The sequence below is a fragment of the Anomalospiza imberbis genome, unplaced genomic scaffold (genome assembly GCF_031753505.1).
Source record: "Anomalospiza imberbis isolate Cuckoo-Finch-1a 21T00152 unplaced genomic scaffold, ASM3175350v1 scaffold_137, whole genome shotgun sequence".
Classification (NCBI taxonomy): domain Eukaryota; kingdom Metazoa; phylum Chordata; class Aves; order Passeriformes; family Viduidae; genus Anomalospiza; species Anomalospiza imberbis.
The window spans coordinates 87,441-157,419 of NW_027099771.1; the positions used below are offsets into that span (position 1 = coordinate 87,441).

At 51.2% G+C, this 69,979-nt stretch overlaps 1 protein-coding gene and 1 pseudogene across 2 annotated transcripts; one reads left to right on the forward strand and one right to left on the reverse strand.

Annotated features, from left to right (window-relative positions):
• Window positions 1-23,621: 23,621 nt before the first annotated feature.
• Window positions 23,622-27,327, reverse strand: LOC137466101 (uncharacterized; annotated as a pseudogene).
• A 14,803-nt stretch (window positions 27,328-42,130) lies between these two features.
• Window positions 42,131-53,115, forward strand: LOC137466094 (maestro heat-like repeat-containing protein family member 6). 2 transcript variants are annotated; one of them, XM_068177997.1, is made up of 5 exons: window positions 51,188-51,521; window positions 51,706-51,854; window positions 52,112-52,259; window positions 52,467-52,657; window positions 52,740-53,115. In XM_068177997.1, exons 1-5 carry the CDS (start codon window positions 51,189-51,191, stop codon window positions 52,879-52,881), a joined length of 963 nt encoding a protein of 320 aa, XP_068034098.1. In that variant the 5' UTR covers window position 51,188; the 3' UTR covers window positions 52,882-53,115. The 2 variants fall into 2 exon arrangements, 1 of the variants encoding a protein (XP_068034098.1); XR_010994985.1 differs by lacking the exons at window positions 51,188-51,521; window positions 51,706-51,854; window positions 52,112-52,259; window positions 52,467-52,657 and adding an exon at window positions 42,131-42,389 and having other exon boundaries at window positions 52,740-52,850.
• The last annotated feature ends 16,864 nt before the right edge of the window (window positions 53,116-69,979 follow it).

Genomic DNA, 69,979 nt, shown 5'->3' on the forward strand with positions numbered 1-69,979 from the left:
GTGACAGTGTCCCCCCTTTGCACCCCCAAACTGCCCTGTGGGGTTGTGGGACTCACAGGCAGGCTTACACTCCTCATTGGCACACATGGTTGTTAATATCTGACGATTAAAAATGATTACAGAGATGTGTCTGCCTAAAATAAGGTGTAAATGACACCATATGCCGGGGCCAATAGCATGGATCTATATTTAACAGTAAACATGAGGGGGAGAGAGGGAAAAGATGGGAGTGTGGAGAGAAAGTGACTGCAGCCTACATCCATCGAGTGCTGAAGGGAAACAGTCCAACAAACACCACATGCGTGGGGTTTCTATTCTGCTGAGGCTACGTGGGAACATCCCCTGTACCTCTCCCTGGGGCGGGGAGCTTCACACCGGTAATACTGTGGATCACGGGACGCTCGGGGACTCTTTACACCTTCGGAGATGCTGCAGCTGTCTCCAGGTGAGCGCAGTTGAATTAACGATGGCCCATCAGTTGAGATGGGTACCTTCAGCTTATGTGTGACTGTCCCCAGACTTGGGAACCCATTACGTGAGGGAGGACATTGGCATGATGAGTGAAATGAATGGGCCAGGAGACCAACTCCCTTTGATGCCTTCATTGAAGTGATCAGCTCTGGGTGGGGGCCCGAGGGGTCTCGCACACCGCCGCTGCTCCCTTTGGCGACGCAGAGGAGGAGGTGATCAGGTTTGCTTCACAGCAGAGCTGAGGGTTCTGTGCTCATGGCATGCCTAGGAAGACGATTTCTGGCTCATAGTCAGGGGTCCTCATTCTATTCTGGTTCAGCTTAGGTTAGGGTGACTTCTAAAAGTCGTTTGGAAGGGTAGAGGAACTTCTTCCCGGTAGGTCCAGTCACTTAGTTCCCCAAATTTTAAATTGGCTCGTTGTTTCTAGGGTCTTTTGTGGTGTTTTCTTGAGCTTTTCTTGATTTGCATATTCCTGAGAAGGTTTCCGGCTGCCATTTTAGGGAGCAGCAGCAGCAATACACGAAGGCTCCAATAAGGGGACAGGTAAAAGGGAATACAACCAGGGTACGTGTAAGGGAATTTAACAAGGAGGGGGGGTACCAGGTGGGGGTACAACCGGGGTGTATGTAAGGGGGATAACAGTGAGGGATTATAACAAGTGCAGATTTAAGGGAGTTTACATTGGGGGTGTAACAAGGGCGTATGCAAGGGAGTTAACAGTGAGGGGGGTGTAACAAGGGTGTAACATTTATTAACCTAAACAGCAAATGCTTTAAAAGCTCCAACCATACTGACCTTGTTCATAACAAGAGAATAAAAGCTTCCTGGTGTCGCTGCTAATAAAGGCTGAAACAACCCTCACACGTTGCCTTGGGGGCATAAGGCAGGAATTCAGATGGCAATTTCTGCTCCACACAGGCTCCTCTCTGCCTGTTTCTGCAGAGCATCTCCTGTTGGGACCCGTGCTGTTGGGGAAAACAGTATTCTCAGCATCTGTAGAGGATGAGGCTATTTGGAATGCAAAATTGGGTTGAATAATAGAACTGTCACTCCGAGGCCCGTGTTTATCGCTGGAGCGTGGACATTTCTGTGTACCAAAGACTCCTGATAGTTATTGCAAAATCATTCCAAGGCAAAATGATCCGTTTTGGAGTGACATTGGTATTGGAATGTGCCCCCAGTGAGGTACCAACCTCGTGTCAGTTTACACAGGTGATGATCTGGCCTGAAACTTGGGACTTCAGGGCCCTGTTTGATCTGATTCCTGTTGTCTTCCAGTTACCAGCTAAGCAAAAGCAGCAGAGAAAGTGCTCAGTGCCAGCTCTGCAGGAAGGCTGAAATGATGATTCCTGTTCTTATTTGTGACAAGGGGGTCATAAATCAGGTTTTTGGGTGGCATAAAGCCTTGTTGTGGCACTGCAAGTTTGGGAAGTCAAGTCAGAACTCGACAGGTGTCAGCTGAGGTTCTAATCACTGCAGTTCTCCTAATTTAGACGATTTTAACTGCAGGAGCATCTGAAGAGCAACCAAAATAACATTTGTGTAATGACTGTTCCACAGTTTGGTGTTTCTAATCTAAGTATCCTCCTGCCCCGCTGACTCACAGCCTGTGAGGGGGAGTGAAGGACATTTGAAGCTCTGAGAGAAGTTGGGTTATGTCACGCTCTTACTGCTGGGATCTCCAACAGTTTGTTTAGTTTTGTTTTATGAAATTCCTCTGTTTGTATTTGAAACATGAATTTTAGCCACAACATTAAACAATTGGGAACGTGCTATTCTTCTCAGAAAGAAAACGCTGTGAATGTCCTGCTCAGAGTATTTGCCACAGACACAGTGCCAAAGGGCAAAGTACCACTGCTAAACCAACAGAAAAAGATTGACTTCATCTCCTGCATTTACAGCTGATCATTTTTCCATTTGTCACAGCCTGCTTTTTCCTCCTCTCTTTCACAAGGAGCTTTTCCCTTCAAGGCACGCTGCTTTAATGAACCTTATTTCCTCTGGTTTAAATCCTTCCGTGGGTCCGCCCGCTGTTTGGATTTTCTCCTTTTCTGTGTTTAAAATTCCGGGAATGGATGGGAACAGTTTGGGGCATTTCGGCGTCGCTCACACGCAGTTCCCTCCGCGCGCAGCAGGGGGCGCAACGCGCTGTGCCTCGGGCAGGGAATTCCAAAGTTTTCCGCACTAAATCCAGCGGGTGCGTGAGGGGACCTTGTGTGCGTGCGAGGGATCTTCTGTCTGCGCGGGACGCTGGAATCTGCGTGCGAGTGTGTGGGAGAGAGAGGGACAGCGAGAGGGGAGATTCTGTGTGCGTGTTTTAAAGGAACCTCTGAGCGTGCGCGTGTGAGTGAGGGGAGCTTTTGTGCGTGCCTGTGTGTGAGGGAAGCCTGTGTGGGTGAATGTGAGACAGAGGGACGGGGAACCGATGTGTACCTGAGTGGAACCGGTGCGTTTTGGGGGGAGCTGGTGTGCGGGGAGAGCCGGTGTGTGTGAGGGAGAGCCCCCGGTGAGTGTGTGAGAGCGCCCCGGTGAGTGCGTGAGCCCCGGTGTGCGTGAGAGCACCTGGGGTGTGTGTGTGTGTGAGAGAGAGAGAGAGAGCCCCGGGGTGTGTGAGAGAGAGCCCCGGGGTGTGTGTGAGAGAGAGAGAGAGAGAGCCCCGGGGTGTGTGAGAGAGAGAGAGAGAGAGAGCCCCGGGCTGTGTGAGAGAGAGCCCCGGGGTGTGTGAGAGAGAGCCCCGGGGTGTGTGAGAGAGAGCCCCTGGAGGGTGTGTGTGTGTGAGAGAGAGAGAGAGCGAGAGAGAGCCCCGGGCTGTGTGAGAGAGAGCCCCGGGGTGTGTGAGAGAGAGCCCCGGGGTGTGTGAGAGAGAGCCCCTGGAGGGTGTGTGTGTGTGAGAGAGAGAGAGAGCGAGAGAGAGCCCCGGGGTGTGTGAGAGAGAGCCCCGGGGTGTGTGAGAGAGAGCCCCGGGGTGTGTGAGAGCCCCTGGAGGGTGTGTGTGTGTGAGAGAGAGAGAGAGCGAGAGAGAGCCCCGGGGTGTGTGAGAGCCCCTGGAGGGTGTGTGTGTGTGTGAGAGAGAGCCCCGGGGTGTGTGAGAGCCCCTGGAGGGTGTGTGTGTGTGTGAGAGAGAGCCCCGGGCGCGCTGCGGGAGCTGACGAAGGCCAGCAGGTTCGGCCGCCCCCCCCGTTCTCCCCCGGCGCTCCCGGCCCCGCGCCCGCCCCGCCCCGCCCCGCCCCGGCCGGGGGCTCGCTCGCTCAGCCGCGGGCGGAGCAGCCGGCGAGAGGGCTCGGGATCCTCCTCCGCTCCGACGTCAGGCTGGGAGCGGGAGGCAGCGCCCAGCGCCGCCGTTGCCGGAGGCTCGGCGGCCGCCGGACGGGGCGGACGTCGGGGCGGCGACTCCCGGAGCGGCGGGGGGTGCGGAGGAGGCGCTATGGCCGACGCGTTCCCGGGCTCCGAGCCCGACGCCGACCCGGAGGCGGCGCGGCGCTTCGCTCGCAAGGGCGCCCTGAGGCAGAAGAGCGGGCACGAGGTGCAGGAGCACAAGTTCGCGGCGCGCTTCTTCAAGCAGCGCACCTTCTGCAGCCGCTGCACCGACTGCATCTGCTGAGAGCCCGGAGCGCGCGTCCCCCCCGCGCCCGCCGCCGCCCGGGCCCGCTCCGCCGCGGGGGATTCCCCGCCCCGGGCGGCCCCGGCTCCGGTGAGCGGCCGTGCCTGCCCTGCCTTCCCTTCCCCGCCCAGCCGCCGCGTCCCCGGGCCGCCGGGTCGCGGTGCCGCCGCTCTCGCCGGGGCCGGGCAGGTGACCCCGCTGGGGGTGACCCCCCGTGTCACCTCGCTGCCCCGGCTCTGTCGCATCCCCCTCCCCGCGGGCTGTGCGCGGCTGCCGCTGCCCGGGGGGCCCGGGGCTGGGCGCACTTTCGGGGCTGGGGGAGCCCCCAAACTTGCCGGCGCTCGGGGGGTGGCAGAGACCAGCAGGGTCCGGAGCCCCGCGCTGGGACCATCGCTTCCCACATGGTCCAGAGCTGTGTTTGTCACCCCTTGTCCCCGGGTTCTGCTCGGCGGGGCCAGGCTGGGGGGCTCAGCCAGGCACAGCCGCGCTGGGACGGAGGGTGTCCGTGTCATACCGGGCCGTTGCTGGCTGGCAAAACTCGGCTCCCCCAGCCTTAACTCCTGGTCAGCGCCTGCCCTGCTCCCTCCTGCTGCCGAGGGCGGGCAGCGAGGCCAGGCAGGCGCCGTGACACCGCTGCTCCGGTCCACGCCGAGGAAAGGGAGGGGTGGTTTTTGTGAGGGAAGGGTTTTCCTGCGCGAGAGGGCAGGAAAACTCCCTCCCGACACCCTCATTACTAAGGTGGTGGGCAAAAATACACCCATGGGTTCGTGCCGGGGCAGGGCGGCAGCTCCGCGCAGGCCGGGCCGTTCCGTGGCCCGAGCGAGGAGCGGCGGCCCGGGCTCGCAGGAGCCGGGAGAGCCTCGGGGGTCCTGTACCTGCAGGGACCGTGCAGCACAAACAGCTGGGGATTCCCCTCCTTCACCTCGCTCCAGCCCTGCTCCGCTGCTCAAATTGGCACTGCGGCTCTGGGTGCCAAAGCAAGGGCTGTGCTTTATTTTGGCCAAAGTTGGGAAAAGGTCTGCACGCAGCTGGCTCTGTGTCCGTGGCACGCTTCTTGCTCTTTTTATCTGTGTTTATGTGTCTGGACACGGACCTTTTCCTTCCTCTGTCAGTTTTCCTCTGCTTGCATGCTGAAGCAAAGACTGTGCTTGTGCCAGAAATTATTGAGATCTATTCGCAGAGTAAGGAAGGAAAGCTGACATAGTAGACTGCACAAGAAACAAGTCAAATTTCTGAGTTTTTAGTTCTTTTAATTTTTTGGGGGGGGAAAAGAAAAGAAGTTGGGAGTGGTAAAAGTGAGAGACCTTCAGAAACTGCTTCAAAGTTAATCTAAACCAGAATGAGTTGGGAGGTGTGAAAAACCGCTGCAGGGTTATTGCGAGCGGTGTTTGTGCACACCAGCAGCACGATTCTAAAAACAAGCAGAGCTCTGTCACGAATGACAGGGTGCATTTGGAATTGGAAGGGTATCTATCCTGTGGCTGCCAGGTGGCAAGAGCGACCATGCTCTTGTCTTGTCGTGCTTGCTGAGCCGGGGGAAGCTCTTCACATTCCTTGGAAGAGCATCTGACACCTGGAAAACTTGTTTGTTTTCTGGTTTGGAGATGGGTTGCTCTCAACCAACCATCGCGCGCCACTGAGTGTTTCCAAAATGACTTGTGTCAATGAACAATGTTGGAAGGTATAAAGAACAGCAAACACAACCTTTCAATGAAATATACAGATGGATTCTTTTCCTTAGATTACATTTCATCAGGTAATAGTTATCAAAATAGTTTAGTCTTTCCTCTTCAGCAACTTTCGCCCCTCCGCTTTGGTTCTGGAATGTTGATATTTTTTAAAAGTCTTTTTACTTAAAAATTACATTGTAACTGCTCGGGGAGTGGAACGGGCTGTGGCTCTGCCGGGATTCAGCTGAGACATTGAGCCAGAGTCGTGCTTCTGGAGTAGATAAAACAGGAATATTTGCAAATAAGTCTATTTCAAAGGATTAAATTTTATCTCAAGTCTGTTTCATGTTCTTAGTCCCGCCACCAGCTTTCCTGCGATTGTATTTCCATGCTTCTAGCTTTTGAGCTTTGTCAAGATGACTGGTAAAAGCATCAGAATGACAATATAGGTATGTGTGCTGCCAAGTAAACAAATAATTTGATTTTTCTCCTGATTTTCCTAGGTCAGGTTTGCTTATAATAACAAGAAGTAGCAACTTGTGCAGCGAAATGTAGAGAAATGCTCTCAGCTGTGTCATTTCTGCTTCCTCCTGAAGGAACAGTGCACTGAAGGTTTTGTCTCTTCCATAAATAAATAAAAAAAAAAAGTGGAGAAATTGTTGATACTTTTTTTTTAAGAAACCATTTCCATAAAGCTGATAATTAAGCCGTGTGTTGTTAATTGCACAGAGCTTCTCCAGCTCATGGCTTTTTTCTGATTGTGTTTGAGTGTGAGCAGCTCCAGCTCTTCAGGTGAAAAACAGGCTGCAAAGAAAAAGGCAGAGAAATGTTTATAGGCAGGATACACAAAAGAGTTATTTTTGTGGGAAGAGAATGTTAGATGCTTAAAGAGAAACCAATAAATCCACAGCAGTGGAGTTTGCCAGAGGTACAAAATGTGTTGGAACTCTGGATACCACTGTCATTGTATTCATGGCACAAGTGTTACACACACATTTGTATTTTGTTATGGAAATGAAGCAAGGAAGCTGGAGAGCAATCAGTATGAAAATCAGGGGCCTGGCTTCTCATTTATGTTGAAGCAAGCAAAACTTTTCACCTGCTTGCTTTCCATCCAGCAAACGCCTGGACTCTAGCTGAGCCTCACAACAGCAGCTTGTAATCCCAAAATCCAGATGAAACCCCAAGTCTGGTTTGTGTTCTGTGCCTTTGCTGGAACTTGGAATATTTTACGTGGCTGTTAAATATACATGTGGCGTTAAACGAGTTGAAATATTATGCAGCAATCACAGATGATGATAATTGTAGATCCAAAACAGCATGTAAAATAATAATAATAAAAAAAGTGTTGCCAGAAGCTGAAATTACATAGCTGGTGACAGCTCTTGTTCGCTGCTTTGAAATGGGTGGGCTGGTCTGTGTTGTGTATTTGAAAAGCTGCTGCTGTCGTAGCAAAACCTGAAGGAATTTAATATGAAGCTATTTTTATGTTTTTAGAGATCATCGAGTAGAAATTAAAACCAAACATACTAACGCACTTTTTTTCCTTCTTTATACAGGGGATTTGGGAAGCAAGGATTCCAGTGCCAAAGTAAGCCACAACTGCTTTGCTGGCACACAGAGGTGGTGGCACCTCATTTTGAAGGTACCCAAAACTCGCCAGCAGCAAGAGAGAAACAGTCCTGGAAAAACCAAGCAAACATCACTGCCTATGTGAATTCTAAAAGAAGGCAATTGTTCAATTAAGTAATTATTGATTTTTCTATAATTTACATTGAACAATCGAGTAATTATTCATACTGTGATAATATAAAAGATTGGATTTTTTTTTAATCCCAGCCCAGTAAATATTGTATACTCTGCAAGATTCTAACTTTTCATGAAAATAATCTGTGCAGTTTAGCTTTGCAGAGATCATTTTTCTCCTCAGAAGCTCTTGTCTGTGTGGGCATTTTGGAAAATGGATTCACTTTTTAGTCATATGGCTTCTTTTCATAACCCAAAGTCCCTGGTTTTCATTTCCATACAATGCATGTTCAGGAGGACTTTGGCTTTATCTCTGTATTAGGACAAGACAATTCTGCCTTACGTAATACTGAATTACAAACAAGAAAAATCCACCTGTATAAAATCACTGATTTAATCAATCTGCTAAGCTTGAGAAACTGAAAGCTGCTGTGGTAGAAGTGTAAATGCTGTGTTCTCACACAGCCTGTATTTCTGCCAAATACTTACCATTATTTGGCATTTAATCATGAAATAACCACACCCAACTAGTGCAGGTTTTTTCCTTTGTCATATGGTTGCTTAATTAGGATGAGCTTTTTGTTGTCCCTCTCACTTCTCCACCTTCTCCCTGTCACTTCTGCTGCAGCTGCATGTTGTGTACTCATTGGTTGGCCTTTTCCTTCCTTCTTTCCTGGCATTTCTGATGGGTATTGGCTCTTGCCTTAGAGCACGTTTGACTCTCCTGAACATTGCTTTTACTTAGCAGTTAGGGAAATTATGGATTCTGTGGTATTTTTGTGAAAGTTGATGTGAGCTGATGCTTCTTGAAATTAAACCTCTGAGAAAGTGGATGTCAAAGACTGATGCCTTTGAAAGATTAGTGATAAATAATTGTTATTTCTGCAAGTTGAGCCTTGCAGACACACACAGCATTTCCTGATGGAGGTAAGCAGGCATCCATGATTTTTCCTCTGTGCCCCAAAACATTAATATGAAATTTTGTAGATGTCGCCCAGGTTTTTTCCCCCATCACATCCAAAGCAGTGCTGTAGATGAGTGTGCAGTGCTTAGGTGGTAATGGAATGGCATTTGCTCAGTCTCATTCAGGACAGCTCAGTGGTTACTAGTTCAGGAATTATGTAGAGGTTCATTACAGATTCCTCTTGGTAGACAGAAAAGAATTTGGGCTGCATTATCCAGCCTAGCTTTTGCAGCTTGCACGGTGCTGACTTTCTCCTGTCTCCCAGCTGGGGGCTCAGGCTGGGCAGGATGCCCTGCCCTGAGCCACAGATCCACTCTGGCCTGGCAGCTCATCTCCAGGGGTTTGGATTTCCTTTCCTTTTCATTTTCCTTTCCTCTGCCTGGAATTCCTTCTACCATCGTAATTCTGCTGAGCCAGGAGCAGTTCTGCTGCTGAGGACTGATCTGTACAGAGCCAGCTGAAGTTCTGCAGTCAGTCTTGTTTCCCCTGCAGATGCTATTCATGGATTGTCATGGTTTGACACTGGCGCGATGCCAGCGCCCCCATGAAAATATGCTTTTCTAAATAATTGCTGTGAGATGTGATCAGGAACAGAGCAGAGCAGGCCCATTTTAGTAACAAAGGAAAAAACTTTATTAAACTACTACTACTAGAAAAAACTACAAACACTAAATCCTGGATGAAGACTTTCTAAAACACCCCTCCTCCTCCCACCTAATTTCTAAACAAACTGAACAGTGAGACACCACCCAGGATCCTGATCAAGTTGCTACCCTTCAGATATTCAAATACTCAGTCTTTCAAGGGAGACAGGAGTCTCTCCTGTGCCACAGACCCCCCCCCAGGAAACACAATTGCCACCCTTGTGTTTCCATGTCACACATGGCAACCGCCCGGAGAAAATTTGCCATGGTGACACTCTCCTTTCTATGTCACAGTGCTCTCACCACTGTGCATGGACAGACTGCTCACAGGGCTCTTTTAAGGATGCTTTGCCATGAACCAAAAGAGACAACAGTTCAGTTTCTCATTTTGGGACTACAGTCCCCTCCATTTTCCCCTGGGGCTGAGGGTCCAAGAACAGAGGTCTTCTTCTCCTCTTCTTCTTCCTTGAAGATAGAGGGCTTCTCCACACCTTCTCTCTACTCCTCTGCTGGTAATCACTGAAACAGGTCTCCTGGCACACCAACGCACCACCCTAAGTGCAGCTTCTGTTAGGAGAATTTGGTTCAGTCTATGGCTAACAAGAGAAGTCCAGCCACAAGCCACTCCATCATCTCCTTCCAACTCGACAATTTCTTCTTCCATCATTTCGGATCCCAGACTGTCTCTCTTCTACTTCAAATCAAGGAGGAGTAATATTTTACAAAGCCCTCATTTCTCAGGAAAGGGTTAAAAGCTCAGACTCCCTGGACGGCTGATATCTCTGCCCAGCAGCCGATTCCCAAGGCCAAGGCTGGGCGCCTTCCCCCCCCCCCCTCCTTCTCCTCCACTCCGGCAAAGTTACAGGTGCCGTCCGGACTCTCTATCTCTTCTCCAGGGGTTTGGATTTCCTTTCCTTTTCATTTTCCTTTCCTCTGCCTGGAATTCCTTCTACCATCGTAATTCTGCTGAGCCAGGAGCAGTTCTGCTGCTGAGGACTGATCTGTACAGAGCCAGCTGAAGTTCTGCAGTCAGTCTTGTTTCCCCTGCAGATGCTATTCATGGATACAACCAAGAGCCAAAGCAGTAGAGCAGCTCTGTTTGTTCCTAAGTGCCTCAGAAGTGACTCTTTTTAGGAATCGACATATGGTCAAACTTGATTTTTGTCTGTATCAGAGCGAGAACCTGCACTTTTTCTTTGGAGACTGCTGTATCCAGTGGTTTCGTCTGTTTTCTTGGTCAAAATCTCTGAGAAAAACTCTGATTATACATGGTTTGTAGCAAGCTGTTGTTTGTGCTCTAATAAGTTTAAGTAATGGGGTTTTGTAACCATCATTCATTACACTTGTGTTCAAAATCAACGAGTTCATACTCTTGGGATAATATTCTTGAAAAATAAAGCTTCCATGATAAAGTTAAGCCAATGTTTTTTCAGTTCAACTTTCTGAAGCTTCTGTCTAAAATGTCACCAGCTAAAGCCGGAAAGTCAAATCAGTGATCAAAATTACTGAGAAGACGAGGAATTAAAGCCAAAAGTCTGAAACTAGAAGGTAGGCTGCAGAAAAAAAAACCCTAAATTCTACAATGAAATTACTGTCTTTACAGAGGAGAATGACAAATGGAGAATCAAGTGGAATTTTCAGTAGGACATGAAGGGAAGAATACTGCAGTGACAGCTCTTAGCATGACTGGAGTTCTTGGTCCTTCAGCGTTTCCATTATAAAAAGCCTTTTCTACTCTGTTTTCAAGAGTGTTGTAAAATCTCTCACTAGATACAAACTTGATCTCAGGTAGAATTCAGAGCTGGGGGCTTTGTTATTTCCAGTTGTTTGAAATTCCTCTGGCCGTTGATACAAAGGGGAAGAAGAGGAAGGCCCACAACAGTCACACACCACACTCAAGTGATGTTTCTACTATCAAAAAGTGCAATTCTATCAGTAATTGCATTAGAGTTCTTTAATTAAGCAAAAGGTCTTAGTTGTTATGCAGTTTTAAGTATTGCAGCAAATGTAGTATGTTCTTATACATTTTAAAAACTTCCATCAAAAAAGTGTCACACAAAATGCAGTCCTAGTTTTATTTTTGAGATGCCCTCAAAGAAAACATTCCCATATTTTAATAAAGATTTTATTAGAATTTAAACTGTGCTATAGTGAAATGATCTGATTTTGGACCATTAATACCTTTTTTTCATTGGACTTGCTTAGATCCTGTTTCCACTTGCATGTTATCACTTTGGCTTTCAGATTTTGATGCCTGTTTCTGCTGTAGTGTTCAGCTTCAGCATTCCATAAAGACATTTAAATGAGCTCTTAAGAATGGAAGAGAATTATTTCCATTTATTTTCCTAAAACATTTTGCAATATAATTCTTTTCACCTCCTTTTTTGTGGGATCCTGATGAATTTGCAAAAGACAGCAAATTAAATTTTGGTGTGGTTTTAATGCCCTGAATGTGGCAGAGGGCCAGGTGCAATTGCATTATTACCAGACAAATGCTCAGCAAGGGACAGTCCACGTCCTAAGTAGCTTGTCTTTCTTAATGGGTGTATTTTAATGTGGCTGCTGAATATTCCAGCAAACAGAACCTCAGAAAGACTGCTGAGGTTTGCAGCCAGGAACTGGGATGTGCTAGTTCATGGAGAAGAGGCAGAATTCTGTTGCATGATTGAAAAGAAGTTTTTCAGATAAGGGGGTTGGGGATCATGAAGTAGCAGTGGAAAATATCTGTCTTTTTGGCCATGCGTGGGTTTGAAAATCAGCTTGAAAGACTTCAGCAGGATTAGTGTTCACATAGGGATAGGATTCAGGAAGAATCTCTTCATAGGAAGGGTGGTCAGGCATTGGAAGGGACTGCCCAGGGAGATTTGGAGCCTCTGTCCCTGGATGTGTCCAAGGAATAACTGGTCGTGGACTCAGTTTTCTGGGCTGGTGACAAGGTGGGGATTGGTCGCAGGTTGGACTCGATGCTCTGGGAGGTCTTTTCCAGCCTCAGTGATTCTGGGATTCTATGCAATTTTTATTCCTGTTACTAGAAAGCATTTTGCCATTTGGTATTTGTGGTTTGTTGTTGATTTATAGAAACATGAAGTATTTTAAGTATTGTGCTTGTGAAACAGAAGCTCTCATTCTGCTGTTTTGCTCTTGCTCTTTGCTGTTGATCATGTCTGTGGCAGTGCAAACACGATGGGAGGATTATTCCAGGGAGTTTTGGCTTTGTTATGTTTTCTTACGTTGTCAAGCAGGCCAGCAAGCTGTCTGTAGCACTGAAAGCTTTCCTCTGATGTGCACCTGGAAATACTGCAAGAACAATTTGAAAACCAGAATCATTTTAACCTTTTTCAATCTGCCACAGCATGAAAGTTCCTCTTTTGAGACAGCCAACTTTAAATTAAGCAAGCAATTAAGTTAAATTTTGGCTTCATCATTATTTTGATAGACTGTTCCACTCTGAGTGTAACCTACACTTGTTTCTTTCTGTTGGATTTGTAAGAAGCATTTTTCTGGTGAACAGAGATCAACAAATAGGAACGCACTAAGATGTGAAGAGCAAACATTGTAGACCATGGATTTCTGTAGGTTTAGAGGCTGTTTTAGGTTCAGCACTGAAGGCTCAGCACATTTCCTCAGGGCAGAAATATTTTTAGTTACAGTAATATAAATATGATCAGCTCATGTTCCTGATCAAGGGTCTGTTGTTAATTCTCTCCTGAATGGTCAGGATTTGCAGTTATTACAGCAAGTTTTCCCTCTTTTCCATGGTTGCTGCAGGCTTTGCTGAAGGGCAATATTCTGCTGTAGTTCACCTGTGAAATACATTTGGCTTTAGGATAGTAGTGAGCTGAGGAAGAGTTTCACATTTGTGTCCTAATTTGCATAAATAAAAATTAGAGAAATCAATTAAGCAGATCATTATGCTTCCCTATCTGAGCAACTATTGCTCTTTCCACTGTTTTTTCCTGTCTTCCCTCAATTTATTTTCAGCTCAGCTTTCTCTGAATGTTGAATTTTACCTTCCATTGTTGCCCTAAGCTGCTTGGAACAGCTTGTGCCTGGCTGGGTCTGGGCTGGGCAGACATCTACAGCAATTCCTTCAGTAAAGGGGAAAACGGGGACATTTTATTAGTTTTTAATAGTCAAATATTGTAACATTGGCACATCCAACCAGCACTTCATTTCCTCTGCATTGTTTATCTTTTATCTGATGATTCTTGACCTCTCTTCTACAACAAAAAGACCAAAGAACCCCTTGGTGCCACCTCATTTTTAAACCGTGTCTTTTCATTAGAAATGTTGCATTAAAGGTCTGTCTAGTGATTAGGTTGAGAAACTAATTTTTAATGTTCTATGATCTGAAGATTTGAACCAATGAAAACTCTGACCACTTCCAGCCTGGTTGACACACAGTTTTTCATCAATGCTCAGTGCTGATATATTTATAGCAGGAGCAGCAGCATTCTTTTCTGTGTTTGGATCAAGACTTAATACTTGGTTTTCCATCCTGATGACTGTGTTTCCCCTACAGTTTCTTCTTCCTTTTACAATCTTCATTTTCCTTTGTAACCTAAGAAAAATCGATTGCATTGTGACGTTGCTTCTCATAAAAATAGTTTGTCTTCCTTCCTTGGAAATGTTTTTGCCAAAGGGTGGACAAGACATAAAGCAAGTTCCCTTTTCTGTGCCAGAACTGCTTCTCTTGTAACATTATCATTTTTGTGGTGAGATGGGGCATTACAGACCAGGGCTTGAACAATGGGGGTGTTTTCCTTTGTGCTCTTTATATTATTTATTAGTCATGTGCTACAGTTTACATTAACTAATGTTGCTGTGAGCCTGAGATTGAGAAATTAATTCCATGGAAGGCTGTGCCTGTGGAGCTTGAAAGTCAGCGTGAAATCTTCTCAAATGGGAACTCAGTAAAAACACACTTCCAGCAGCTGCCTCGTTACTGTATTTTCATGTGCATAACTTGGAGGTGTCTGCTCAAAAATCAAACCCCCCCAGAGTAAAACCCAAACAGTTACACACGGTCCCCAAAAAATCACAACCCAACCAAAATAATAAACAGGACCTGGGAGCATAAATTGTATCTGCACACAGTTTCCATGATTCCTCTCCTTTGTCCTTTCCTTTGGCCTTTTTCCTCTTCTCAAAGGGCAGTAATTTTACTGCTCTGCAGATAATTTGACATATACACACACACAGACAAGATGCTTGTTGTGCATTTGTCTTGTCAGCTTCTATTTATTGTTCCTCCCCTCGTTTGGCTGTCCTTACTCTTCCAACATCTGACCCATTTGATGAGGAAATATGGTGCCATTAATTGCTGATGCCTGTGAAAGTTGAGATTGTTCCTTTTTCTGCAGGGGAACTCTGAGAGATCTTTGGAAGATTGCCCATGTTCTGAGTTCCTCCTGAGAACAGCAGTGATGGGTGAAACTCCTGAGTCTTAATGAGTGCAGACCCATCAGTGCTGGTTCAGACCAGGAGAACCCTTTGGAAATGTGTATCCCAGTCATCCCAGCTCTGTCTGTGTTGCTGGGTGGTCCTGGAGCATGGAGCTTGTTTTTGGTTCCTGGATCCCACTGCAGCTCATTGGACAGAAAGCCCTGAACTGGAGCGCTTAGTTCACATCATTTTCCTCTACAGATGTGCTCCTGTTGGAGCATCGCCTGACAATGCAGATGTGCAGGTTCTGCTTTCAGCCATTGCCTTCTGTGCTGGGACAGGGATTTGTTGTCCCTGAGCTGGGTAGAAGGGGCAGTAGGACATCTGTGTCAGGACAGGGAAGGTGCCTCTGTGTGTGTTGGTGAGGGTTCTTTGTTACTACAATCACATGCTCTCACAAAGTTCAATATATTGAGTAGATCAGGATGAGTCACCACTCCTGGAGGGATTTGAAGATGTGGATGTGGCACCTGGGGACATGGTTTAGTGGTGGCATTGGCAGTGTTAAGGGCTGGTGGACCCGATGATCTCCAGGGTGTGCAGTGACAGACTGAGGGAGGGCAGGTTTAGGTTAGAAATTGGGAAGAAATTCTTTCCTAAAAGGGTGGGGAGGCCCTGGCACAGGGTGCCCAGAGAGGCTGTGGCCGCGCCTGGACCCCATTGCACTCCTGTTTCCTGGAAAATTTCCTTGGTGATCCTGTGCTCATCAGACCTCAAACATAGTTAAACCTTATCTTGCAGCAAACATTTTATTTCTTATATTTCATTTCAAGAGCAAAACCATCTTCACCCTTCCCACATTCTACCATGTGAAGTTTGGTTTTGTTTACTTGCATTGGTCAGATACCCCAGCAGTGTGTTCCAGTAAGGAGACTGACTGTTCCAGTGCCCTGGCTGTAATTCCATGAAGCTCTTCAGCTTCTAATTGAACATGTGGGATTGACAGCTGATTCCCAGTTGACAGATAAACTAGTTTGAGGCCTGGGCAAGATCAAGGTTATTCATATTCTTAATTTTCTGCTCTCCCTTGGTTATCCTGCACATCAGCCGCTGTTACACAGCCACATATGGTGTTCATTTTATACAAGATTTTTGTGGATGCCATGAGCAGAATTTAATGAAATGTTGGAAAGAAAGTTGCAAGAAGATGAAGAAAACAGATTTCCCTGTTGGGAGTTAACCCACTGGGGGGTCCAGGGTTATGTGATCATTTCTTAAGGAATAATCTGTGCATAGGCGTATATGACCTAGCAAAAGCAATCACCAAAGGCTGTTTAATTTGTCAAAAAGTAAACCAGAAGGTTATGAGGAAGACTGCACCCAGGGGAAGGGAACTAGCTCTAAGACCTTTTCAGAGCATACAGATAGACTTTACTGAAATGCCCCCAATGCAAGGATACAAACACCTACTGGTCTCAGTGGATCATCTCACCCATTGGGTAGAAGCCTTCCTGACCAAAAGGGAAACTGCCCAGGTTGTGGCGAAAGTAATTCTAGAAAACATCATTCCAAGGTATGGGATGGTAAATACTATAGATTGAGACCGAGGTCCACATTTTGTTGCACAAACACTGCAAAGCATAATTCAGGCCTTAGGAATAGAGTGGAGGTTACACACTCCCTGGCATCCACAGAGCTCTTGGAGGGTAGAGCGAATGAACAAAACTCTCAAGAATGTGTTGACTAAATTAATTGAAGAGACAAAAATGAATTGGGTAAAGTGTTTGCCATTAGCGCTTTTGCGCATTAGAACAAGACCTCGGTCTGATATAAGCATCTCACCCTATGAGATGATGTTTGGATTACCATTTTTGTTAACACCGTATAGCACAGGGAGTTATTTAGAGGGAGAAGAGGCTACTAGAAAATATTTAGAAGCCATTGGAAGAACTCTAGAAGGACTTAGAAAAAAAGGATACCTCCCCCAGACCTCCCCTTTGGACACGAAAGCACATAATATTAGCCCAGGAGACTGGGTTTTGATAAAGTCTTGGAATAGTGGACCACTGATACCTAAATTTGAAGGCCCTTTTCAGGTACTCCTCGTCACTAATTCGGCTGTGCGAACCAGAGAGAAAGGTTGGACACACATGACAGGAGTCAAGGGACCAGTCCCACCCCCTGGCATTGGACCAGATTCAGTTCCAGTTTCATCCCCTGGCATTGGACCAGATTCAGTTCCAGTTTCATCCCCTGGCATTGGACCAGATTCAGTTCCAGTTTCATCCCCTGGCATTGGACCAGATCCAGTTCCAGTTTCATCCCCTGGCATTGGACCAGATCCAGTTTCATCTTCTGTCATTGGACCAGATTCAGCATTAGTCACAACACCTGGTATTGGACCAGATTCACCACCACTTCCACCCCCTAACTCAGGACAGGATTTGACTGCATCACAAGTTAATTTACCTGAGTATACTATTATAAGAGGACCAAAAGACTTGAAATTGACTCTCAAAAGGAAGAGTCAAAAAGACTGATGAATGGGTAAAAAGGGGTTTGGTTTAGATCTGTAAAGGGTTTTTAATTAGTTGGGTATGTTTAGAGGAGTTCTAAGTTGCTAATAAGTGTTAGGTGATTTTGAGTGTTTTAGGAAAAGTTCTGATTTTAGTCGAGTTTCCCTCAACTAAGCTCTGAAAAGCCACAGGTTAATCTTAACAGAACACTCCCCCAAGCGAGCGCAAAATTAGTAGAATACAAGTTGAGAGGCTGAGCCAGAGGAGGGTAGAAAAGGCTACAGGACTTGGAACAACCCCAAGAGGCAAGGCCGAGTGAGCAGGCTGCCAAGATGACTCATACCGGACTCTTGGGCATTGTGGTAGTCATGGCTATAATGGCTAGTGGTGCTCTGGGGAGCCCAGGAAAGCCGCGTAGCAAGTGTTACCAGCCTTTGTACGAAGAGGAGGAAATGAGTTCCTTACTAAGAGTCCATACTAACTTAAACCCTGGCTGTGTTAACCTCTCACAATTAATTCCTTGCCAAGAGGATGGAAAGGCGTATTGGATGGCCCGAAACACTGCCAATTTTAGGCAGCGACTCCTGGGAGAGTGTCCAGTGGGAGAAGTCTGGTTGTGCTTTGAACAGAGTACCACTCAAGCAGGTCTGGTAGACTTAATCAAAGAAAAGGAAATAGTAAAAACCACAAAAGAACCAGATGATTGGGAAATACCCCAAGGGAAAAATTTATTTATAGACTTAGTAGAAAGGATCAGCCACGAGCTGAACCTAACTAATTGTTGGGTCTGTGGGAATACACAAATGTCTGAAGTTTGGCCGTGGGAAGGAGTTAGCCTGAGACCATTAGAAATCTTAAAATGGAAACAAAATAATTCAGAATCTAGCCTTTTCAAGAAAAGGGGGGAAGGGCAGTGGAATTTGAAAACCAGAATAATAGGAGAAGAGTGTATTTCCAGAAGGGGAATAGAGTATAACAACCAAGTGGGAAGGATGGCATGTAGAAGGTATTTAAAAGTGAAAAATTCAATTACCAGATGGATCCCAAAAGAACCAAATAGGTTCTGGTCCCTAGAAAAAAAGGAAGGATTTAAGTGTATATACAATCAGGCTTATGAACTGCACAAATGTGCCAAAGAAGGCATAAACCCATTCTTTGGGATAAACGAAATTTCAAAATATTGGGAACATCCAGCAGAAATTAGTAATACCTTCTGGGAAGCCCCAAAACATCTTTTCTGGGTTTGTGGAACAACAGCATACACTAAGCTTCCAGGGGATTGGTCAGGGAGCCGTAATATTGGAATAATAAAACCAGCCTTTTTCCTATTACCTAAAGAATCTGGATCGAGTTTGGGAGTCCCCATATACGATGATCTGAGAAAAACTAAAAGGGAGAAAAGAAGTGTAATTGAAATGGGGGGGAACACAAAAGTGGAAAAGTGAAGTTTGGACTCCAAAGAAAATTATCGAGACCTATGGCCCGGCCACTTGGGCTCAAGATGGGTCCTGGGGCTACCGGACCCCAATACATAGGCTGAACAGAATCATCAGACTCCAAGCAGTATTAGAGATGGTCTCTACTCAAACCTCCTTAGCCCTTGACCATATTAATGATCAACTTACTCAAACCAGGACAGTAATTTATCAAATCAGACTGGCCGTAGACTATTGTTGCATCCCAGGTTTGGGTTCACATTATGGGTTTTTTCTTTGTTAGTTTTCCAGCTCTCTGTACCCTCGTGCATCCCCCGGGTTTTTCCCTACTCCTGTGGTTTCCGTGCCCATCTCCCCGTTCTCGCGGTCCCACTCACCCCAAAGTCTCGTGTCCGCCCCTGCCGTGTTCCCATTGGTCGCTGTAGTACACGTCATCACCGCGATGTCTGTACCCATTGGGCGGGAGGGCTCCCCGTCCGCCCTGTCCCTTCCCTATTTGATCCCACTCCTCGGCATGCTCGAGGCCATTTGCATCCGTGTGAAGCTGGGAGCGGCTGCAGCTTTTCCACCGCAGCTCTCGCAGCCAATAAAGCATCCAGCCGCCACGCGGATGGATTTGGACGAATTCCCTGCCTCTTTGTTTCTTCCCTCACGCCGACGGCAAATCGCGGCCAACAGCCCACCCCGGAGCGCGACAGCAAAAGCGCCCGGAAACTGCGGCGAGCCCCGGCCCCGACGAAAAGCTGAGACGCCCAAGCCGGGTGTTCGGGAGCTGTCCGGGGCCGAGAAAAGTAAAGAGCTGCCGCGGACTATCTGTTGGCTGATGAGGGAGGGATCTGTGGCAAATTTAACTCATCAGAGTGCTGCTTGGAGATTGATGATAGAAGTGAAGTTATTAGAAACATTTCAAATGAAATACGAAAATTAGCATATGTAGGTACCCAAGAATGGACTCCCTTACTCAATTCCAACTGGTGGGATAACCTATGGTCTTTTAAGGGGGACTGGTGGAAAAAGGCAGCTTTCTTCACGGTGTGCACCCTGGCTGGTTTACTCTTTTTACCTTGTTTACTTCCCTGCTTGATTAAAATTGTAACATCTGCTGTGCAGACAAACCTGGAGATGGCTTTAAAGAAACCAGAAAAGATAATGAACTTAAATAATCAAGAACACAAAAACGCACGAGAAATTTATGACCAATACCAGAAATTAAGGAAAATCTATGCCGACGAACCAGAAACTGCAAATTGATGCGGGCTTGTAATACAAACCCGATCAAAGATAAAGAGGGGGGACTGTTATGAGTAAAAAATTGTTCATTTCTCAAAGGTTATGAAGTGTCACATTATGACAGGTTGCTAAGGAATTGTTAATTACCCCTTGTTCATCCCTTGTTAATTACTCTGTTGATCATTAACTGTTCATCTCCTGTTAGAAATTCTCTTTCTGTCGGGTTGGGTTTCACTGTCGCTGCTTCCTAGAAAATGGCTCCCAGGAAGTGACATCAGAAGCAGTATGCAAATGGAGGAAGGTGTCAAATTCAGCACCGAAAACCCCTGAAACAGCGAGCCACAAGGAAATTGAAGGACTCCAACCACTGTAAAGAGTGAGCAATTAATCCGAGTTTCTGCAGGAACCTTTCTAATGTCTCACTCTAACCAACAGAAACATCGGCTAGTATGAGGACCCGTGACTAGGAGTCAAATCCCGCCGGTCCCATGAGGATGGAATCCCTGGCTCGGCCTGCGTGCAAAGCGGACAAAGCTGCACTCCTCCTCCTCTGTGCCACTCTGGGAAGCAGCGGCGGCGTGCGCGTGACCCGTCGGGCCCCTACTCGAGCTGGTCACTTTCTAATAAAGGAACTTTAAAGGAGTACGATCTCCTGCACAAATTTATTTCACCCCTCAGCCCTTCCCCGGCCCCCTCAGCCCCCTCGCCCTCACTCACGCCCGCGGCACCGGCTTCCTCCGCCTGCGCCCCATGTACAGGGCCAGGCCGGCAGCGCCCGACCGCCGCTCCCTCAGGGCGAGAGGCGGCGAGAGCGGGAGCGAGAACGGCCCGGCCCCGGTGACGGGGGAGACGGGGCTGGACGGGATCTGGGGCTGCGGGGCGACTGGGAGCGGCGGGGCTGGGTGTGCGATAGAGGGCTTTGGGGGCTGAACAGGGAGTGGAGCTGAGGGACACAAAGGATGGTAGGTGCGAGGGACAGAGGGGGTTGATGAGGAAGGGAAGGGGGCCGAAAGAGGATTCGGGGCGCGAAGGGGCTGTGGGTGGCAGTGAGCAGGGGGCCATGGGTGGGTGGGGATGTGAGGGTGTTGATGGGGAGCTGGGGACCGGACCGGGGGTGCCAGTGGCTCGAACAATCCGCCTGGTGCTTTGGCAGTGATGGACAGAGCCGCCTGCCCGGTGCAGAAGAGTGCGCACACCCGAGGCTTGCAGATTTGCCATGTGGAGTAAGTCCTTATCATGCCAGTGTCCTCCCTCACGTAATGGCTCAGCTGTGAAAACTCCGTTCCCAAGTCTCGGGACAGTCACACATAAGCTGAAGGTACCCATCTCGACTGATGGGCCATCGTTAATTCAACTGTGCTCACCTGGAGACAGCTGCAGCATCTCCGAAGGTGTAAAGAGTCCCCGAGCGTCCCGTGATCCACAGTATTACCGGTGTGAAGCTCCCCGCCCCAGGGAGAGGTACAGGGGATGTTCCCACGTAGCCTCAGCAGAATAGAAACCCCACGCATGTGGTGTTTGTTGGACTGTTTCCCTTCAGCACTCGATGGATGTAGGCTGCAGTCACTTTCTCTCCACGCTCCCATCTTTTCCCTCTCTCCCCCTCACGTTTACGGTTAAATAAAGATCCATGCTATTGGCCCCAGCATATGGTGTCATTTACACCTTATTTTGGGCAGACGCATCACTGTAATCATTTTTAATCGTCAGATATTAACAACCATGTGTGCCAATGAGGAGTGTAAGCCTGCCTGTGAGTCCCACAACCCCACAGGGCAGTTTGGGGGTGCAAAGGGGGGACACTGTCACGCCTCTGCTACCGTGCATGCCCACAGTAGCTGGGGACAGTGACAACGGGAGTGTCACCCACCCAGCACCAGGGCCAGGCTTTTCTCAGCACTTGCTCAGTCAAGGAGGAAATGGAGACACATGGTTTTGGGTCAAAACAAACATCAGCACAAAGCAAATCGCCTTTTAATACATCGCCAAACGCAGGGGTGAGGCTCCGAACAGCTCTTTTCCCCTCTGCACCTTCCAGCTGCCACCAGCAGCACAAAGAAATCATGGAGCAGAAAATGAGACGCTGCCACCAGAACAGACTTTATCTGTACAGCCACGAGGTACAGAGAGATCAGACACCAGTGACAGAGCACGGGGCGGGGGGGGTCTGTCACAGCCCTAAGCAGAAGTGCCCCCATCTCTTGAAGCACTGGGAGCCCCTGGTACGCCCCCAGCACCGTCTCACAGGCACCAGAACAACAAGGGCTAGTGAGCAGAGTCTATCCTGCTGCTTTTTGGATCTGGATCATGGCCAGTCAACTCCTTGCCCGACCTAGGTGCTTCTCGAAGCCGCCTCAGAGTGGTCCAGCACGTTTCAGCATTGCTGTGCTCGCAGCCTGCAGAGAGGAGCTTGACCTTTCCCAGGCCCCACGAGCGGAGGCAAGGCTGGGCATGAAGGAAGAGACCCAGGGAGATGAGGCCACTCTACACCGGGACATGTGGGCTTGCTGCTGGCCCTGCGCTGATTACCTGATTGAATTTGATCCGTAAATGTTTAACACTGGTGTGCGAGGCAGATGCGATGCTCAGGTTGATGGGTGCATGAGGGGAAGGTGTGAATGTCCCCAAGAACTCTGATCTCTCTAACCCAAGGTTGCAAGTCAGTGTGGACTCAAATCATCCCCACCCTCCCCCCCAAAAAAAAATCTTTGCTTTTTTGTGGATTTCCCTGATGAATCTGCAAGACTTTGCTCTCATGGTGGGGAAAAAACAATTCATTCAAATCTTAGGTTACGTATATGGAAAAGGAAGAGAATTCAACAAAGCGGTTGTTCTGGGCTGCAGAACAATGGTTTGAGGGGCACCAAGTGGGTCTGAAGTGGAGAGGCAGCCAGTGGTCACTGCATCCCTCCCTGCCTTTCCTTCTCACTGCTTTGGCAAAACCACAGGGGGAAGCCCCACTCTTCTCTGTCCCACGGCACTGTGGAGCAGAGAAGAGGACGACAAGGACAAGCCAGTGACAAACCCAAGGGGAGCTCAGCTGGGCCTTCCCCACCCTGCATCCCAGTAAAGTCACAATGCCTGGTACCTACCTCTCCCAAACTCCCCTGGGAGGCTGCTGGAGAGCCCAAATCCCCAGGATGCCTCCACTCCCACCAACTCCACCTCTCACCGAGACCCTTCAATGCTGCTGAGCTTCTTGAAGTGCTTGGTAACATCTTTTCCAAAGGATTTGGATGGTCTCTGGAGGAGATGGAGAGCACAGGAGGAAAAGAGGCTCAGGCCAGCAGAGATGAAGCAGGGGACTAAACAGCAACATGACAAGGGTGGTCCAACACAGGAGATGAGGAGAGCATGCTGTTTTGTTGAGAAACAGCAGTTCAGGGCTGCCTGCCTGTGATGCAGCAGCTCCATCTGCAAGAGGCTGCCCCAACCACATGGATGTGCTTGCAAGCAATGTCCTTCCTTGGACCCCAGAAGCCCACAAGCCTCCCCAGTGGCACAGCTGCATCTCCCTGAAAGACTTCTCACGGAACAAAAAGTCCAAACCACTTCATCTCAGACTGCCTGACGGCATTGGAAGACAAAATGCTGAGAGACCAGGGGGCACGGGGCACAGCTGGCAGGTATGAGAAGAGCTCACGGCTGCTGGTGGCTTTCCAAGACAGGGCTCCGGTTCACATGGAGCCCCAAACCAGGCTGCCCACAAAGGATGGTGTGGCTGCACTCCTGGCAGACCTCCACAGGAGCCGGGCACCCCTCAGGTCCTGCAGCCCTCGCACCTCCCCTTGAGCTGGATCTCACAGGTTCAGAGGGGCTGCCCAGCTGAGAAGGGAACTGATGGGCAGCCAGGACCCTGCCCGGAGCACAGGGGTGCTCCTGCATCCACCTTCACGGGAGAGCTGCTGAGCACCTTGAAGCCGAGCCCGGTGAGGAGGAGGGTGCTCCAGGGTGGTTCTCAGCAGGGCAAGGCAAAGAGCCTGGCTGCTGGGGAAGGGATTCTTTAGCAGCATCCCTCAGGAAGTTGCTCTCCTGCCAAAAAGGCTGTTTCCATACTGGCACTTGGACAGCACAATGCAGTCCATCTGGTGGGTGCTGGGATCCATGCTGGAGTTCAGCAGGAGTCCGCTGTGCTGCGCTGGCCCTGCCCATGGCTCCTCTGAGGAGCTGCCCCAGCCTGTGGGAGCCACAGCTGTGAGAACCCCTTGTCCTCTCGGAGCACTGCCTGCTCCCCCTCCCAGGAAAAGCTGGGTTCTACGTGGGCTACCAGGGGCTGTTTGGGGAAGCCGCCATGCCCTGGCTGCTGCCTGCCTCCTAAGGGTGCAGGGAGAGCAGCCTCCACATCATAGAGCTTCCCATCCCCGGAGAACAGGGACTCATGCAAGCCCTGGGCAGGGCAAGGAAAAGACTGGGAGGGGGGTGGCCACCACAGCCAAGCCCCTGGGGAATTCTCAGGACTGCCACCTGGCAGAGTCTGGGACTCCACGTATGCTCCTGCAGCTCCCAGCTCTTTTGGAACTATGGCCAGCGAAGCCCCCGATGGGCAACTGAATGGGTTTGCTTGGAGGAGGACATTGTGCCACAGTCACCAACGTGTTTGAGTGCAACGGGGGTGTTTTGGTCCGGAGCTCCAGGATGCAGATAGGCAGGAGGAGTGTGGCAATGGCAAAGAAAGCACTTTGGGGACTTGTCTGCTGCTGACTTTTGCTGACCAAGGAGGAACTTCAGGCCCCCATGGAAATTCAAGGCCTTACAGGGATTAGAAAACGTGGGTGTGAAGCAAACAGGCTGGTGGGGACTTGCTGTGCTCTCACCCCTATGGGACACAAGTGGCTCTGGGGGAACACCCTGCAGGCACAGGAGGAGCAGAAGGGTGTCTCAGCATTACCAAGAATCCCAAGGAGTTATCCAGCAGGCAGCGGAAGCGGCAGGTGAAGCTCCTCTCCACCAAGGATTGCTTCTCAGCATGGAGGTGCTGGGGGCTGGACGTGGCGCTGCGTCTGGCAAGCAGCGGCTGCTCAGGGGGAAAAGCTGGAAAAGCAAAATGAAGTTTTCCAAACTGTGCTGCACACCCTGAGCTCACGGATCAGAGCTGCTCAAGTGAACCCCTGCAGGGATCAGCCTGGCACTCACTGTCAGCAGCATGCAGTGGGGTCCTCTGCAGCTGGTGGCGGAAGACGGCCCTGTCGCCCACACGGATCAGCTCGTACACGCTCTGGTGGATGAGATCCGACTGGAACGACAAAACAGAATAGTGTCTGCTCCTGGACAGCCGGGCAGAGGTGTCGGGAAGAGGACACGGCAGAAGGTTTCCCTTCCTGGGTGCTAAAAGTGCAGGATTGAGTGTAAAGAACAGGCAAACTCCAGCTCCTTCCCCTGACACAGGAGCTGCTGCCCTTTGGGAAACTTTGCTCTCCATCTGCATCTCCTTCCCACACCAGGACTGCATCCATCTGTTTCCAGCCAGGAAAACATGGTGCTCACCTGGTGGAAGCCCAAGTAGTCCTGCACGGAAGGGGAGATGTAGAAGATGTAGCCGTCTCCAGTCACGGTGATGACAAATCCATTGAGTGCCTGAAAGCAAAAGTTCAGTCCAAACTTACTCTGTTTGAGGGCTGTTGAGGGCTTCTCTGCGGGTGTTTGCAGGGGGTTGGGGTTGGGGGACGTGTTGGGGAAGGAGTTGTCTGGAAGGTGAGAGGTCTAGGCTGGAAACTGAGTCAGCTTGAAGGCAGCATTTGTGGTTAAGCACAGCTTTGCTTATGGAGGGCAGAAGAAATATCTGTGAACTAGTTCTGTTCATGGTCCTGATTCTCCTGCAGGGAACAAGATGGGAGAGCTGTACTTTATTGGCCACTTAGGTATCTCTACTGGGGGAGGATGAGCCCTTTTTCCATCTACTCATTTGTTTGGGCTACTTTTGTAACACTTAATGGACTTTCATTCCTTGAGAGCTTTTATTCCTTAAGAGAATGACGATATTATCATCCCTTCATTGAAAACCATTTGCACACCAAAGAATGGTCTTCTTTTTGCCTCTGTATAGTGCTATGTTTCCAGAGTGACTTTCAATGGAATGTGTTAAGGCAAACGAGTTGCTGCTTTTAGATGGGAACAAACTTCCAAATCATTCACATTCCCCAGCAATCTCTATTCATTTCAGAAGTTTGCAAATTTTGGAACTACTCCAGTGGCCCAATGAGAAGTAAAGCCTTCCTGAACTGAGGATTCTTAAATGGCCTGATCCCGCAGAGCAGGGCAGGGTTTGCTGATGGTTTGAGCTGCTCCTAAAGATCCTGTTGGGCTGTCTTAGACACCTGGGGCCAGGGATTCCTTCCAACCTTGGCCACTAAGGGTGGGCTGGGGGCGGCCCCACAGCTGAAGAGGTGTAGGAATATAAAAAGGTAAAAGACACTTTCCAAAGCTGAGAAAGGCTGGGAAATTTCTACACCTTCTGAGAAAGCTAGGAAGTTAAGAACCAAGTGAATACATTGATATTTATCATAAGGAACAAGAAAGAACAAGAACGTATTGATAGCTCAAGATGTGGAAAGTCCTAGATATATGCTTTGCAAAGATAGAACAAGTTTCCACCTTAAAGAATGAATTATTGTGTATTGTTTGAGGTTCATAGAAGTCCTTTTGTCAATGTTTAACCCACGTGGGTCCTTTTCTAATTGCTTAGAGTATAATGACTTTACACGTTTTCTTTTATGCTGTTGGTTCAAAGAATGTGTAGAAAAAGGCTTTGCATGGGCTGCCATCTTGTCTGTGATCTGTGTTTGCATGGATGTTGTCATTTTCCTGTGCCTCTTTCTTTTTGCTTGTATGATGCAGACAGATAATAAATCACAAGTCTGCAACCAGTCAGGGTCCCGTCCCGTTTGTGAGACACGGACCGATCCGGCAGAAAGAGGCAGCGAGCAGCCCGTGTTTGTAGAAGGCCTAGGGATGCACGTCTGAGCCTCCACCTGGAAACACACTTGGGGGAATACGAGCTAGAGCTGGAGTGCCTGTCCTGAAAGGACCTGAAGTCTTTCAGCCTTGCCAGCGTTTCTTGAGGGTGTGTTGGTGTTCCCCAGAAAAGCTGCACGTTTGGGGAAACGCCTTTGGAGGAAAGGGGCTTGCTTCTCAAGGAAAGTGCTTCCCAGGGAGCTCCCAGTGAGGTAGGTGCGAGTATCCCCCTTTGGCTCTCTGTGCTCCTTTCAGTCCTTGAAGGCCCATTGCACTTGGCAGAGGGGCAGGAAGAAGGCTGTGAAGAGCAGGTTTGGCATCCACCTGGACCTGCCGAGACCAAGCCAAGCACCTGCAGCAGGATGTGTTACCCCCCTTTGGACAGAGGTGCGAGCAGAACCGTCTCTGTCCCGCTGTGAGCCCCAAAGCTCTCTGTGGGAGCTGTGAATTAAAAGGCCTTTACACACACCCTTTTCACATCTTCCCTGTCTGCTGTTGTCCCAGATCGAAAAAAGCAAGATGTATTCTATTTGCCATCTGTATGGCAGTTGTCTTGTGTGAAGTGGGCAGTTGTTCCTTATCTCTTCCACAATCAATCCTCCCTCCGGAAAGACATCTGCTGATAGTGGGCCACTGCAAGACTGAAAAGAACTGTAACATGCCATTGTGAGATGCTCCGCCCAGAGGGAGGAGCCAAGCATCCCTACCTGCATGTATGGTCTTGAATAGCTGTGCCCAGGAGCACAGCTATTTCTGCGCTGGATTTTCCCAGAGGAACAGCTGCCTCTTCCACTGCCTCTTCAGAGGAAGACTGCACCCTTTTCCACAAGATCACTTCTCCAACAGAACCACACCTGACACTCCGGGAGGACTGCAGCCACAATTCCAATTGGACTGCTACCAACACCCTGTCCACCAGGGTGTCAGGTTGTATTCTGACTCTGTCAGTGCTGTTTTAGTTCACTGCATTGTGTATTTTATCTGTTATTTTCTTCCCTAAGAAAGAACTGGTATTCCTGCTCCCATATTTTTGCCTGGGAGCTCCCCTTAATTTCAAACTTGGAACAATTCAGAGGGAAGAGGTCTACATTTTTCCATTTCAGGGGAGGTTGCTGCCTTCCTTAGCAGACACCTGTCTTTCCAAACCAAGACAGCTGGGTTTCAGCTCTTGGCAATATGCATTTGCCTCCTGCTTGGAGGGAGCTGCTGTGGCCCAGGGCCAGCACAGAGCTGGGCTGGGTGGGCCAGGCAGCGTGGAGAGTCTTGGCTGATCTTGGTGCGTGCCTGGCCTCAGAAAGGCTTGGAAGGTTTGCCTCCCAAAGTGTCCTGCTCATTGGCTCTCCCTGTGCATCTTGGAGAGCACAAGGTGGGCATTTCTGGCAGCTGGGCATCAGCAGGCCTTACAATGGGGGCGTGTTGTGGAGCGAGCCCAGCTGAGGTACCCTGAGAGGAGCCCAGTGCTCCTTGCTCCTCTCTGCTGACACGGGAGCGTCTGTCTGCTTTCGGGATGGCCCTGGCTGCGTGAGGGGTGCTACGTGGACACGAGACAGCCGGTCCTGTCCCGCTGGGTCCCAGCAGTGCCTCGCAGCAGTCCTGCATCCACGTCAGGATGCTGGCCAAGAGAGGCCCTGGCAGCTGAGGCAGCTGATTTTAAGCTTGTGCAGATACACACAGGGGATGGCCAACAGTGTTCCCTCAGGGTACAGCAGTCCTGAGGGGCCTCCCCAGAGCTGCCTGATGCCGCCCACTCCCTGTGGCACCAGTTGCTTTCCTGTGGAATGTTCTACCTGCCCCAAGAGTACAGAGGGAGCTGGAAAAAGAGCTTGCCAGGCTGCTCTCAATCCTTTACCAGCAGCCCTGGCTGAGTGGAGAAGTCCGAGCTGAGCGCAGATGTGCCAATGGGAAAGCTGTGCACAGGAAGGCTCGGTGGGAAGGATGAGCCAGGATCCATAGGCCTGGCAGCCTGAGCTTGCTGCCAGGGAATTCCTCGGAGAAGATCCTTCAGAGTGCCATTCCACGGCACATGCAGGGAACCAGGGGGTCTGCTGGATGGTGGGAAAGCTTTGAGGAGGGACGGGGACAGCTGGGGGTCCTGGCGGGCTGTTGAGGGCTTCTCTGCGGGTGTTTGCGGGGCGTTAGTGTTGGGGAGCGTGTTGGGGAAAGAGGTGGCTGGAAGGTGAGAGGTCTAGGCTGGAATTTGAATCAGCTTGAAGGCAGCATTTGTGGTTTAGCGCTGCTTTGCTTATGGAGGGCAGAAGGAATATCTGTGACTATTTCCGTTCATGGTCCTGATTCTCCTGCAGGGAACAAGATGGGAGAGCTGTACTTTATTGGCGACTTAGATATCTCTACTGGGGTGGATGAGCCCTTTTTCCATCTACTCATTTGTTTGGGCTACTTTTGTAACACTTAATGGACTTTCAATCCTTGAGAGCTTTTATTCCTTAAGAGAATGATGATATTATCATCCCTTCATTGAAAACCATTTGCACACCAAAGAATGGTCTTCTTTTTGCCTCTGTATAGTGCTATGTTTCCAGAGTGACTTTCAATGGAATGTGTTAAGGCAAACGAGTTGCTGCTTTTAGATGGGAACAAACTTCCAAATCATTCACATTCCCCAGCAATGGCTATTAATTTCAGAAGTTTGCAAATTTTGGAACTACTCCAGGGGCCCAATGAGAAGTAAAGCCTTCCTGAATTGAGGATTCTTAAATGGCCTGATCCCGCAGAGCAGGGCAGGGTTTGCTGATGGTTTGAGCTGCTCCTAAAGATCCTGTTGGGCTGTCTTAGACACCTGGGGCCAGGGATTCCTTCCAACCTTGGCCACTTAGGGTGGGCTGGGGGCGGCCCCACAGCAGGTGGCAACAGTGTGTGCAAGGGCCCTTTGTGACACGCTGCAGCATGGTCACCATGGCATGGAACGGGACAGGGTGTCCAAGGGCCCTGCCTTTGTGACACGTGGGGACATAGGAGCTGGCGGTGACAAGAGCACGCCACAGTGCTCGGAGCAGGCGACGGGACAGGACGGGACAGAGCGGTGTCGTGAGGAGCCCCCGCACAGCGCGCTCGTTTGTGTCTGACCCGGAGCTTTCCCGAGGCGTTATTCCTACAGGTGACCTCGTGGCAGGACGTCGGGACTTGGCAGCCCGTGGCCTTCCCGAGGCTTTTCTTTTGCAGGTGCCCGCGTAGCCAGACTGAGGGAATTGGCGACCACAATCCTTAACGAGGAGTCTCCTGTCATTGTGGCAGGAGCCCTCCAGACCAGAGTGCAGGACTTGCTGTCCTGCAGCCTTGCTGAGGTTTCTCTGTCTCAGGTGCCTTCAAGGCACAACTACACAACTTGTTGACTCAGAACATCACCCTGCCATCTTCCTTGAAGGTGCCCTCAAGGTCATACTCTGGCATGGCAAACAGATTTCTCAGTGTGTTCAAAGTGTTCAGGAAGAAAAAAAAGGAAGACCCTGGAGCTGCCCCAGCACAAGAGCATGAAGAACTGGAGCAGTTCCAGCCACCGCAGGATGGTGAGTTGCAGAGCTGGGCCACAGGGCTGATGGCTGCAGCCAGCTTGGCCCCATCCCATCCCATCCCATCCCATCCCATCCCATCCCATCCCATCCCATCCCATCCCCTGGGGACATGCCCATGGACAGGATGGAAGAGGGGCCAGGCAGACACCCTGCAGTGGCCGTGCTCCATCCCCTGGGGCATCCCTGGCTGCCCCTGCTTGGGGAGCGCGGGGCTGGGCTGTGTTCTCCGGCCTCTCCCGCAGCCCCTCAGCTCTGGCTGCGCTCGCTCTTTGCCAGGTGCAGCCCTGGACCCGACACAAGAGCAGGAACCCAGCCGTGGCCGCTTCCGCAGAAGCCTGAAGGTACCAGCAGCCATCCCCACCTGGGCTGGGCCTGCTGTCACTGCTCAGCCGAGCACCACGCTTGGAGCACTCCATGGAACACTCCGGGCTTCCCTGTCCTTTGTTCTCCTGCAGATGTTCCGGAAGTTCCTGCGCATTCGGCGTAGAAAGACCGGCAGCACAGCAGCTGAGGGCCCAGCCGAGCCTGACTCGGGGCTGACCGAGCTCCAGGCTGAGCCTGATGTCAGCCCGGATTCGGCTGAGCGCTCAGAAGACTCTGACGCCTCAGCGACTGAAACCTGGGCAAAGGCTCTTAGCTCGTCAATGACTGAGGTTGTGGCCATCACAAACAGGGACAATGAAGAGACTCAGGGCCTTACAAATACTGACACCACACCTGCTCCCATTCTGATTCAGGAACTCATATTCAACTATTTCAAGGAACCTAGTGTTTCTGCTCACAAGCAGCAGGTAAACAGCCTGGCTCCACACCTGGAGGCCAGCCGGGATCGCGTGTCCCCTCAAGCCAGGGTCTCTGGGCCCCCTCAGGCTTTGAGGCCAGCACAGTGTGGTGGGAAGGGAAGCACTTCTTGGGGGAAGCTGGGGAAGTTGCTCCCTTGAACAGTGCTCCAAGTCTTCCCTATGCCTCCTCCAGGTGCCAGCCAAGGTGAAGAACATCCACCAGAGTCTCGTCACCTACGTCTCTGTGGATGCCAGGCTGCAAATTGACCTTGTGAGGCTGGCTGAAGAACACCCTGCTGACGTGGTGCTGACCCTCCTGCGCTGTGCCCCAACGTGTGACAGGTACAGGGCCCACGAGCCTGGAGAGCTCAGGGCTCAGCAGCCTTTAGGGCCCGTGGCCCTGCACAGCCTGTCCCATGGGGTCTGCCAGACAGGCAGAGAGGCCCAGGACCCTCGGGCCCCTCTGTTTCCTGAGCCTGCTGCCAGTGCTCCTTCCCTGCCCTTCAGGGCTCCAGGGCTCTGTCACCTGGGCCCCCACAGCTGCACAGGGCATGGTGCTGTGACTGACATGGCCCTGACACAGAGCTCTGATCCCACAGAGCTGCTGCAGTGCTGTGGAGAGCCATAGGCTCATCGGGACCAGCAGTGGAGAAAGTGCTGTCAACACTGCTCTGTGTGATGGAGGACTGGCCTCTGACCAGAATGTGCACCTCTGATGGGGACAACGAGGACATTTTTTCCCTGGCTGTGAGTTTCTGGAACTGGCCTTTGCTCACCCCCAGGTCGCCTCTCCAGCAGCTCTCCATCCTCTCCACGCCGCAGGCGCTGGGCTGAAACCTGGGCTCGGGGCAGGCTCAGGGGGCACCAGGCCTTCTGCTCCCCTGCGTCTGCCCTTGGGCCCTGCCCCATGGACACCTCGGCACTGAGCCCTGCCTTGGGCTGCTTCTCTTGCAGGCAACTCTGGTGATCTGGGTGATTGTCCAGGTGCCTGAGTGCCACGAGGCATTGATCCTTTATTCCTCCCGCCTGTTTGTGGCACTGCTCTTCCATGTTGTCATCACCACACAGCAGATGCCACCAGAGGAAGTTGATAACTTCTGGAGAGCATGCCAGGAGGAACACCGCCTTCCCAGCAAGCCCAACAGGTCCCAGTCCTCCTGTCCTTCCCGTGCCCTTGTGGCCAGTGCCAGTGCTCCCAGTGTGACCTGGGCTTTTCTCTGCACACAGGTTTGCCGTGCAGGTCATGAAGGCTCTGCTCGGCCGACTGTGGTGTGACAATGTGGTGGAGGCTATGGAGCACATGGGTGGCTGGGACACGCTGCTGTGTGCTGACTCCCAGCACTACGCCGTGGGTCTGTTGGCCAGGTGAGACCCCCTTCTCCCCACTGCCCCCAGCATTTGTGCCCTGTGCCCCACACAGTCCCTGTGGTCCTGGGCCAGAGGGGCTCGTCACCAAAGGACGGCCAAGAAGAATGGAAAAGGCTGAGAGAGGAGGGTGCCCAGGAGGGACTGTTTCTCAAAGCGCCCACATCCCCTCCAGGGATGCTGGGGAATGACCAGACCTCTGTGAGTCAGTCCTGGGAGAGGTTTGGTCTCCCCACCTCAGGGCTTTGGTGCCTTTTTCCCCACTGCCAGGGAGATGCTCTGCGTTTTTATGCCTTTGTGCTCTCGCATCACAATCCACATGCTTCGGCATCTCAGCAGGGAGGACCCGTGTTGGGATCTTCCCTTCCTGGCATTCCTTGTGGAGGTGAGCCTGTTGGCCAGCGCTGCCTCGCTGAGCTGCCTCCCAGCTCTCTGCCCTCTCGTAGCCACAGCTGCCAGGACGGTGCCCACGCCCTGTGCTGCTGCCTGGGCCCAGCCCTGTGCGGTTCTGGGCTCCTGCCGGCCGGGTCCCCTGTCACTGCCCTGTGCCTTTCAGGTCCTCCAGCGCCTAGACTTGAGTAAATGTGGTGGCAGCGTCCTGAGGATCACGTCAAGGTACCTTCAGGGTGAATGCAGTCAGAGGCGTCGCCTGGCGCTCAGAGGCCTCGTGGTGCCCAGCAAGGATCCCTCGATGGTGAGAAGGGGGCAGCGGCTGAAGCTGCGCTGGGCAAAGCAGCCCCTTGGGCTGGCAGGGCTTCAGGAGCTGAGGCAGCTGCTGCCAGCTCTCCTGCCTCACCTGCCCCGCTGCTTTGGGACAGGCCTTTGGCCTGCGGGCCCTGCAGCAGCAGGGTGGGGCTGCAGAGCCAGGGCGGTGTTGGCCATGCAGCCGTCCATGGCTTTCCAGCACAGCCTTGTGTTCCACACAGGCCAGTAGGATGCGCAATGTATCTCAAAGCCTTCTGGGGCTGCTGGGTGATGCAGATGGAGAGGTGGTCAGCATGAGCCTCCATGTGTTCACGAACATGCTCCAGCACAAACACATCGTGGTATCCAGCACCACTGCTCCGAAGCTGGCTGAGGCACTCCTTCTGCTCTTTGACCACGTAAGGCTCTGCATCCTGAGCCGCAGGCATCGGGTGCTTCCCAGAAACTTTGTGCCCTGTGGATTTTCAGGCCATTGCCCAGGTGGGCCTGGAGTAGCTGGTGTAGGTCTTTTCTTTTCCTCTAGGACAACAGCCACGTGCAGTTGCTCTCCATTCAACTCTTCCGTACAGTGATGGAATCAGTAGTGGATGAGGGAAAAAAGCCCCTGAAGACAATTGTGAACAGGAACCTGTACGCACTTTTAATCTACTGTCATGATGAGAACTGTCACGTGGCAAAGGTGAGCATTCCTATGATGCTGGGAGGGGGCTCGGCTGCCTCCTGCCCTGGCGCCTGGTGGGCTTCAGCCTCCTCCAGGCCTTGGCACAGGGACACAGGTCCATGGGCTTTGTGGCCATCTCTGGGTCTCTGCTGCTCTCCAGGCCTCTCGGGAAACACTGCTTTGTGCGGCCAAGTTCCTGGAGAGGAGGAATCTCGAGCAGCTGGTGGAGAAGGGGAATCTGTGGAAGTTCGCTGAGGTCCTGGTAAGGACGGCCTGGAAGCCCCAGGCTCAGCCTGGAGAAGCCCCCTGAGCGCGGTGCTGGGTGTGTGGGCTGGCAGCTGTGCCCCTGCCCGGTGCTGCACCCAGAGGCCACGCGGGCTCTTCTCCAGGCTCCCGTGGGCCCCAGCCGGGTGCCCATGGAGCCCCGGCCCAGCGGGGCTGCGGGGCGGCCCCGCGGCTCCTCGGGCAGCAGCCGGCCCTCTGCCCCCTCCAGAGCCCGGCGCCAGCGGCTGCTGGCCGGGCCTCAGGGCTGTGCGGGCAGGGGAGGCCGGGGCAGGGCGCAGGGAGCGCCTGGCCCAGGGGCCGAGCCCGCGCCAACCCTTCCCTCCTGCCGCTCTCTCCAGCTGGAAGAGGACAGGAGCCGAGTGGCCGAGCTCCTGCGCCGGGCCCTGCCCTACCTGCAGAGCCCACAGGAGCCCCTGCGAGAGGCGGCCGTCAGGTTCATGGGTGAGCCACGAGCCCGGGCTCCCTCCCTGCCCCGCCTCAGCTCGGCCCCAGCCGCGGCTGCTGCCCCGGCAGCGCCATCCGGGCCCGGCGCCGTGGAGCCCCGCCTGGCCTCGGCGCTGCTGCCGCCCTCCGGCAGCCGTGCCCTGGGGCGGCAGCGTGCGGCAAGGGCCCGGGCTGAGCCCTGCCGGGCCACCAGGGCGTGTGGCCACAGGGCTGGCAGCGCCGCTGGCAGGGAGCTGTGCCGCTGGGGCCAAGATGAACTCTTTGTTCTCAGAGATGGCCGGCTTTCCCATGATGAGGGGGCAGCAGGAAGAGCTCCATGCCCTCAGTCAGGGTGAGTGAGGGCAGCGGGCTGTCAGCGGGGGCTGGCGGGGGGAGAGCTGCATTGCTTGGGCAGGGAGTGGGAATTTCTGCCCCAGCTCTGGCGGGTTTCACTCCCTGTGTGGAGGAGAGGTGGCGTGGGCAGAGCACACAGGGATTTCAGGGACATGGGTGGAATTTGTGGCCAGCAGCTTGCTGCTGACCTGTTGCCAACACCTCTCTCTTGGCCTTGGCAATTGTTGGGGGAGGTGGCCGTGGCAGAACGGTCTCCTCAGGTCACTGCAGATCCAGGCTCTGACCATGGCTCTCTTGCTCTCTGTTCCAGGCCTTCAGTCTCCAAAGAATAATACCACCCCATCCTGCTCTGACATTGAAATTCAAGCCCAGTTAGGCCTAGAAGATGAAGAAATTGGGTTGCTTTCTGGATCCGGTGAACCAGTGCCCCAAGAGCAGCACCAGGAGACACTGAAGAGGACACCACCTCCCATTGCCACTGGGGCTCCAGGCACAGCTGATGATTGATACAGCTGAGCCTCTGGGAAGCTCACATGGCTTCAGCCCTCTCCCTGCCTGTAGATATAGCTCCCTCCCTCCAGCCCTCACACACTGTCCATCCACTTTTTCCCCTCCATTCTCCCTCCATTTTCACAGCTCCATCTCACCAGCCCTCAGATCATGCCCATTCCTGTGTTTTCCTTCCGCTTTTCCTTTTGACAGCTCCATAATGCAAGCCCTCAGCCCTGCCCATTCCCTTTTTTCCCCTCCCAGCTCGTCCCTTAGTTTCATTTTCCATTAATAAAGAGTTTGGCTTCTTCACTTTGCCTCCATCTCTGTGGAGCTGAAGCGACGCAAATCCCGAGCCCTGGGGCACACAGGCCCCTGCTGCCGTCCTTTTCCATGCCATGGTTTGTGCACACACACAGAGGAACGAGGGCAGATCAGGCTGGAAAGGTGCCTGTGCTGAAATTCCACAAGGCTGTGGAGCTGCAGATCTTGCTGAGCACCCTGGAGCCCCTGGAATTTGGAAGAGCCAACCTGAGTATGCTCTGAACCCAGCTGTGAGGGATTCCATGGCAAGCATCCACAGAGGGCAAAGGAGCTTGGAATGCTGGAAATTTTCAAGAATAGCTTCCTGAAAGCACAGCAGTGCTCCATCCCTGTACAGGATGAGGAAGAGGGCAGAACCAGCGACCATCCGGGCTTAACAGGGAGCTTTGGGTGTGCCTGAGGGCAAATGAAGCAGCAGCGCGGTGCCCGAGACTCGGACGCGCGACCGTGCCAGTGCCTGGAGCGCTGTCAGGCAGTGCCGGGATCCTGGGTGTGGTTCTGGTCCCCACAAGTGAGGAATGGCAGCCCTAGGCTCAGAGCCAGTCAGAAAGCCAACCAAGTGAGCCCACAGGGAGGGCACCCTTCCAGTTTCTCTTGGGCATGGCCGCAAAACAGCCCCTGCTGCTTCTTCCTCCGCCTGTGTTTGGGGTGTGCTGGTGGCAGAGGCAGCCAGGTTGGACTCTGCTTTCCAAAGCCTGTTGGGAGCAGGCATGAAAAACACTGCGTGCTGGAAGGTGCTGGCAAGAGCGTCCCGTGGGAACAGGGCTCTGGGCTCTGGCCGGGAACAGCCTGGTTTTGGTGCCGTGAGCGCAGGCAGGAGTTGAGGCAGCTGAAGAGGTGTAGGAATATAAAAAGGTAAAAGACACTTTCCAAAGCTGAGAAAGGCTGGGAAATTTCTACACCTTCTGAGAAAGCTAGGAAGTTAAGAACCAAGTGAATACATTGATATTTATCATAAGGAACAAGAAAGAACAAGAACGTATTGATAGCTCAAGATGTGGAAAGTCCTAGATATATGCTTTGCAAAGATAGAACAAGTTTCCATCTTAAAGAACGAATTATTGTGTATTGTTTGAGGTTCATAGAAGTCCTTTTTGTTTATGTTAAACCCACGTGGGTCCTTTTCTAATTGCTTAGAGTATAATGACTTTACACCTTTTCTTTTATGCTATTGGTTCAAAGAATGGGTATAAAAAGGCTTTGCATGGGCTGCCATCTTGTCTGTGATCTGTGTTTGCATGGATGTTGTCATTTTCCTGTGCCTCTTGCTTTTTGCTTGTATGATGCAGACAGATAATAAATCACAAGTCTGCAACCAGTCAGGGTCCCGTCCCGTTTGTGAGACACGCACCGATCCGGCAGAAAGAGGCAGCGAGCAGCCCGTGTTTGTAGAAGGCCTGGGGCTGCACGTCTGAGCCTCCACCTGGAAACACACTTGGGGGAATACGAGCTAGAGCTGGAGTGCCTGTCCTGAAAGGACCTGAAGTCTTTCAGCCTTGCCAGCGTTTCTTGAGGGTGTGTTGGTGTTCCCCAGAAAAGCTGCACGTTTGGGGAAACGCCTTTGGAGGAAAGGGGCTTGCTTCTCAAGGAAAGTGCTTCCCAGGGAGCTCCCAGTGAGGTAGGTGCGAGTATCCCCCTTTGGCTCTCTGTGCTCCTTTCAGTCCTTGAAGGCCCATTGCACTTGGCAGAGGGGCAGGAAGAAGGCTGTGAAGAGCAGGTTTGGCATCCACCTGGACCTGCCGAGACCAAGCCAAGCACCTGCAGCAGGATGTGTTACCCCCTTTTGGACAGAGGTGCGAGCAGAACCGTCTCTGTCCCGCTGTGAGCCCCAAAGCTCTCTGTGGGAGCTGTGAATGAAAAGGCTTTTACACACACCCTTTTCACATCTTCCCTGTCTGCTGTTGTCCCAGATCGAAAAAAGCAAGATGTATTCTATTTGCCATCTGTATGGCAGTTGTCTTGTGTGAAGTGGGCAGTTGTTCCTTATCTCTTCCACAATCAATCCTCCCTCCGGAAAGACATCTGCTGATAGTGGGCCACTGCAAGACTGAAAAGAACTGTAACATGCCATTGTGAGATGCTCCGCCCAGAGGGAGGAGCCAAGCATCCCTACCTGCATGTATGGTCTTGAACTTCTGGCCCAGGAGCACAGCTATTTCTGCGCTGGATTTTCCCAGAGGAACAGCTGCCTCTTCCACTGCCTCTTCAGAGGAAGACTGCACCCTTTTCCACAAGATCACTTCTCCAACAGAACCACACCTGACACTCCGGGAGGACTGCAGCCACAATTCCAATTGGACTGCTACCAACACCCTGTCCACCAGGGTGTCAGGTTGTATTCTGACTCTGTCAGTGCTGTTTTAGTTCACTGCATTGTGTATTTTATCTGTTATTTTCTTCCCTAAGAAAGAACTGGTATTCCTGCTCCCATATTTTTGCCTGGGAGCTCCCCTTAATTTCAAACTTGGAACAATTCAGAGGGAAGAGGTCTACATTTTTCCATTTCAGGGGAGGTTGCTGCCTTCCTTAGCAGACACCTGTCTTTCCAAACCAAGACAGCTGGGTTTCAGCTCTTGGCAATATGCATTTGCCTCCTGCTTGGAGGGAGCTGCTGTGGCCCAGGGCCAGCACAGAGCTGGGCTGGGTGGGCCAGGCAGCGTGGAGAGTCTTGGCTGATCTTGGTGCGTGCCTGGCCTCAGAAAGGCTTGGAAGGTTTGCCTCCCAAAGTGTCCTGCTCATTGGCTCTCCCTGTGCATCTTGGAGAGCACAAGGTGGGCATTTCTGGCAGCTGGGCATCAGCAGGCCTTACAATGGGGGCGTGTTGTGGAGCGAGCCCAGCTGAGGTACCCTGAGAGGAGCCCAGTGCTCCTTGCTCCTCTCTGCTGACACGGGAGCGTCTGTCTGCTTTCGGGATGGCCCTGGCTGCGTGAGGGGTGCTACGTGGACACGAGACAGCCGGTCCTGTCCCGCTGGGTCCCAGCAGTGCCTCGCAGCAGTCCTGCATCCACGTCAGGATGCTGGCCAAGAGAGGCCCTGGCAGCTGAGGCAGCTGATTTTAAGCTTGTGCAGATACACACAGGGGATGGCCAACAGTGTTCCCTCAGGGTACAGCAGTCCTGAGGGGCCTCCCCAGAGCTGCCTGATGCCGCCCACTCCCTGTGGCACCAGTTGCTTTCCTGTGGAATGTTCTACCTGCCCCAAGAGTACAGAGGGAGCTGGAAAAAGAGCTTGCCAGGCTGCTCTCAATCCTTTACCAGCAGCCCTGGCTGAGTGGAGAAGTCCGAGCTGAGCGCAGATGTGCCAATGGGAAAGCTGTGCACAGGAAGGCTCGGTGGGAAGGATGAGCCAGGATCCATAGGCCTGGCAGCCTGAGCTTGCTGCCAGGGAATTCCTCGGAGAAGATCCTTCAGAGTGCCATTCCACGGCACATGCAGGGAACCAGGGGGTCTGCTGGATGGTGGGAAAGCTTTGAGGAGGGACGGGGACAGCTGGGGGTCCTGGCGGGCTGTTGAGGGCTTCTCTGCGGGTGTTTGCGGGGCGTTAGTGTTGGGGAGCGTGTTGGGGAAAGAGGTGGCTGGAAGGTGAGAGGTCTAGGCTGGAATTTGAATCAGCTTGAAGGCAGCATTTGTGGTTTAGCGCTGCTTTGCTTATGGAGGGCAGAAGGAATATCTGTGACTATTTCCGTTCATGGTCCTGATTCTCCTGCAGGGAACAAGATGGGAGAGCTGTACTTTATTGGCGACTTAGATATCTCTACTGGGGTGGATGAGCCCTTTTTCCATCTACTCATTTGTTTGGGCTACTTTTGTAACACTTAATGGACTTTCAATCCTTGAGAGCTTTTATTCCTTAAGAGAATGATGATATTATCATCCCTTCATTGAAAACCATTTGCACACCAAAGAATGGTCTTCTTTTTGCCTCTGTATAGTGCTATGTTTCCAGAGTGACTTTCAATGGAATGTGTTAAGGCAAACGAGTTGCTGCTTTTAGATGGGAACAAACTTCCAAATCATTCACATTCCCCAGCAATGGCTATTAATTTCAGAAGTTTGCAAATTTTGGAACTACTCCAGGGGCCCAATGAGAAGTAAAGCCTTCCTGAATTGAGGATTCTTAAATGGCCTGATCCCGCAGAGCAGGGCAGGGTTTGCTGATGGTTTGAGCTGCTCCTAAAGATCCTGTTGGGCTGTCTTAGACACCTGGGGCCAGGGATTCCTTCCAACCTTGGCCACTTAGGGTGGGCTGGGGGCGGCCCCACAGCAGGTGGCAACAGTGTGTGCAAGGGCCCTTTGTGACACGCTGCAGCATGGTCACCATGGCATGGAACGGGACAGGGTGTCCAAGGGCCCTGCCTTTGTGACACGTGGGGACATAGGAGCTGGCGGTGACAAGAGCACGCCACAGTGCTCGGAGCAGGCGACGGGACAGGACGGGACAGAGCGGTGTCGTGAGGAGCCCCCGCACAGCGCGCTCGTTTGTGTCTGACCCGGAGCTTTCCCGAGGCGTTATTCCTACAGGTGACCTCGTGGCAGGACGTCGGGACTTGGCAGCCCGTGGCCTTCCCGAGGCTTTTCTTTTGCAGGTGCCCGCGTAGCCAGACTGAGGGAATTGGCGACCACAATCCTTAACGAGGAGTCTCCTGTCATTGTGGCAGGAGCCCTCCAGACCAGAGTGCAGGACTTGCTGTCCTGCAGCCTTGCTGAGGTTTCTCTGTCTCAGGTGCCTTCAAGGCACAACTACACAACTTGTTGACTCAGAACATCACCCTGTCATCTTCCTTGAAGGTGCCCTCAAGGTCATACTCTGGCATGGCAAACAGATTTCTCAGTGTGTTCAAAGTGTTCAGGAAGAAAAAAAAGGAAGACCCTGGAGCTGCCCCAGCACAAGAGCATGAAGAACTGGAGCAGTTCCAGCCACCGCAGGATGGTGAGTTGCAGAGCTGGGCCACAGGGCTGATGGCTGCAGCCAGCTTGGCCCCATCCCATCCCATCCCATCCCATCCCATCCCATCCCATCCCATCCCATCCCCTGGGGACATGCCCATGGACAGGATGGAAGAGGGGCCAGGCAGACACCCTGCAGTGGCCGTGCTCCATCCCCTGGGGCATCCCTGGCTGCCCCTGCTTGGGGAGCGCGGGGCTGGGCTGTGTTCTCCGGCCTCTCCCGCAGCCCCTCAGCTCTGGCTGCGCTCGCTCTTTGCCAGGTGCAGCCCTGGACCCGACACAAGAGCAGGAACCCAGCCGTGGCCGCTTCCGCAGAAGCCTGAAGGTACCAGCAGCCATCCCCACCTGGGCTGGGCCTGCTGTCACTGCTCAGCCGAGCACCACGCTTGGAGCACTCCATGGAACACTCCGGGCTTCCCTGTCCTTTGTTCTCCTGCAGATGTTCCGGAAGTTCCTGCGCATTCGGCGTAGAAAGACCGGCAGCACAGCAGCTGAGGGCCCAGCCGAGCCTGACTCGGGGCTGACCGAGCTCCAGGCTGAGCCTGATGTCAGCCCGGATTCGGCTGAGCGCTCAGAAGACTCTGACGCCTCAGCGACTGAAACCTGGGCAAAGGCTCTTAGCTCGTCAATGACTGAGGTTGTGGCCATCACAAACAGGGACAATGAAGAGACTCAGGGCCTTACAAATACTGACACCACACCTGCTCCCATTCTGATTCAGGAACTCATATTCAACTATTTCAAGGAACCTAGTGTTTCTGCTCACAAGCAGCAGGTAAACAGCCTGGCTCCACACCTGGAGGCCAGCCGGGATCGCGTGTCCCCTCAAGCCAGGGTCTCTGGGCCCCCTCAGGCTTTGAGGCCAGCACAGTGTGGTGGGAAGGGAAGCACTTCTTGGGGGAAGCTGGGGAAGTTGCTCCCTTGAACAGTGCTCCAAGTCTTCCCTATGCCTCCTCCAGGTGCCAGCCAAGGTGAAGAACATCCACCAGAGTCTCGTCACCTACGTCTCTGTGGATGCCAGGCTGCAAATTGACCTTGTGAGGCTGGCTGAAGAACACCCTGCTGACGTGGTGCTGACCCTCCTGCGCTGTGCCCCAACGTGTGACAGGTACAGGGCCCACGAGCCTGGAGAGCTCAGGGCTCAGCAGCCTTTAGGGCCCGTGGCCCTGCACAGCCTGTCCCATGGGGTCTGCCAGACAGGCAGAGAGGCCCAGGACCCTCGGGCCCCTCTGTTTCCTGAGCCTGCTGCCAGTGCTCCTTCCCTGCCCTTCAGGGCTCCAGGGCTCTGTCACCTGGGCCCCCACAGCTGCACAGGGCATGGTGCTGTGACTGACATGGCCCTGACACAGAGCTCTGATCCCACAGAGCTGCTGCAGTGCTGTGGAGAGCCATAGGCTCATCGGGACCAGCAGTGGAGAAAGTGCTGTCAACACTGCTCTGTGTGATGGAGGACTGGCCTCTGACCAGAATGTGCACCTCTGATGGGGACAACGAGGACATTTTTTCCCTGGCTGTGAGTTTCTGGAACTGGCCTTTGCTCACCCCCAGGTCGCCTCTCCAGCAGCTCTCCATCCTCTCCACGCCGCAGGCGCTGGGCTGAAACCTGGGCTCGGGGCAGGCTCAGGGGGCACCAGGCCTTCTGCTCCCCTGCGTCTGCCCTTGGGCCCTGCCCCATGGACACCTCGGCACTGAGCCCTGCCTTGGGCTGCTTCTCTTGCAGGCAACTCTGGTGATCTGGGTGATTGTCCAGGTGCCTGAGTGCCACGAGGCATTGATCCTTTATTCCTCCCGCCTGTTTGTGGCACTGCTCTTCCATGTTGTCATCACCACACAGCAGATGCCACCAGAGGAAGTTGATAACTTCTGGAGAGCATGCCAGGAGGAACACCGCCTTCCCAGCAAGCCCAACAGGTCCCAGTCCTCCTGTCCTTCCCGTGCCCTTGTGGCCAGTGCCAGTGCTCCCAGTGTGACCTGGGCTTTTCTCTGCACACAGGTTTGCCGTGCAGGTCATGAAGGCTCTGCTCGGCCGACTGTGGTGTGACAATGTGGTGGAGGCTATGGAGCACATGGGTGGCTGGGACACGCTGCTGTGTGCTGACTCCCAGCACTACGCCGTGGGTCTGTTGGCCAGGTGAGACCCCCTTCTCCCCACTGCCCCCAGCATTTGTGCCCTGTGCCCCACACAGTCCCTGTGGTCCTGGGCCAGAGGGGCTCGTCACCAAAGGACGGCCAAGAAGAATGGAAAAGGCTGAGAGAGGAGGGTGCCCAGGAGGGACTGTTTCTCAAAGCGCCCACATCCCCTCCAGGGATGCTGGGGAATGACCAGACCTCTGTGAGTCAGTCCTGGGAGAGGTTTGGTCTCCCCACCTCAGGGCTTTGGTGCCTTTTTCCCCACTGCCAGGGAGATGCTCTGCGTTTTTATGCCTTTGTGCTCTCGCATCACAATCCACATGCTTCGGCATCTCAGCAGGGAGGACCCGTGTTGGGATCTTCCCTTCCTGGCATTCCTTGTGGAGGTGAGCCTGTTGGCCAGCGCTGCCTCGCTGAGCTGCCTCCCAGCTCTCTGCCCTCTCGTAGCCACAGCTGCCAGGACGGTGCCCACGCCCTGTGCTGCTGCCTGGGCCCAGCCCTGTGCGGTTCTGGGCTCCTGCCGGCCGGGTCCCCTGTCACTGCCCTGTGCCTTTCAGGTCCTCCAGCGCCTAGACTTGAGTAAATGTGGTGGCAGCGTCCTGAGGATCACGTCAAGGTACCTTCAGGGTGAATGCAGTCAGAGGCGTCACCTGGCGCTCAGAGGCCTCGTGGTGCCCAGCAAGGATCCCTCGATGGTGAGAAGGGGGCAGCGGCTGAAGCTGCGCTGGGCAAAGCAGCCCCTTGGGCTGGCAGGGCTTCAGGAGCTGAGGCAGCTGCTGCCAGCTCTCCTGCCTCACCTGCCCCGCTGCTTTGGGACAGGCCTTTGGCCTGTGGGCCCTGCAGCAGCAGGGTGGGGCTGCAGAGCCAGGGCGGTGTTGGCCATGCAGCCGTCCATGGCTTTCCAGCACAGCCTTGTGTTCCACACAGGCCAGTAGGATGCGCAATGTATCTCAAAGCCTTCTGGGGCTGCTGGGTGATGCAGATGGAGAGGTGGTCAGCATGAGCCTCCATGTGTTCACGAACATGCTCCAGCACAAACACATCGTGGTATCCAGCACCACTGCTCCGAAGCTGGCTGAGGCACTCCTTCTGCTCTTTGACCACGTAAGGCTCTGCATCCTGAGCCGCAGGCATCGGGTGCTTCCCAGAAACTTTGTGCCCTGTGGATTTTCAGGCCATTGCCCAGGTGGGCCTGGAGTAGCTGGTGTAGGTCTTTTCTTTTCCTCTAGGACAACAGCCACGTGCAGTTGCTCTCCATTCAACTCTTCCGTACAGTGATGGAATCAGTAGTGGATGAGGGAAAAAAGCCCCTGAAGACAATTGTGAACAGGAACCTGTACGCACTTTTAATCTACTGTCATGATGAGAACTGTCACGTGGCAAAGGTGAGCATTCCTATGATGCTGGGAGGGGGCTCGGCTGCCTCCTGCCCTGGCGCCTGGTGGGCTTCAGCCTCCTCCAGGCCTTGGCACAGGGACACAGGTCCATGGGCTTTGTGGCCATCTCTGGGTCTCTGCTGCTCTCCAGGCCTCTCGGGAAACACTGCTTTGTGCGGCCAAGTTCCTGGAGAGGAGGAATCTCGAGCAGCTGGTGGAGAAGGGGAATCTGTGGAAGTTCGCTGAGGTCCTGGTAAGGACGGCCTGGAAGCCCCAGGCTCAGCCTGGAGAAGCCCCCTGAGCGCGGTGCTGGGTGTGTGGGCTGGCAGCTGTGCCCCTGCCCGGTGCTGCACCCAGAGGCCACGCGGGCTCTTCTCCAGGCTCCCGTGGGCCCCAGCCGGGTGCTGATGGAGCCCCGGCCCAGCGGGGCTGCGGGGCGGCCCCGCGGCTCCCCGGGCAGCAGCCGGCCCTCTGCCGCCTCCAGAGCCCGGCGCCAGCGGCTGCTGGCCGGGCCTCGGGGCTGTGCGGGCAGGGGAGGCCGGGGCAGGGCGCAGGGAGCGCCCGGCCCAGGGGCCGAGCCCGCGCCAACCCTTCCCTCCTGCCGCTCTCTCCAGCTGGAAGAGGACAGGAGCCGAGTGGCCGAGCTCCTGCGCCGGGCCCTGCCCTACCTGCAGAGCCCACAGGAGCCCCTGCGAGAGGCGGCCGTCAGGTTCATGGGTGAGCCACGAGCCCGGGCTCCCTCCCTGCCCCGCCTCAGCTCGGCCCCAGCCGCGGCTGCTGCCCCGGCAGCGCCATCCGGGCCCGGCGCCGTGGAGCCCCGCCTGGCCTCGGCGCTGCTGCCGCCCTCCGGCAGCCGTGCCCTGGGGCGGCAGCGTGCGGCAAGGGCCCGGGCTGAGCCCTGCCGGGCCACCAGGGCGTGTGGCCACAGGGCTGGCAGCGCCGCTGGCAGGGAGCTGTGCCGCTGGGGCCAAGATGAACTCTTTGTTCTCAGAGATGGCCGGCTTTCCCATGATGAGGGGGCAGCAGGAAGAGCTCCCCGCCCTCAGTCAGGGTGAGTGAGGGCAGCGGGCTGTCAGCGGGGGCTGGCGGGGGGAGAGCTGCATTGCTTGGGCAGGGAGTGGGAATTTCTGCCCCAGCTCTGGCGGGTTTCACTCCCTGTGTGGAGGAGAGGTGGCGTGGGCAGAGCACACAGGGATTTCAGGGACATGGGTGGAATTTGTGGCCAGCAGCTTGCTGCTGACCTGTTGCCAACACCTCTCTCTTGGCCTTGGCAATTGTTGGGGGAGGTGGCCGTGGCAGAACGGTCTCCTCAGGTCACTGCAGATCCAGGCTCTGACCATGGCTCTCTTGCTCTCTGTTCCAGGCCTTCAGTCTCCAAAGAATAATACCACCCCATCCTGCTCTGACATTGAAATTCAAGCCCAGTTAGGCCTAGAAGATGAAGAAATTGGGTTGCTTTCTGGATCCGGTGAACCAGTGCCCCAAGAGCAGCACCAGGAGACACTGAAGAGGACACCACCTCCCATTGCCACTGGGGCTCCAGGCACAGCTGATGATTGATACAGCTGAGCCTCTGGGAAGCTCACATGGCTTCAGCCCTCTCCCTGCCTGTAGATATAGCTCCCTCCCTCCAGCCCTCACACACTGTCCATCCACTTTTTCCCCTCCATTCTCCCTCCATTTTCACAGCTCCATCTCACCAGCCCTCAGATCATGCCCATTCCTGTGTTTTCCTTCCGCTTTTCCTTTTGACAGCTCCATAATGCAAGCCCTCAGCCCTGCCCATTCCCTTTTTTCCCCTCCCAGCTCGTCCCTTAGTTTCATTTTCCATTAATAAAGAGTTTGGCTTCTTCACTTTGCCTCCATCTCTGTGGAGCTGAAGCGATGCAAATCCCGAGCCCTGGGGCACACAGGCCCCTGCTGCCGTCCTTTTCCATGCCATGGTTTGTGCACACACACAGAGGAACGAGGGCAGATCAGGCTGGAAAGGTGCCTGTGCTGAAATTCCACAAGGCTGTGGAGCTGCAGATCTTGCTGAGCACCCTGGAGCCCCTGGAATTTGGAAGAGCCAACCTGAGTATGCTCTGAACCCAGCTGTGAGGGATTCCATGGCAAGCATCCACAGAGGGCAAAGGAGCTTGGAATGCTGGAAATTTTCAAGAATAGCTTCCTGAAAGCACAGCAGTGCTCCATCCCTGTACAGGATGAGGAAGAGGGCAGAACCAGCGACCATCCGGGCTTAACAGGGAGCTTTGGGTGTGCCTGAGGGCAAAGGAAGCAGCAGCGCGGTGCCCGAGACTCGGACGCGCGACCGTGCCAGTGCCTGGAGCGCTGTCAGGCAGTGCCGGGATCCTGGGTGTGGTTCTGGTCCCCACAAGTGAGGAATGGCAGCCCCAGGCTCAGAGCCAGTCAGAAAGCCAACCAAGTGAGCCCACAGGGAGGGCGCCCTTCCAGTTTCTCTTGGGCATGGCCGCAAAACAGCCCCTGCTGCTTCTTCCTCCGCCTGTGTTTGGGGTGTGCTGGTGGCAGAGGCAGCCAGGTTGGACTCTGCTTTCCAAAGCCTGTTGGGAGCAGGCATGAAAAACACTGCGTGCTGGAAGGTGCTGGCAAGAGCGTCCCGTGGGAACAGGGCTCTGGGCTCTGGCCGGGAACAGCCTGGTTTTGGTGCCGTGAGCGCAGGCAGGAGTTGAGGCAGCTGAAGAGGTGTAGGAATATAAAAAGGTAAAAGACACTTTCCAAAGCTGAGAAAGGCTGGGAAATTTCTACACCTTCTGAGAAAGCTAGGAAGTTAAGAACCAAGTGAATACATTGATATTTATCATAAGGAACAAGAAAGAACAAGAACGTATTGATAGCTCAAGATGTGGAAAGTCCTAGATATATGCTTTGCAAAGATAGAACAAGTTTCCATCTTAAAGAACGAATTATTGTGTATTGTTTGAGGTTCATAGAAGTCCTTTTTGTTTATGTTAAACCCACGTGGGTCCTTTTCTAATTGCTTAGAGTATAATGACTTTACACCTTTTCTTTTATGCTATTGGTTCAAAGAATGGGTATAAAAAGGCTTTGCATGGGCTGCCATCTTGTCTGTGATCTGTGTTTGCATGGATGTTGTCATTTTCCTGTGCCTCTTGCTTTTTGCTTGTATGATGCAGACAGATAATAAATCACAAGTCTGCAACCAGTCAGGGTCCCGTCCCGTTTGTGAGACACGCACCGATCCGGCAGAAAGAGGCAGCGAGCAGCCCGTGTTTGTAGAAGGCCTGGGGCTGCACGTCTGAGCCTCCACCTGGAAACACACTTGGGGGAATACGAGCTAGAGCTGGAGTGCCTGTCCTGAAAGGACCTGAAGTCTTTCAGCCTTGCCAGCGTTTCTTGAGGGTGTGTTGGTGTTCCCCAGAAAAGCTGCACGTTTGGGGAAACGCCTTTGGAGGAAAGGGGCTTGCTTCTCAAGGAAAGTGCTTCCCAGGGAGCTCCCAGTGAGGTAGGTGCGAGTATCCCCCTTTGGCTCTCTGTGCTCCTTTCAGTCCTTGAAGGCCAATTGCACTTGGCAGAGGGGCAGGAAGAAGGCTGTGAAGAGCAGGTTTGGCATCCACCTGGACCTGCCGAGACCAAGCCAAGCACCTGCAGCAGGATGTGTTACCCCCCTTTGGACAGAGGTGCGAGCAGAACCGTCTCTGTCCCGCTGTGAGCCCCAAAGCTCTCTGTGGGAGCTGTGAATGAAAAGGCCTTTACACACACCCTTTTCACATCTTCCCTGTCTGCTGTTGTCCCAGATCGAAAAAAGCAAGATGTATTCTATTTGCCATCTGTATGGCAGTTGTCTTGTGTGAAGTGGGCAGTTGTTCCTTATCTCTTCCACAATCAATCCTCCCTCTGGAAAGACATCTGCTGATAGTGGGCCACTGCAAGACTGAAAAGAACTGTAACATGCCATTGTGAGATGCTCCGCCCAGAGGGAGGAGCCAAGCATCCCTACCTGCATGTATGGTCTTGAACTTCTGGCCCAGGAGCACAGCTATTTCTGCGCTGGATTTTCCCAGAGGAACAGCTGCCTCTTCCACTGCCTCTTCAGAGGAAGACTGCACCCTTTTCCACAAGATCACTTCTCCAACAGAACCACACCTGACACTCCGGGAGGACTGCAGCCACAATTCCAATTGGACTGCTACCAACACCCTGTCCACCAGGGTGTCAGGTTGTATTCTGACTCTGTCAGTGCTGTTTTAGTTCACTGCATTGTGTATTTTATCTGTTATTTTCTTCCCTAAGAAAGAACTGGTATTCCTGCTCCCATATTTTTGCCTGGGAGCTCCCCTTAATTTCAAACTTGGAACAATTCAGAGGGAAGAGGTCTACATTTTTCCATTTCAGGGGAGGTTGCTGCCTTCCTTAGCAGACACCTGTCATTCCAAACCAAGACAGCTGGGTTTCAGCTCTTGGCAATATGCATTTGCCTCCTGCTTGGAGGGAGCTGCTGTGGCCCAGGGCCAGCACAGAGCTGGGCTGGGTGGGCCAGGCAGCGTGGAGAGTCTTGGCTGATCTTGGTGCGTGCCTGGCCTCAGAAAGGCTTGGAAGGTTTGCCTCCCAAAGTGTCCTGCTCATTGGCTCTCCCTGTGCATCTTGGAGAGCACAAGGTGGGCATTTCTGGCAGCTGGGCATCAGCAGGCCTTACAATGGGGGCGTGTTGTGGAGCGAGCCCAGCTGAGGTACCCTGAGAGGAGCCCAGTGCTCCTTGCTCCTCTCTGCTGACACGGGAGCGTCTGTCTGCTTTCGGGATGGCCCTGGCTGCGTGAGGGGTGCTACGTGGACACGAGACAGCCGGTCCTGTCCCGCTGGGTCCCAGCAGTGCCTCGCAGCAGTCCTGCATCCACGTCAGGATGCTGGCCAAGAGAGGCCCTGGCAGCTGAGGCAGCTGATTTTAAGCTTGTGCAGATACACACAGGGGATGGCCAACAGTGTTCCCTCAGGGTACAGCAGTCCTGAGGGGCCTCCCCAGAGCTGCCTGATGCCACCCACTCCCTGTGGCACCAGTTGCTTTCCTGTGGAATGTTCTACCTGCCCCAAGAGCACAGAGGGAGCTGGAAAAAGAGCTTGCCAGGCTGCTCTCAATCCTTTACCAGCAGCCCTGGCTGAGTGGAGAAGTCCGAGCTGAGCGCAGATGTGCCAATGGAAAAGCTGTGCACAGGAAGGCTCGGTGGGAAGGATGAGCCAGGATCCATAGGCCTGGCAGCCTGAGCTTGCTGCCAGGGAATTCCTCGGAGAAGATCCTTCAGAGTGCCATTCCACGGCACATGCAGGGAACCAGGGGGTCTGCTGGATGGTGGGAAAGCTTTGAGGAGGGACGGGGACAGCTGGGGGTCCTGGCGGGCTGTTGAGGGCTTCTCTGCGGGTGTTTGCGGGGGGTTGGTTTTGGGGGACGTGTTGGGGAAGGAATTGTCTGGAAGGTGAGAGGTCTAGGCTGGAAACTGAGTCAGCTTGAAGGCAGCATTTGTGGTTTAGCACAGCTTTGCTTATGGAGGGCGGAAGGAATATCTGTGACTATTTCCGTTCATGGTCCTGATTCTCCTGCAGGGAACAAGATGGGAGAACTGTACTTTATTGGCCACTTAGGTATCTGACTTTCATTCCTTGAGAGCTTTTATTCCTTAAGAGAATGACGATATTATCATCCCTTCATTGAAAACCATTTGCACACCAAAGAATGGTCTTCTTTTTGCCTCTGTATAGTGCTATGTTTCCAGAGTGACTTTCAATGGAATGTGTTAAGGCAAACGAGTTGCTGCTTTTAGATGGGAACAAACTTCCAAATCACTCACATTCCCCAGCAATCTCTATTAATTTCAGAAGTTTGCAAATTTTGGAACTACTCCAGGGGCCCAATGAGAAGTAAAGCCTTCCTGAATTGAGGATTCTTAAATGGCCTGATCCCGCAGAGCAGGGCAGGGTGTGCTGATGGTTTGAGCTGCTCCTAAAGATCCTGTTGGGCTGTCTTAGACACCTGGGGCCAGGGATTCCTTCCAACCTTGGCCACTTAGGGTGGGCTGGGGGCGGCCCCACAGCAGGTGGCAACAGTGTGTGCAAGGGCCCTTTGTGACACGCTGCAGCACAGTCACCATGGCATGGAACGGGACAAGGTGTCCAAGGGCCCTGCCTTTGTGACACGTGGGGACATAGGAGCTGGCGGTGACAAGAGCACACCACAGTGCTCGGAGCAGGCGACGGGACAGGACGGGACAGAGCGGTGTCGTGAGGAGCCCCCGCACAGCGCGCTCGTTTGTGTCTGACCCGGAGCTTTCCCGAGGCGTTATTCCTACAGGTGACCTCGTGGCAGGACGTCGGGACTTGGCAGCCCGTGGCCTTCCCGAGGCTTTTCTTTTGCAGGTGCCCACGTAGCCAGACTGAGGGAATTGGCGACCACAATCCTTAACGAGGAGTCTCCTGTCATTGTGGCAGGAGCCCTCCAGACCAGAGTGCAGGACTTGCTGTCCTGCAGCCTTGCTGAGGTTTCTCTGTCTCAGGTGCCTTCAAGGCACAACTACACAACTTGTTGACTCAGAACATCACCCTGCCATCTTCCTTGAAGGTGCCCTCAAGGTCATACTCTGGCATGGCAAACAGATTTCTCAGTGTGTTCAAAGTGTTCAGGAAGAAAAAAAAGGAAGACCCTGGAGCTGCCCCAGCACAACAGCATGAAGAACTGGAGCAGTTCCAGCCACTGCAGGATGGTGAGTTGCAGAGCTGGGCCACAGGGCTGATGGCTGCAGCCAGCTTGGCCCCATCCCATCCCATCCCATCCCATCCCATCCCATCCCATCCCATCCCATCCCATCCCATCCCATCCCATCCCCTGGGGACATGCCCATGGACAGGATGGAAGAGGGGCCAGGCAGACACCCTGCAGTGGCCGTGCTCCATCCCCTGGGGCATCCCTGGCTGCCCCTGCTTGGGGAGCGCGGGGCTGGGCTGTGTTCTCCGGCCTCTCCCGCAGCCCCTCAGCTCTGGCTGCGCTCGCTCTTTGCCAGGTGCAGCCCTGGACCGGACACAAGAGCAGGAACCCAGCCGTGGCCGCTTCCGCAGAAGCCTGAAGGTACCAGCAGCCATCCCCACCTGGGCTGGGACTGCTGTCACTGCTCAGCCGAGCACCACGCTTGGAGCACTCCATGGAACACTCCGGGCTTCCCTGTCCTTTGTTCTCCTGCAGATGTTCCGGAAGTTCCTGCGCATTCGGCGGAGAAAGACCGGCAGCACAGCAGCTGAGGGCCCAGCCGAGCCTGACTCGGGGCTGACCGAGCTCCAGGCTGAGCCTGATGTCAGCCCGGATTCGGCTGAGCGCTCAGAAGACTCTGACGCCTCAGCGACTGAAACCTGGGCAAAGGCTCTTAGCTCGTCAATGACTGAGGATGTGGCCATCACAAACAGGGACAATGAAGAGACTCAGGGCCTTACAAATACTGACACCACGCCCGCTCCCGCTATGATTCATGCTCCCACTATGGAGTTTTTCGAGGAGAGTGCTGTTCCTTCTCAGCAGCAGGTAAGCAGCCTGTGGCCAGGCCTGGAGGCCTCCCAGGATTGTGTGTCCCCTCAAGCCATGGTCTCTGGGCCCCTTCAGGCTTTGAGGCCAGCACAGTGTGGTGGGAAGAGAAGCACTTCTTGGAGGAAGCTGGAGAAGTTGCTCCCTTGGACAGTGCTCCAAGTCTTCCCCATGCCTCCTCCAGGTGCCAGCCAAGGTGAAGAACATCCACCAGAGGCTGGTGTCCCACGTCTCTGTGGATGCCAGGCTGCAAATTGACCTTGTGAGGCTGGCTGAAGAACACCCTGCTGACGTGGTGCTGACCCTCCTGCGCTGTGCCCCAACGTGTGACAGGTACAGGGCCCACGAGCCTGGAGAGCTCAGGGCTCAGCAGCCTTTAGGGCCCGTGGCCCTGCACAGCCTGTCCCATGGGGTCTGCCAGACAGGCAGAGAGGCCCAGGACCCTCGGGCCCCTCTGTTTCCTGAGCCTGCTGCCAGTGCTCCTTCCCTGCCCTTCAGGGCTCCAGGGCTCTGTCACCTGGGCCCCCACAGCTGCACAGGGCATGGTGCTGTGACTGACATGGCCCTGACACAGAGCTCTGATCTCACAGAGCTGCTGCAGTGCTGTGGAGAGCCATAGGCTCATCGGGACCAGCAGTGGAGAAAGCGCTGCCAACACTGCTCTGTGTGATGGAGGACTGGCCTCTGACCAGAATGTGCACCTCTGATGGGGACAACAAGGACATTTTTGCCCTGGCTGTGAGTTTCTGGAACTGGCCTTTGCTCACCCCCAGGTCGCCTCTCCAGCAGCTCTCCATCCTCTCCACGCCTCAGGCGCTGGGCTGAAACCTGGGCTCGGGGCAGGCTCAGGGGGCACCAGGCCTTCTGCTCCCCTGCGTCTGCCCTTGGGCCCTGCCCCATGGACACCTCGGCACTGAGCCCTGCCTTGGGCTGCTTCTCTTGCAGGCAACTCTGGTGATCTGGGTGATTGTCCAGGTGCCTGAGTGCCACGAGGCATTGATCCTTTATTCCTCCCGCCTGTTTGTGGCACTGCTCTTTCATGTTGTCACCACCACACAGCTGATGCCACCCGAGGAAGTTGGTAACTTCTGGAGAGCATGCCGGGAGGAACACCGCCTTCCCAGCAAGCCCAACAGGTCCCAGTCCTCCTGTCCTTCCCATGCCCTTGTGGCCAGCGCCAGTGCTCCCAGTGTGACCTGGGCTTTTCTCTGCACACAGGTTTGCAGTGCAGGCCATGAAGGCTCTGCTCTACCGACTGCAGTATGACAATGTGGTGGAGGCTATGGAGCACATGGGTGGCTGGGACACGCTGCTGTGTGCTGACACCCAGCACGATGCCGTGGGTCTGCTGGCCAGGTGAGACCCCCTTCTCCCCACTGCCCCCAGCATTTGTGCCCTGTGCCCGGGTGCCCCTATCAGTCCCTGTGGTCATGGGTCAGTAGGCCTATTCACCGAGGGATGGCCATGGAGTCAGGAAAAGTCTGGGAGAGGAGGGTGCCCAGAAGGGGCTTCCTCACAAAGCGCCCACATCCCATGCAGGGAATGTGGGGAATGACCAGACCTCTGTGAGTCAGTCCTGGGAGAGGTTTGGTCTCCCCACCTCAGGGCTTTGGTGCCTTTTTCCCCACTGCCAGGGAGATGCTCTGCGTTTTTATGCCTTTGTGCTCTTGCATCACAATCCACTTGCTCCGGCATCTTAGCAGGGAGGAGCCATACTGGGATCTTCCCTTCCTGGCATTCCTTGTGGAGGTGAGCTTGTTGGCCAGCGCTGCCTCGCTGAGCTGCCTCCCAGCTCTCTGCCCTCTCGTAGCCACAGCTGCCAGGATGGTGCCCACGCCCTGTGCTGCTGCCTGGGCCCAGCCCTGTGCGGTTCTGGGCTCCTGCCGGCCGGGTCCCCTGTCACTGCCCCGTGCCTTTCAGGTCCTGCATTGCCTGGACATGACTAAATGTGCAGACAGCATACTGGAGATCATGTCAAGGTACCTCTGGCATGAATGTAGTCAGAGGCGTCACCTGGCACTCAGAGGCTTCGTGGTGCTCAGCAAGGATCCCTCGATGGTGAGAAGGGGGCAGCGGCTGAAGCTGCGCTGGGCAAAGCAGCCCCTTGGGCTGGCAGGGCTTCAGGAGCTGAGGCAGCTGCTGCCAGCTCTCCTGCCTCACCTGCCCCAGTGCTTTGGGACAGGCCTTTGGCCTGCGGGCCCTGCAGCAGCAGGGTGGGGCTGCAGAGCCAGGGCGGTGTTGGCCGTGCAGCCGTCCATGGCTTTCCAGCACAGCCTTGTGTTCCACACAGGCCAGAAGGATGTGCAGTCTGTCTCAAAACCTTGTGGAGCTGCTGGGGGATGCAGACGGAGAGGTGGTCAGCATGGGCCTCCATGTGTTCATGAACATGCTCCAGCACAAAGACATCCTGGTATACAGCACCACGGCCCCAAAGCTGGCTGAGGCGCTCCTGCTGCTCTTTGACCACTTAAGGCTCTGTGTCCCCATTTGCAGGCACTGGCTGCTTCCCAGAAACTGCTCATGTGAGCCTGGAGTAATTTGTCTTAAGGCTTCACCCTCTTCCTTTACTCCAGGACAACAGCTATGTGCAGGTGCTCTCCATTGAGCTCTTCTTCAGGGTGATGGACCTGGTAGTGGATGAGAGAAAAAAGCCTCTTGAGAAGATTTTGTGCCAAAGCCTGCTCCCACACTTTTTCTACTGCCATGATGAGAACCAGCACGTTGCAAAGGTGAGGTTTTGTGTGTTGCTGGTGGATCCCTGCGAGGGGGCTCAGCAGCCTCCTGCCCGGGTGCCTCGTGCGCTGTAGCCTCCTCCAGGCCTTGGCACAGGGATGTGAGTCTGGTGCCCTGGGATGTGGGGCCATCTCTTGGTCTCTGCTGCTCTCCAGGCTTCTCAGGAAACACTGCTTCGTGTGGCCGAGTTCCTGAAGAGGAGGAATCTCGAGCAGCTGGTGGAGAAGGGGAATCTGTGGAAGTTCGCTGAGGTCCTGGTAAGGACGGCCTGGAAGCCCCAGGCTCAGCCTGGAGAAGCCCCCTGAGCGCGGTGCTGGGTGTGTGGGCTGGCAGCTGTGCCCCTGCCCGGTGCTGCACCCAGAGGCCGCGCGGGCTCTTCTCCAGGCTCCCGTGGGCCCCAGCCGGGTGCCGATGGAGCCCCGGCCCAGCGGGGCTGCGGGGCGGCCCCGCGGCTCCCCGGGCAGCAGCCGGCCCTCTGCCCCCTCCAGAGCCCGGCGCCAGCGGCTGCTGGCCGGGCCTCGGGGCTGTGCGGGCAGGGGAGGCCGGGGCAGGGCGCAGGGAGCGCCCGGCCCAGGGACCGAGCCCGCGCCAACCCTTCCCTCCTGCCGCTCTCTCCAGCTGGAAGAGGACAGGAGCCAAGTGGCCGAGCTCCTGCGCCGGGCCCTGCCCTACCTGCAGAGCCCACAGGAGCCCCTGCGAGAGGCGGCCGTCAGGTTCATGGGTGAGCCACGAGCCCGGGCTCCCTCCCTGCCCCGCCTCAGCTCGGCCCCAGCCGCGGCTGCTGCCCCGGCAGCGCCATCCGGGCCCGGCGCCGTGGAGCCCCGCCTGGCCTCGGCGCTGCTGCCGCCCTCCGGCAGCCGTGCCCTGGGGCGGCAGCGTGCGGCAAGGGCCCGGGCTGAGCCCTGCCGGGCCACCAGGGCGTGTGGCCACAGGGCTGGCAGCGCCGCTGGCAGGGAGCTGTGCCGCTGGCAGCGCCGTGACAGCCTCTGTGTTCACAGGCATAGCCAGGCAGAGCTTGAGGGGACAGCAGGAAGAGCTCCAGCTGATCTGCAATGGTGAGTGTGGGCAGCGGGCTGACAGCGGGAGCTGGCGGGGGGAGCTGCGAGCTCTGCCCTGGCTGCAGAGGGCTCTGCTCCCTGTGCGCACGAGGGGTGCTGTGGGCACAGCACACAGAGATTTCAGGGACACGTCGGGAGTCCTGGCAAGTGCCTCCCAGCTGATTCCAGTGTCTCCTCCTCCCTTCTGGGTGGGATGGCCCTGTTCAGAAGGTCTCCTAGCATTCCCACAGATCCGGGATATGACCATATCTCTGTTGCTTTCTCTTCCAGCCCTTCAAGCCCGGAGGCAAGATGCCAGCCCATCCTGCTCTAACCTGGAAAATCAAGCCCAGTTTCCCCAAAGAGCTAAAGAATTAGGGACATCTTCTGGATCCAGTGAACCAGTGTCCCAAGAACACACCACTGAAGGAGACGTTGAAGAGAACGTTGAAGGAGACATAGAAGGAGACATTGAAGAGGACATCAGCTGTCAGTGCTGCTGGAACTCCTGGCATAGCTGATGCGGGACACAGTTCTCCTGCCTTCAGCCCTCTCCCTGCCTTTAGATTGCTCCCTCCCTCCAGCCCCCAGAAACTGCCCATCCCCTTTTTTTCTCTCCACTATTCCTCCCTTTTGATAGCTCTGCCTCACCAGCCCTCAGCCTATCCATCACCTTTTTTTCCCCCCTCCACTCTCGCTCCCTGTTGACGGCTCCCTACCTCCAGCCCTCAGACCCTGCCCATCCCCTTTTTTCCCCTCCCACCTCATCCCTTGGTTTCGTCTTCCATTAATAAAGAGTTTGGCTTCTTCACTTTGCCTCCATCTCTGTGGAGATGAAGTGGCACAAATCCCGAGCCCTGGGGCACACAGGCCCCTGCTGCTGTTCTCTTCCACGCCGTGTTTTGTGCACACACGCAGAGGAACGAGGGCAGATCAGGCTGGAAAGGTGCCTGTGCTGAAGGTGGAGTTCCACAGGGCTGTGGAGTTACAGATCTTGCTGAGCACCCTGGAGCCCCTGGATTTTGGAAGAGCCAACCTGAGTATGCTCTGAACCCAGCTGTGAGGGATTCCATGGCAAGCTTCTACGGAGGGCAAAGGAGCACATTGGGAAGTTTGGCTCACTTTGCTAACATTTTAAAATAGGAATGGAGATCTTGCAAAATTCTCCAAGCTGGGGGCTTTGCCCATCCCCACCAGTCAGGCAGCTCCCAGCTGCACCAGGCTGTGGCTTCAGAGATTTTCCAGCAGGAGATGCCCCTGTGAAGTCTAACAGATCCTGCCCTTGAGGGACTGTGGGTGAAAGAAAGACAGAAAGAAAGAAAGCGAGAAAGTGAGAAAGACGGAAAGAAAGACAGAAAGACAGAAAAAGAAAAAAAAGGAAGAAAGGAAGGAAGATAAAGATAAAGATAAAGATAAAGATAAAGATAAAGAAAAAGGAAGGAAGGAAGGAAGGAAGGAAGGAAGGAAGGAAGGAAGGAAGGAAGGAAGGAAGGAAGGAAGGAAGGAAGGAAGGAAGGAAGGAAGGAAGGAAGGAAGGAAGGAAGGAAGGAAGGAAGGAAGGAAGGAAGGAAGGAAGGAAGGAAGGAAGGAAGGAAAAAAGGAAGGAAAAAAGAAAGAAAGAAAAAGAATGAAAGAAAGAGAGAAAGAGAGAAAGAAGGAAAGAGAAAAAGAAAGAAAAAGAAAGAAAAGGAGGGAGGAAGGAAGGGAGGGAGGGAGGGAATATTTTGACTCAAGGAACAGAATCAAGTCAGTCCAGCAGTAAGGGAAAGAACTTAAAGTAGGTCATTTGACATAAAAGAAAAATACATGCAAACATTTTGCAGTGTGGCAGGCTCTAATATGAGCTATTTTCATTTCTAACAATTCATAGGCAAGAGATTGACTGCCAGTACATTATAAACTTGGGATCATCAGCAGTAGCTCCTGAGCAGTCCCATAACACTTCCACGTCGGACTTCATCTGGTGTCTCTTGGAGATTACCTGAGCACTGCTGGCATTCTCAATATGCCTATCTTTTCCTGCTTTGCTCCTGGAAGATATAGATGTGTGCTCAGCATTTTCTCTACACACCTAGTTGAGCTGACCAAAGTTCTAGAATAATTTTCCTGCAAAGCCTTTAGGTCTATTAGAAGGAATGCTTCCCTGTGAGGGTGGGCAGGCCCTGGCGCAGGGTGCCCAGAGCAGCTGTGGCTGCCCCTGGATCCCTGGCAGTGCCCAAGACCAGGCTGGACAGGGCTTGGAGCACCCTGGGACAGTGGAAGGTGTCCCTGCCTGTTGTAGATGTCGGCGAACCCAATGGGAAGAATGATGATGTCTGACTTATTTCAGAAGGCTGAATGATTTCTTTATTATAATTATGCTATGATACATTAATATACTATATAAAAGAGGATACTAAAAACTACATGCTACTCTCTCTAACTATCCTAACTCCCTCACAACTCGTGACCCTGTTCGCCAGAGTCCAGACACAGGCGGATCTGATTGGCCATCAGGCCCAAACAATCCACCATGATCCAACCAAGCATTTGCTCTAGGTAAACAATTCTCCAAACACATTCCACAAGAGAAAAACAAGGAGCAGAAACAGAAATTGTTTTCTATTTCATTTCTTCCTGTGCACCTTTACAAAAATCCTGAGAGAGAGAGAAATGTGCTTGCCACACACAACTGTGAGAAAGTCAGAGCTAGAGCTGTGGCAAACACCGAGCTGAGCTAATTAAACAGGGGTTTTGAAGAACCCCAAACTTTACGCTTTTATTTGGACCTTTTGATGTCGTACCTGGTGCTGTTTCACACCACTGGGGCTCCAGAGAAAGGCAGGAGCTGCTCCCCTGCTCAGCTCTGAGTTGAGTTTGCCATCTGATCTGCTGAACACACAGATAAAAGTCCCTGCAGACTTTTCTCCCTTTTCAAGTGCAGCACTGTAACTTGGGAAGTTCTTTCATTCTCAACTCTGCTGACGCAAGAAAGTGGCAGGAATATGGCAGCTTTGGCTACTTTCCTTTTGTAGCTCTTTGTAAATAATCGTTTAATGCTAACAAAACCATAGGTATTTTCATTTTGGATGGAAAATCATTCCAGTTATAGAAAATTAAGGCAACGCCTTTCAAAAAGTGCTACTGACCACTTGATTCTTCTCCTACCCTGCCTTTAAATATTGGTAAATAGTTACCATGTACAGGTATCGGATTCTCCAGGTTTCCCTTGTTACACTCAAGAAAAGCCCAACTAGTATGAAAATGGTGAAGTTTAACAAATATATTTCAATTTCCCTGTGAGGTGCCATTCAAAAGTGTTAGCCAGTCATTTTTTTAAAAACACTCTTGATATTTGATCTTCTTGAGTTTCAGTTACATATGAAGCTGGAGAGCCAGCAGAAAATTCTAAGTGGAATCTGAAGATTTCTTAAGTCAACACTCATTTTGGCAGGAGCACTTTAATGCACAAAGCTGAAATCCTCAGTGACTCTCTCCTGCTGATATCCCTGGAGCAGCCAGCACCACGATTAGCACAAAATCAAAAGCCACCTACAGCAGAACATACAGTTCTGCAAAAAAAAGGATGTGGACACAAATGCTGGAAGTGGTGTAGGCACAGTGGCATCAGCCAGGGCAACCTGGTGCTGCTCCAGCTCACCCCTGGGATGAGCCAGGCCGTAAGAGAGAGATCTCTCAGGGAAAGGAGATGTTGATAACAAAGCAGGTCCACATCCCCAAACCCCTGCTTGCCAAACCCTGCACCTTGCCTTGCTGTGGCAGGCTTTAAACCCTTCAGTGCAGACCTACAAACATTTGTGGCCTGCGGCAGCCTCGCTTTGAAGACGTCGCTTTCCCCGGCACCCTTTTGTTGGTGGAATCCGTGGTTCACACAGATTGTGTTTCCACCTCCATGGCTGGAGAAGCCCTGCAGTCAAGGCTGTTCCAGGAGCAGGGAAGGAGGCTGCGTTCCAGGAACTCACTGGAACTGCAACAAAGCACAGCCCTTGGAAAGCCTACACAGCCCCTGGCACAGACTGTTTTACAGATGCCCCGTCTTTGGATGGCAATAGACACTTGTTTTTATCTTTATCTTTTTTTCTTCCCCTCTCCAGTAAAGTCCCAGACCTTGGAGCACAGGCTCTTCCTCCTGGGCATTCTGCCTCCTAACTCCTGGGTATCTCCCCAGCTCTGTCTTTTTTAAGCACCACTTTCTCCTTCTGCTCTCTGGAGAGAAAAACGCCATTGAAATGCAGCAGTAAACTCTGAGCATCACAGCAGCCTTAAAAAAGCTGATTTCCATTTTCTTATAACACACTTCTAAACCTTGTCCGCCCTTCTTTACAAACTGTTTGGGCTTCTATCAGTATTACTTAACACTTACTAATAATAAGAGTGTTTTGTCTGCACCTTTTTAATTACCCAGGACCCCTCTCAGTGTTATTACGCTTGTCTTGTCAATTAAAAGCAGTGAATTTTATGGCTGGTTTTGAATTTTTTTCCCTATTTTTCCAGTGCAAATTTAGTGTAGTTCACATTACTACAAGCAAGACAGTTTAGCTGTTTTATTTTAATATTTTATTCTGCATTTATAGAATCTTTAACTCCATAATGTGGAGACAGGTGGCATTCCTTCTTGGGCTAACAAGGAATAAAAAGGACTTCATGCAGAGCAAAGTGCCTTCTGGAGGGAAAATAAAACATTGAGGACAACAATGATAATAATGTAGGAAAAAGTAAAAATACCAACTTTTAAACCTGTCAGATAAATCTGCACTGCAGTTCAGAAGAAAAGGCAGGCACTAGCTTTAGTCTTTTATAAAACTTGTAAGTCTGATTTTGTTGTTGGCCATGGTAAGTTCTTCAATGTGTTGAGACATGAAAAGTCAAGAAAAATGCCAGAGTGCAAAGTTTGCTGCAGGGAAAAAAAAAAAAAAAAAGATGACTCAATTCTTTGCCTCACAAAGCATGTCAAAGATGTTATAAAGTACTTACAGATGCTCAGCCACTCGGATTGCCTGGCTGGCCAAACATCTGAAACCCTGTAATTTTGAAGAGAAGGTACTATGCTTCAGACAATGAAATAATTTCTGTGGCAACAGAAAAAGAGAGATGCTTTTGAAAGGAAGAGATTTTAAAATCAGAATTTCAGTTGTGATCAATAGCTATCTAAGCCTAACACGGAAGTCAGCCTATTTTAATTATCATTTATAAGGAATGAGTCAATCCAGGCTTTTAAAGATAACCAGGTAATGGAATCAAGAGACAGAGCTGAAGGAAGAGTTGAAAACCTCAGGGCTAAACCCTCATTTCTCTAACAGACAGAATTTGGGTGAAACTACCATTTACATCAACAAAGACTCTGAAAAAACAGGTGCCTCAGAGTTTGGACCCCATGAAACAGAGAAAGCAAAGCCATAAAAGACCTGCAGATTTAATTTGCCTATTCTTTTGGAAGATGTGACTTCCTCTGCTGATCAAACAGAATATAGGAAGTTATGAGCAAGATAAAGTCATTTGCCTGGTAAATTTTAAGGTCTGCCTTCCAATGCTAAAGCACCAGTGCTGGTGCCTTGTAATTCCCTGCTAATAAAAGACACGGCAGAGTTATGGATGTTATTACAGGCTAAAGTCAGTGACAAACAAATCCATGAAAAAGCACTCCGTGTATTTAACACCAAGATGGTCCCTTACAAGTCTTTCTTTCACCATGCCAAATGGTTTATCATGGTAATGCTTGGGCACGAAGGCAATTAAGAGGATTAGAAGTGCCTCTGGAGAACTTTGTGACACGCACATCTCCGAGGCTCTGCGGTGACTGACAGCATCTGGCACGGCTGTGGCCACAGAGCCACCACCAACAGTGGGGCATGTTCTGACCAGATGTCTTACAAGACATCAGCCAGTGCCAACACTGAAATGCTGAAATGCTGACCTCCTTTCTACAGGCACTGCTGGCTAAAAAAAAAAAAAAAAAAAAAAAAAGAAGAAACCACAAAACCCAAAAAAACAAAACAAAACAAAACAACAACAACAAAAACCCCAAAACATTCAAACAACCAAAAAAACTTCTTCATCCAAGTTAAAACAGAAAATGCAACAAAATATCTTTAAAATCTCACCCATAATATGGATCTGTTGACAAAATTTATCCTGAGCTAGTAGTTGAGGTTGTAGCAGTTAATTCTGCCACCTCAGTGTATCCTGGGGAATAAAGCGAGTCAAGACTCCCTTTCCAAAAAGCCCTTGACAAAATATATACCTTTACCCTGAGTTTTAGATTTTCATTTAGAGTTTACACCAAGCTTTCAGGGCTTTTCTCCCCTAATTAATGTCCCCTGTGCTGTCACTTACACAGGATCACAGTCTCCTGAACCACCAGTCACCACAGCCTTCATTTCCACCTTTGCCACAACCCTTGGGTGAAGTCAAGGCTTTGCCCTCCTGTCTCCCTTTTAAACCAGGACTAAAAATGCTTCTTCTCCACATCAGGGCAGCTTAGCTTGGGTGCTCTCAGATGCCTCTCATCCCTTAATAAGCACTAATTAATGGCATTTAAACCACTGAGATTTACCTTTGCTTGGGACTTTTAAACCAATCAACTCGAATTATTTATTTATTACCAACTCCAGCCCTGGCTCTGGCAGAGTGCAATGCTGGTGTTCCAAAAGGTGTTTTGAGGACAAAAAACTGAATACCTCTGCAGGGCTGCAGTTGCTCAGTTAATGTTCCTAGGGACCTAATGTGCTTTTCCTTTTAATAAAGAATATTATTTGTAGTTACCAGTGGAATTTGCTAATAAACATGGCTGATGATGAAATAGAACTACAAGTAAAATTAGCTTGTGCATCAAATTTTTGAAAACACATATTTTTGATAGAAAAATTTGGTAATTTTTACAGTTGCACGGAGGAAATTCACTGTGTTGATAAAACCCTCAGGACTTTGCAGAGGAGAAGAGCCTTTGGCTCCAAGATGCAGCAGCATTTAACAAGTATAGGACATCAGGAATACTCAATGCCCACAAAGGCCCAGGCAATTTAAACCCCAAAATTTTTCCCTTTGCTCTGCTATGGCTATAAAACACTTTGACTTTTTCCCCCCCTCTCAACATTTTTAAACATAACAAAGAAAAACAACTGTTTCAAAATTTTTCACATAAAGGGGAACATTATTATAGGCCATTCTTTTCTAGAAATCTTTTAAGTCTCATTCATTAACAGAATGAATCTGATCATAAGCTGGCCGACATACAAAGTGTTGAAATATGTCATCTTCCAACCATGCTTTGCTAATGAAATCTTGGTCCTAATTCAGGGATTTAACAGACTCCTAGAATCTGTAACAGGAATCAAACAACAATTGTGGTTCATCTGGAAAAAAAACAGCAATTTCCCCCTTTTCTGTTGTGGGTTTGTCACTGTATGCTCTCCATCATCCATTTCTTTCCAGAATCTACTTTTTGATGTGGAGTCCCCACTTGGCCATCAATTTCAGCATTAAAATGCTCTGAACATGTTTTGCAGTTCCAATCCCAGGAAATGTTTTGTACTTTCAATCCCAGGATCCAAAAGGATTTAATAAAAAACTGAACAACTAAGCCTAAACAACCAAGGCTGGGATTTCATAAATAACCTCAAGGTATCTTTATGATGCCACCAACTTCTTGTTTTGCCCAGTCCAGTAACCAAAAGCAGCAGAGAAGTTTGGTAAATGCTCTGACTGTTGGAATTATCAAGCTCCAGGCTGCTGTGGGTAGATCACTACGAGGATGCAGGAAACATAATTTTAAAATTTTAAAATAAAATTTTAAAAAATAAAACTAATTAATTGTAAAAAATTAAAAATAACAAAATTATTAAAAATTAAATTATTTTTTTCAAAAATAAAAAGCTTACCCCACACATCAGTGGCCAGGGAAGCTCCTGCCCAGACATTGCCAGTTCAGTGCCAGCCCCTCACTGGGGAGCGGCAATCCCAGCCTGAAGCATCACAAAGGGGTACCAGACATGGCACTTCAGGCAGGTTTTCCAAACATCCGCAGGGTGTTTGGAAAACATCACACAGCTCTGATCCCAGCTGGACCTGGGACCGTGATTCCTGATCTCTGGGGTGAGCGCACCTGAGGCACAGCTCAGTGACCAGGTGAGCTCTGCTCTGTGTCCCCTCTGCCCCAGCTCAGTGTCCTTGGGCTCTGCTCTGAATTGAACTCCTGGAGAGCCCAAAGCAAGGACATCCATGGCACTGAGGGGGAGCTGGGTTTGGGGTCACACCTCAGCTGCTGTGGGCTCTGCCCCGAGCCATTGCTGCTCTGTGACACCCAGAGGGGTCACCCTGTGAGCCACAAGAGAGGAACGTGAGAGCCAAAGGTTTGTCCTGATCTTAGGAGTGATGACAAGTCTGACTTGCCCTTGGGCCAGACCTGACACAGAGTGCCAAGGCCTTCAAGCATTTGTCTCAAACTGACCCAAACTGAGGCCATCTGAAGGCAAAAAGCCTTGTTCAAATTGCCTTTTTAGGTTGTCAAAAGAAGCAGAACATTCTTGAAAGTTTCATTCCTTCTTTTTGACTAAATATTTAAGATACTACCTTAAAAAATATTGAGTTGAAGGAGATGGATGCAATTGTGCAATAATAACAAATCAGAAATCTTTTACCAGCAAAGAGAGTCAGGAACTTGAATTAACATCAAAATCATGTGTTATGGCATCCACATCTGGATATCACTTAACTGCCTAAATTCCAAACTTCTCTTAGAGCCAGTTGGTTTCTGTAAAAATGTATTTCTGTCTTTGAAAGGAAATAATAATTGGAAGGTCTTACAGGAAGCCACCCAATACCAATAGAGGAAATTGCAATCTGTTCCTCAATGTTGGTTTAAATCAGTGTTATATTTAGCAAAGGCTGTTTTTTAATGATAGTATTTTCAATAGCTTTTACTACACTGAGTCTTCTCAAAGGCTTGCATTATATTAAGAATTGCTTTGTTTGTAAAATGTTTCTTTAATCAAGGTCTTCAGCTTACCCTAGGTTAGATGTTGTTCCCCATCTCCAGGACATCCAAGATTCAATTTTCACCAACCCCCCCCCCCCCTTTTTTTTTTTTTTTTTTTTTTTCGTGCCCCAGGCTAATAAAAAGCAAAGTATTTCTGCATATGCTTGCCTAGAAATATGTGTGGTTCTTAAAAATACAAACTGATCAAATATTAAACCACCTTTTTCTGTTTCCAGAAGTATACACAGCATTTTAGCTTCCTAGGAATTTTCTGCTTGGGTATCTGAATTTCAGTATATTTCCATTAAATCAGTGGTTTCAAAGGAAGATGTTTTTTAAATACAGTATTAATGATACTAAACAAAATTCAAGAACTCCAAGCAAAACAGCTTCTCCAATTTCTTCTCCAAGCTGACAAAATCTTTTAAAACATACTCCCAACACCAGTGCTAAAAACTCCCTGGGACGCTGCTCAGAAATCCTGTGCAGAATTTCCCTGTGGTTTTTATGGATTTCATTACATTGTGAAGTAATACCATCAAAATGAAGTTTATAACAGTTTTACATGCAGAAGGGTTTCATACCACCTATAATAATTACTGTTCAAAAACTGGTGTTTAAACAGCTGAATTATTCCACTGCGTGTAACTTAAGAGAATCCAGAAATTCAAGAGTAGAGTTTGCACCAGAAGAAAAATGCTGCTTAAGAGTCTAAACCATGTTTTTCCAGCATGTAACTCAAGAAGGCACATGATAACTTGAATTACAGTGTATTTCTGACTCTGTGGAAGATGATTCCACTGTCACGGGGTTTCTGCAGATCCTGGTGGCCACTGGAAAAATGAACTACAAATAGTCCATGTTCCTAAGTGGTAAAAATTCACCTGCACCTGAAAATAATGTGATTTACCTGTGTCCTCTCTGCAGAGCCTGGTGATAAAATAACATACCTGTGGTGATTCTACCTGCATAACAGATTAGAGCCAGCATTTTTATAGTTACACCTTTCACAGAATGATCAGAAAGAAAATTCTTTTCCTCAACAAGCACACAAAGAAAGGCAGACATTTTCCTTAAGAAAAAATAATGACAATTCAAAACTGATGAAAGAAAGGGAAAAGCCACTCTGCAGATGATGAGACAGTAATGACAATGTAATGCAAGTCATTCCAATATAGAGGACCGCATTAACTGCACCATAATCCAATGGATTTCCAACATTTAAAAACTTTCATGGTATCTTTCAGGCACAAAAGAATTTACGTAAACTGCAGGAGTTGATTTTTCCATGAGTTTTTACATTTAATAATGTAATTCTTTGGTATGATTGAATGCCTTTACAAAGGAAAAGAAAAGGAATTTCATCCTTCAATACAACTTCTCATAAGGTGCTTTTGTTGTCAAACACGGCAGATGACAGTTTCAAAATTTTCCCATTGCTCTTTACTACTCTGAGAAGAAAAAATGTTTAAAAGCCAATTCTGCTCACTTCTACAGGTGGGATTCCCTGCAACCGCTTTGAGTCAAGGTGTCAAAGCAGCAAGAACACAATGTGGCTGTTCAGTCCCTTAGAACAATGAGAAAGGCCAAAGAACGGAATTCTGATGCAAAATATGTCTTAAAAAAGATAATAAAATAGGTATAAAATTACAGAAAACAAATACTTTATTCCTTTAACATTCAGCACAGACTTAGCTTGTATTTTTCAGTGGAAGCTATGCACAAACTGTCCTTCAATGCAGCCTTACACATAAAAGTTGGGAAAGTTTGTGAAAACCAGGCTGCAGCCCAGGCCACGCTGCTGCCTCATTCTCCTAATTTTCACCTTTCCTCTCTTTTAAGCCCTGAAAGCACAGCATAAAGGTGCTGAAAATACACTAGAACATCAGGGCCAGTACAAAAAGAAAGAGAACAGGAAAGATTCAAGTGTTTGATGGACATGGATGGATCAGATTTGCCAAATCCAGGCGTTTTGTGCAGGCATAGGATCAGCTCGAGCAGAGGGAGCCTGACTCGTCAGCTCCATCAAAGGCAAGGTCTGGGGGCGTCTGGGTGAGCTCCGTGTGAGCAGGAACCATCCCTGCATTCAGAACTTTTAATTACCCTCACCCAGGCAGCAGCATCGGCGACTGAAATCCCCAGATTACCTTGATTGCTCTGTCATTATCTGTCATCAGCCGCTGCTCCTCATCTTCCAACTTCTGTGCCACTTCCTGGAGCCGCTGCTCCGCCACGAGCCGCTGCCGGCTGTTCTCCTCTGTCAGGAAGGAAATGGTTGTTTTCAGTTCAGCTATCTCCTGAAAAGAAAGCAGCATGTTGAAGCTCCCCTCAGTAAAAGACACGTATTTTGCATTTTTTTAATATAAACACGGTAACGGCAAGCTCTGCTGTGCGAGCTGGATGATTGAAATCAGCACACTGCACTCTAGCAGGGCATGGAACTCCACGCAGAGAAAAGGAATAGAGCAAGGCTGTCAATGACAAGAATGGCTGAACACAAAATATTTGGAAGTGTTTTCCACTGTGACATTCCAAAATATTTACTCACGAGAACAAAGCACATCTGTGATCTTCAAACTGGAGCCTGTTCCCCGTCTTGCACCGCTCTGAAAGGTGGAGTGTGAGTTTACATTGGGATGGTGCTGCTCCTTTTCCGGGGGGATATTTTACACCTTGATACTGCTGAGAAGAAAAACGCCCACATTCACACACTGGAATGAAATTTAAACCTGACAGTGACATTTCTGAGCTGCTGAAAGGAGCGGATTTTGCTAAGCAATACAGTGAGGGCCTGACTCCACATCCAGGACCTTCATCCAGACCTTTCAGGTGATTCACTTGTCATCTGTTGAATCGTATTTGTTTCACCTTTTTCATCACTGGGGAAAGTCATAACTAACCCTGATCCTTTAGGCACATTTACAGAATTTTATACTGACATGTCATCACCCAGCAAGGCACTTAAACATGTGGGAGAGTCACTGACTTTAATGTATATATTCAAGCTTAAGGTTAAGCTGCTGTAGCAGCATATTAGAGAATAATTCTAAAAGCATTTTTACACACAGGCAGTTCAGGGAGAGACTACCAGAGTGCTTAGACTCTGCCAGGCCTCCTCACTGGCAGAAAAACATTTATCTATATTAATTACATGGTTTTTTAGGAAAAAAAAATCAAGTTAAAAACCCCCTAATAATAGGCCAGGCCTGGTGTAAGAAGAACTGTGCTACAAATGAAGGTATTAAAATCATTGAGAAAGAGGGAAAAGCCTGATTAAAACTTTGTAGTAAATTTATTTCTCTTTACCTACCTGAAGAGCCCCGGAAGTAACCCAGATTATGTGTAAAACCTACATTTGTATTTCTGTATTGCTTTTCTAAAAAAGAAATGCATATTTCAAAAGGTAATACCCATCAAAAAGAAGGGTTTTTGAGACCCATATGCCAAAGTTTAGAGATTATCTGGATAGGCTGCAACTCTTTAGCCAGGATTAAGCAGTGTCTCTGGGTTTGCAATTGAGGTAATTGTTTAGAAGACAGACAATTTGCAGAAATGTGGTTTTACCAGGTGTGTGATGCACAGGAGAAAGCAGAAGAAAGCAATGGATTCTATAAATTATTAAGATAACAACTTGAAGCCATGCAAAACTACAGCATTTTGAGTACGTCCCATTTTGTCATTTTAAGAAGAAAACAAAGCAGCAAACTCCTCAGTATAACACAAACTTGAGATTTAAAGCTTTTACTGGTTTGAGACCCTGGTCTAGCACAGGAGTTCTAAAATCCAAGCAAGGAAATTTCAGCAGGAATTGATGAAGAAAGATCTGCTTGGTGCAGTACTTTTCAGAGCAAAAATTTCTATTTACTTTGTATAAACTTCAGAAGACATTTCCTGAAATATCTTTTCTGTGTGGGTGTTAAAAGTGAATGTTCCAAGAGGCCACAGAGAGAAAGATTGGACAGATGTTGTCAGCAAGGCGACCACAAGAAAAGTTGCAATCGACCAATCATTAACAGTGAGCTACAAAAAAACCCCAAACCAAACATGTCCAAGTAACTTGAGGCATTTGATTTAAACCCCTACAAGTAAAGAAATTCAGACATCAGGGTGAAACTGTTTTATTGAGCCAAACAGCCCTGACAGATGAAGGATGTGTTGTGTCTGCCCCAGAAAGTGCTGAGGAACTGGGTCCAGCTCTCACCAGAAAAGTGCCCCAGCTACACAGCAAAGTCACCTTAATGCAAAACATATCCCCAAGTCTTGAGGCTGTTCAGCAGGCCAATAAATATTATATAACATAATAAATTTTGTCAGTCTGACAAAATTTATTATGACATTTAGGTCAAAAAGTTCTTACCTTGCCCTACCTACGTGTTCCCGCTGCAACAATTAAAGCAATTTCCCTCATCCCTTGCTTAAAAATTCAGAAATGCTTCAATTATTCCAGCTGTCTTTAAAAAAGGGACCAAGAACCATTTTTGTATCGACATTGGATTGTGTCTGGCACGGAGAGGCTGCCTTGATTCCACTCACATGTAGGTGACAATGACAAAAGCTAAAATAGAGGCAGCAATGGAAGGGTTCTCTTCCTTCAGGTCTGACATGGATTAAATGTTTGTAGCGGCACATTCCGGGGGGAACCCCCGGGGGTGTCTCCGGGGGGCCCCCCCAGGCTGTGAGTTGGCTGGTGGCAGCAGGCAGGCAAGGAGACTCCACAGGGCTTCTGAGGGTGCTCATTAGATGACGGTCTGTTGGGGGTCCTACCCCCGGGAGGCAGCATGGTTTCTGAGGGAGAAGGGGGAAAGGGGAGCGAGGGGGAAAAGGAGAGGAAGAGAGAGGGGCTGAGAAGGCAGCAGCCAGGAGGGCCGGCGAAGAGAGAGAGCGAACCGTCCCCCCGGCACACTGAACAGGGAGATTCAAAGTGGGCGCGGAACAGATTGGGCCAGTGGGATTACAGACACAGGATACTGCAGGGGAGGATCACAGGCTTGGAATAAGCCATACATTTTCCAGGGGTGAGACAGAGCATACCATTTAACTAAAATATGACACCACAAATGTTACTTTTTGAGCTTTAACCAGTTCCTGCTTTTCAGGTTTGGATTGAAAGATTAAAAAAAGAGGTTTTTTTGTTGTCTCTTTCTTTCTTTAAAAATCAATAAGGCTCTCAAAAATTGCTAAATTACTAATTTAAAATTACTAAATTATTAATTTAAAATTACTGGAAGGGTATTTTGGAAAGAGAACATTATCTCTCTTTACCACAAAATCGTGGAGTTGGTGAGGGTGGAATGGACCAGTTTAAAGAAGTGTTACCCAGAGCTGGGTGCTCAGGATCAGCCCAGTCAGGTTTTAAGTATCTCCAAGGATGGAGACTCTACAACCTCTCTGTATGCAAATATATGTGTAAAAATACGGGTTAGATTTTAGAAATAGAAGACGTATTTACCAATGATTCTGATAAAGCAGTGTGAAAAAGTGACAATAAATGTCACCAAAACTGAAGTCACAGTTTTGGACAAGTGTTGCAGAGAATAAGACTCAAAGGAGCTGAAAAGCTGAAATCAAGGGGTTTAAATATTTTGAAGTGTTGGTAAAACAGTAAAGTTGGCAGTTTCTTGTTATTGCCTCACTGATCATTTCTGTCTAGATTAGAGGCTGCAAAACCCTTCTTTGTAGAGCTTTTATTGATTTTAAAAGACTATTATTGGACT

Excerpts from the sequence above, each read along its gene's own strand:
- LOC137466094 (XM_068177997.1), top strand. The coding sequence starts at position 51,189 with ATGTTCCGGAAGTTCCTGCGCATTCGGCGGAGAAAGACCGGCAGCACA. Across the intron at positions 51,522-51,705 it reads CTGTTCCTTCTCAGCAGCAG|GTGCCAGCCAAGGTGAAGAA; the intron begins GTAAGCAGCCTG and ends TGCCTCCTCCAG. Across the intron at positions 52,260-52,466 it reads AGGACATTTTTGCCCTGGCT|GCAACTCTGGTGATCTGGGT; the intron begins GTGAGTTTCTGG and ends CTTCTCTTGCAG.